General features: G+C 42.1%; 1 protein-coding gene across 1 annotated transcript; it reads left to right on the forward strand.

Moving 5' to 3' along the window:
- Positions 1-773: 773 nt before the first annotated feature.
- On the forward strand, positions 774-55,806 carry PPP1R14C (protein phosphatase 1 regulatory inhibitor subunit 14C; the record flags this gene model as incomplete). The annotated part of the gene is made up of 4 exons (XM_080614840.1): positions 774-1,052; positions 43,723-43,806; positions 45,017-45,049; positions 55,732-55,806. 4 exons carry the CDS (start codon positions 774-776, stop codon positions 55,804-55,806), a joined length of 471 nt encoding a protein of 156 aa, XP_080470966.1.
- Positions 55,807-72,089: the final 16,283 nt, after the last annotated feature.

The raw sequence follows: 72,089 nt of genomic DNA on the forward strand, positions 1-72,089 counted from the left end.
TATTTGCAGTCATAGGCATATTTTGGTGAGTGTGATGGACTGCTGGTGATTATCAGTCAGTGCATCCTGAGGAACACAAGGCTGCTAAAAACACTAGCGCTAACTGGTGCCTTTTAGAAGCACAGCCATCTCCAAATGGCTAATTGTTGCACTAACTGCTGACAGTACGAAACCCTTGCTTTCTATTTGGGTTCACCTCTCTGAAATCATTCGCCCCCCTCCTCCTAAGAGAAGAAAACGATCGCGTTCTGCTCTTTAATGCTGTAGATATACAATATTCGTAAATGCCGTGTGCATGATGAGGCAATACCTCCCTTCCTTAACGAGAAAAAACCCATCAGCCACCCAGAACGCCGGCCCTGGGGAGCTCCCGGGGACCGCCCTGCCGCGGGCACATGCCGCTCCTACAGCAGCGGAGCAGCCGCACCGGGGTGCCCAGTGGCTCCGCTGCCGGCACTGCGGCTCCCTCGGGGTACCCCACGCTCGGATCCGCTCTGCCGGTGCGGAGGGCCGTGCCGTGCTCTGTCGTGTCGAACCGAACCGACCCGACCCGAACAGAGCCGAGCCGAGCCGAGCCGTGCCGCCCCTCAGCTGTCCCCGCCCTCTGCCGGTCTGAGCCCAGCCCTCCCGGCGGCGGGGCCGGCTGCGCCGCTGTGCCATGCGAGGCTTTAAACGGCAGGTGCGGGGGAGAGAAGCAGACGCGCAACCGGCGGCTGCGGCGGCCCGGCGGTAGGGCGCCTTTCGGCTCGGCGGGAGCCGCTGCGGAGCGGAGCATGTCGGTGGCGACGGGGGGCAGCGAGGCGGCGGCAGCAGCGGGCGGCGGCGGCGGCGGGAACCGCGTTTTCTTCCAGAGCCCCCGTGGCGGCGGCGGGAGCAGCGGCTCCTCCGGTGGCTCCTCCCGGGAGGACTCGGTGTCGGCGGTGGTGCAGGTCCAGCAGCGGCGCCACCAGCAGGGGAAAGTCACGGTGAAATACGATCGGAAAGAGCTGCGGAAGCGGCTGGTGCTGGAGGAGTGGATCGTGGAGCAGCTGGGGCAGCTCTACGGCTGCGAGGTGCGGGGCAGAGATAGAGTAGCGGGTCGCTGGCGCGGCTGCTGCTGCCACAGCCCGCCCTGCCTGCTGCCGCACCCCTCGTCCCCGGCATCCTCCTGCCGTTCCGAGCCGCGCTCCGGCCGCGGGCAGGGGGAAGATGCCGCTGCCACCTCCAAATGACATTCCCGAGCCGCCGCCCCGCGCCTCCGCCGTGCCCCTCGGGCGGAACGGGGGAACGTGTCCCCTATCCGGCAGAAAGGGTGACCCCGTCCCCTCCGAGGTGAACGGGACGGGACCGCCCTTGGGGGCAGGCGACGGCTGCCACACGGAGGGTCCCGGCGGCTGCGGCAGGGCCGGGGGTGCGGGCGGTGCCGGGCTCCGGGGGCGGTGCTTGGGCGGGAGCCGCGGGCCCCGGGCAGGGCGGGCCGGGGCGCGGCGGCTCCTTCCCCGGGATGGGGGCGGTCGATCCCCGTTAGCAGCGAGCTGGCCCTGCGCCGGGCCGGAGGGGAGAGCGGGGTGAGGGGAACAAGGCGGGGGAAGGTGGAGGAGGAGGCAGCTGCGCGGCGGCGGTGGCTGCTGCGATGAATGGACACCGGCGCGGGTACGGTCACCGTTAGATCATGGTTCTGCGTTACCTCCGGCCCCAGAAGCGGGGTATGTAGTAGCCAGGAAGCTACAGTTTGAGGATCATGAGGATGAAAATGGAAAACACTGGGGGTCTGTGTGTTCAATTTGTAGGTATCAAGCCTGTTTTTCTGTCACTCTGGGAAAAAAGTGTTTCCAGTTGAACAGGAGGATTTTTCAAGTTTATTCGGAGGCACAGTAACTGTTCTATATAGAGATGACAGTGTTGTAAAGTAAAGGGAGTACCAGTACTTTGCTGAAGCTTCATTAGAAATGCAGACCTTCTAGTTTCCAGGGGATCCTACCTCGAGTATTTACAGTTATAAAGGATCAAAGCATCTAAACTGAGGTTCACAGGTAGTTTTTCCTGTCAGTAGTCTAATTTGCTTTTATTAATGACTTTTGAAGTGAGTGTGCATTTTGCAGTGAGCATCTCCGGAGCCAACATCTCACCCCGGGGTGCCCAGCTGCTCCGGAGCTGGGAAGGTGAGAGCTTGACAGTCCCGGAGGTGTGGATGTGAGGGCCTAAATAATCAGGCCTGAATATCTAACACATACGTGATACAAATGTTTAAAGAAACTTCCTTTTATCTCAAAACCAGTTTATCAGAAATTTGTCAGAGTGACTCGTGAAAAATGTGCATGTGACAAGTTAAACCTCCTTAACTATTCACATGCATCAACCAAAGGAAAGAAAGATACACATGGAGACTCTGGTTAAAAATAAGCAGTTGTTACTCTCGATCTAGGTGTGATTTCCCTCCCCAGCCTCATGATTACTTAGGCCATGTAGCCTGTAGGCTGCAAGGATTTCTCTAAGATTGGAAGTACTTGTGGCTGTTTGCATGAACTGATGGTTCTGTGTCTGCATGAGCTGACAATGTGGTTAGTTGCTGGCCTACTGGATCTATTGCCTCTCACTTGACTCCCATTGTTCAAAACCACCAGGCCTGTTTGGGGTGTGTGCTGGTTGCTCTTGGCATACAGAAGAATGTAATACATGGGACCAAACTGAGCTTCAGAGGGACTTGCTGTTCTTCATGGGATTCAAATAACTGTCTCATTGGAGGAAAAAAATCCTTTCATTTTTTGCCTTATTGTGGTTGCCACCTCCAAGTGAAATATAAGGATGCTACCCTATTAAGATGAGGACCTTATATGGCTGCATAAAAAGACAGTTTGGTTTCTGAGGTGACTTTTAGGAGGGAAATGGTTTGACACATCAGATTAAAATGTTTCTAGCTTTGAAGGTTGAGGGCAAAATGTGTAAGTCTTCATTGCTGTTATGCATGAACTCTATCCCATGTCAGCATGGATGACAGTAGTGAAAAGGTCAAGCAATTCATATGCTATCAGAATAAAGTTGAAGGTGCATGATGAGTGTAGTGATTAAAGACAATAGCAATTTAATGCAAGATGCTTTGCTTCAATCTGCTTGAATTACATTTAGGCTTACAGATGTAGCTCTTAGCCTGAAACTTAATCACCTATGCAGACAGTTAATAACCCTGTCTGAAGGCAGGTTGCGGGGGGTGGGGTGGGGTGTTGGGAATTGCTTGCTTTGACTTCCATGGGAGATTTCCCACAGCTTCTTGATATGATGCCACTTCAGTTCTGAAACAATCTGAAATCTTCCAGAATGTCAGAAATGGCCATCAAATTGCTAATTCTGGAAGAGCTAACTAGTGTTAGTGTTTCATTGCTGTTCTCATTCAGAGCTCTGTTTCTAAGGAGCAATGTGCTTCATTCCTGGGAAGAGCAGAAATAAGTAGAGGGCATTTGCACAGTGGTACATTGAAAGTCTGCAAGAAGACCTGGGTGTTTCCTTATGGGACTGCATAAAGGTATTGCTCGCTCACTGTTTTCCATTTAAACAATGTTTTCTATTAAATTATGCTAACATTCATCAGTAAGTGAGTACTTGCAGAAAGATTCCCTTTATTCACTTCTAAACATGTATTCATAGTCTGTTAAATGCTTGCAGGTTAAGTCAGCTATAAGCCTGTTTCGGCTTGATGACAAGGTTGGGAAGTAAGGTTGGTTTGTGTTTATTTTCTAGTGGATCTTGTCTTTAGCAGTACACTTTTAGTTTTAAAAATTGGACACCAAGCAGGATAACGGTGTTGGGGTGGTGGTGGGGAAGTGGTTTAGAAGGAGCTCTTTGAGATTATTTTTAATGCTAACAACAGATCTGTGCTACAAAGATCAGCATGAGAAAGGTTATTTTCACATGATGCAGACTTCAGAGATAAAAACAAGCCTGAAAGGTAAAGGGTTTCTGAGATGGAAAACTTTAGTAGAACCAGAGACACTTAAGTATAATTTGTTTGGCACCAGAACCGGTCAGGCTGATGTACTCAGGTCAAGTGCTTCAGGTGAGTGTCAGTCTGGCTCTTTACTCCTGGAGCTGCTTTATTTAAACAATAAAGTTTTATAACCTGCTTTTCTTTTTCTGGTTTCTATGAATGCTGGAACTGAAATTGTGGTCACCAATTGGTATATTGAAAATGCAGTGCCTTAATTGCAGGACTTGAACCGACTTCGGTGTTGACCTTTGCTAGGTATCTTGTTTCTAAAAAATAGTTTTTCCACAGATGCTTCGTGTTTTGGTCCAAGTCCATTATTGGTTAAGAATTGCCAAATAATGCTGCACAGAACAACTTACATCATCACTATTAATTCCCTAATGGTTTGCAACTTGTAGTTCAGCATGAAAGTGATGACAGTCTAGTTTTCCAGATGTATGATCTGTGTTGTGTGCACCTGCCAAAATTGAACAACTTTATATAGGACAAAAAAAGGCCACTGTATTTGTCCCCAGAAACCGTTCAACCTTGGAGGTGAATTACTGTGCTCAGGGGTCTTGTCTGCTTGCAATTACAGCATTTGCTATAAATGGCAGAATGCTGATGGAATGAGTGCATTGACAGCAGACAGATTTTTTGCACAGCATTAATAAACAAGGAAGAAAGATTTTTGCTTCTGCTATGGGTTTGATGATGAGTATTTTTCAACATAGAGACTTCCATGTACAAATCAAATGTACTTTTTTTTTGCACTGCAAAAGTTGAGTACAAGACTTAGCTCTAATATGAGATACTGCTGAGCTTAGTTGGGTAATCAGCTATTTTATTAGAGTGTGTCTACTCACGTGTGGAAATCTGTGCTTGGCAAAGGATGTGATGTTGGTCTGGAAGTAACAGGGCATTATGTTCAAGCTTATCTCTCTTCCATTCCAGTGCAAAATACCCTGCAATTCTGTTCAAAAGTTCAGCATACAGGAAAATACGGCTAGAAGAGCTGCCCATAAAAGCCCCTCAAGCATTTCCTTTAAGAGTAGAAAGCCATGGCAGACTGAGAGATATCTTATGTAAGATTCTCTTTTGCCTCCTGAGTGGCATGAAGGTCTGAAATGGATAAAGGATTTAATAGTGGCAGGGCCAATCTTTGGCCATTAGTTTCAAAAATCAAAAAAGGTATTGGTGGGGTATGGGAGCAATTTGACTTGATTCTGTGTGGATTGAGCTCCCGTTCCCTGGGTGCTCTGTGACTGCAGTGCTGGAGACCCCTCTCTTTGGCCGTTTTCCTGAAGCTGCTGGGATATGCTAGCACTGTCAGCTTTGTCCCTAATATAGCATCAGAGAGTCTGTTGGTCTGTATGCCCTTCAGTTTGAACTGGCTGGTGCTAGACAGGAGAAGGCAAAAGGAAGGCTCTTATCTAGGCTGGAGGAAGAAAACACTAAAGTGAAACTTCCTAGCTTTCCCCTCCTGCTGCACAAATGTTTTGGCTGCAGTGGTAAAGCTAGTGGGAAGGTGTAAAAGATGGTCTGAGAGTTGTGGGGAAGGTGAGCTGTCTGTTTTGTCAGGCTGTTTGTGAGAAGGATGGGGTTTTGCTAGAGGAGTTCTAGTCACTTAATGTGTTCAGAGCCCAGGGGTAGCTGCCTTGACTGTATTTTCAAAGTATTTTTCCAATGCTGAGTCTAGCTGCAGACTGATGTGTGTTGGTGGCCTACCAGGAGCAGTGCTGCACATGCTGAATAATGGCTGTACAGCACCTCGGTTCCTCTGTGCATTTGCATCCAAGCAGGCATGTCTTGTGACTTGGTGGACTCAGTTGCAGCTGTTTCTCTCCCTGCTGTTTGGGACTGTATTTATATGGGGCACTGACCTTCCATGCTGTATGGGCCACCTTCTGCAGCCCACCACTGCAGGGGTCAGTGGTTCTGCATGCCCCACAGAGCCTGTCTGTCTGAGGCAGTTGCCATGGTTACCAGTGATCTGGTTTGCTCTGGGTATTGGAATAAGGCTGAATAAAATGGTGCAAGGACTTCAGGGCCAGATGCTTCCTCCCCACACCCCACACATCCCGGCCTTTCCAAAACAGCCTGGTCAGCATGCCACAAAGGCTGCCATGAAGTGATGTGGACCTGATGGTATGATCAGGTACTGCTTATTCCTCAGGCGAAGGTGAGGTAATGCTTTTGAAATTCATTATTCATTTCTCAGAAAGGCCTTTGGTAAGGAGATCCACTGAGTAAAATGCTACCAAAACAAACTTTTGCTGACTGTCTGACTCTTTGAATAGACTTCCTCTAACTTGGACCAAGATCTCACAATGACAGTTGCACACGGGCTCCTTTCTAAATGGATTAAAAGTGAAAAGAGACTGAAAGGGGTCTGAGAATTACAAAGTGACACTCCTTAAAAGGATGCAAGTCAGTAGGAAATGTAATAAAGTATTTCCTTCTTCAGGAAATTGTCTGTTACATTCTAGATGCATTGGAGTAAAGTACTTGGAGGTCCATTAAATTGATTAGAAATGTATTTGGATCATTTCTTTTGGACAGCTATTACAGATGTCAGATCTCCATGCTGCACAGCATGAACTTTGGAGTGCTTGCTTGAAGGCAGGGATGCTGCTCAATGTACCCAGTTGAAGGATTGCTCCGATCAGAGACCAAAGGACATGGGCAACACTGGTGTAGCAAAGGCTTTTTATATCATGTAGCAATCACAGTAAAGCATCTGAATCCCAGAAGTAGAAAATAGGAAGCCCAAAATGGCATATAAAATGCATGCTGTTGTTTTCACAGAAGGAGTAGGTTTAGGTACCTGTGAGGATGCCAAGCACCCGATGGCGGTGAGGCCAGAGCCTTTTGTCTCTAGGGTGCTGCTTAAACTCTTATCTTAGATTCTCAAGATCCTAATCTAGTAGCAAATGTACTGCCATTCAGCTGTTTTCCTCCTTTTTAAATGCAAAATTTGCACTACATCTCAAAGGAATTAAAAAGAAATTCAGGAAGGCCAAGTGCTAGGTCCTGCACGTGGGTCAGAGCAGTCTCAAGTGAATACAGACTGGGCAGAGAAAGGCTGAAGAGCAGCCCTGAAGAGAAGGGCTTGCGGGTATTTGTTGACTAGAAGCTCAACATGAGCGTGTGCTTGCAGCCCAGAAAGCCAGCTGAATGCTGGCCGGCATCAAAAGTAGTGTGACCAGCAGGTTGAGGGACGTGATTCTCCGCCTTTACTCCGCTCTCATGGGACCCCACCTGCAGTACTGCATTCGGCTCTGGAGCCCCCAACACAAGAGGGATGTAGACCTGTTGCAGAGAGTCCAGAAGAGGCCCATAAAGATGGTCAGAGGGCTGGAGCACCTCTAGTATGAAGACAGGCTGAGAGTTGGGCTTGTTCAGCCTGGAGAAGAGAAGGCTCCAGAGAGACCTTAGAGCAGGCTTCCAGTACCTAAAGGGGGCCTACAAGAAAGCTAGAGAGGGACTTTTTACAAGGGCATGTTAGTGACAGGACAAGGGGGAATTGCTTCAAGCTGAAAAAGGGCAGATTTAGACTAGATATTAGGAAAAAATTGTTCAGTATAAGGGTTGTGAGGCACTAGAACGGGTTGTGAGGTACTGGACCAGGTTGTGGCTGCCCAATCCTTAGAAGCATTCAAGGCCAGGTTGGATGGGGCTTTGAGCTGCAAACTGGCCCTGCCTGTGGCAGGGGTTGGAGCTGGATAGTCTTTAAGACCCCTTCCAACCCAAACCATTCTGTTATTCTAAGAAAATTGTTTTTCTCTTACTTGAGCTTTGTATGGTCTGGACATAATCTCTGCACTGTTCATGCTTGGTTTTTCTGTATTAAGTAGCAGCAATATTCTTGACTGATAATTTAGAAGCTTTGCAGCATTAATCTTTATTTTCCATCAGCTATTCCGTAGCAAATCTTTTGTCCTTTCCATCTCTGTTCAAGATTCAACTGGTCCCTGCTGAAGCGGTAGGTGTGGTTGTTTTATAACAAGGCAAAGAAATAATTGATTGCTTGCATCACTGAGATTTTTATAATTGTACTTCTTATAAACAGTAGCTTCCAACCGTTGTGGCTACAAAGGCTCTTCTGCCTTTAGGCAAATTGCTTTACTTGGAGTCAGTGCTTGAATATCCAGAGTAACAAGGGAGGGGAGGGGGTGGAAGAGAGAACATGGGCACAGTGGGGAAAAACACATGGAATAAAAAATATCAATTTAAACTATGCTGCAAATCATGCAGTGACCGCACAGCTGAAGGAGGAAGAGGGGGAATTGGTCATTAGTCTACCCCTTTTTCCCCACTCAAGTTCATCACACGGACTCATCTACATTGCTTTTGTACTTGAGTCTAGCTTGGATGTGTCTGTACTTGTGGTAGAATTAAACTGCAACATGGATGATCTATCCACAGAGAGTTGGGAGCTGGTTATATTGCACTTTGTTGAAGATGCTGGGCTGATGTGCACTGTTAGTCCCTTGTCCCCTGTATTCTGACAGAGTGGGATCTCTCCCATTATCTCTGTTAGCTTTGCATTAGCTGATCTAAACTGTGCTATGGAAGCAAATGCCTGAAACAAAAATAACCCTGTTTAAATGAGGAAAATATGTATTTCATGGCACATCTGCCTGTTCTTAAAAGGCATAGGGGATGTTTATAAGTAGGTATTGTATCTAAATATGTTCTACATGAAGTAAGACTTTATTTTACAAGTAGTGTGATAGTTTAGTCTCATGACAACCTTAAACTAATTTTCTATTGATTCATGTCTTGCAAAGGGTTGCTGAACTCCTGATTGCATTCTTGTAGTTCTCCCTTTAGATTAGCTTATGTCTAGCCACTTGAAATGTACTTTACTTGGCCACAGATTCAAAAAAAAAAAAAACCCCAAACAAAACCTGGAACCATTTTGTTGAGAATATTCATGTACATGGTGTGTGTAAAGCAGTTGTCTGAGAGTATAGGAGATGCTGATGAAAAAAATAAGGTATCCCATCAACCTGATTCAGTCTGAATTACAGTCACCTTGTCTCGTCACCACAGGTGATAAAGCAGCAGCAGCAACATCAATCCATTCTTCCAGCAGCCCTGTGTCTTGCCTGCAGTATAAGAAAGCCAAGTTCTCATTTTTCCCTTCCCTACATCTAACTCCAGAAACTTCTATTTGACAGCAGAAATTGAGTAGGTTAGACATGGCCATCCATCTATGTCACCTCAGTGTTTGGCTGCCTGTCATAAAACATTGGCAATTCCTTTTGCTGTCCCCTCATGTGACACATGGAGTTACGGAAGTCAAGATTTCTAGAAGTTACTGATGTTGGAGAAGGAGGGATAAAATCTTAATTGTATGCAGTCTATGCAGCAGCAATATTACTATTTCAAAGACAGAATAAATTTAGTCTGTTAAAGATCTTTTTCTTGGAACAAGGAATTGTTTGGGCAGAGGTATGCACTGAAACAAATCAAATCTTCTTTGAAGTGATAAGTATTTAATTCTGAGGATCCTATTTGAATAGCAGAACTGTTACCTTTTTTTTTTTTCCCCCTTAGGGAGCATGATACCTATTCTAGGAACCAGTTCAGCATGGTATCTTAAACTGTTTTCCTGGAACACCCAGAGCACAGCCCCAGAAGGCATCTTGTATCTTTTCAGTATTTATCAGGAGCACAGATCGAGTGGATCTAACCTGAGAGAAAAATCATAAGATATACTATAGGTCTTTAATAATTAGAATGCTGGTAGCTTAATGCAGTGTAATACTGTTCAGCATGTGGAGCAAAGCTGGTACAAAAGATAGTATTAACTTAGTGGCCTAATGGTAAGGAGTAAGTAAGTAAATGGCTGGCTTGTGCAGTGGCATGAGTCTACTACACTGGAAGGTCACACTTCCAGTGGTGACTGAGAAGAGCTCACCGTTCTGAGTGTGCTGCCAAAAGGGGATCACACTTCTCAGTCCTGTGTGTTGGACTTCATAAATGCAAATGATGGGACAATCAATGCCTAATGAATATCCTCTTACCAGACTGTCTTAATAGGATTAATTTCCAGAATACAGATTTGGGAAGAATCTCCTAGGTCGTAGGGCCTGCTTTCTCATTTGCAGATAAGCTCTTTGCTTTTGATATAATTTTTATTTTTAATGGAGTAACTCAGTTATATGATGTTTCTTTCCACATTATTTTATAGATTTAAATATACCTTTTAAATCTTTTAGACACTAGGCTCTTTTCCACCCCCTTCATAAAATATATGAAGACATAGACAAAAGACCAGTGTTTGCTTGGGATGGACTTATCTGGATTTTCACCTTGGAATGAAGATTAAATAGGCTGTAAATGTTCTTTACTGCCTGTCGTTACTCTGGTCATCATCGGGCTCAAGTGATGACCATAGTAGAGAGGCAGAAGTATCAAGACAGCGATTCTGCTGCAGGTCACTTATTACTTGTCTTTTGAGTAGATGTCTGCAGACTCTGGGAGAAATATGCTCACTAATATTTCATGGAAGTAATTTATCAGTACTTGGAAAATATGAGGTTAGCTGCTGTTAGATGTCTGAATCTAACTTATTTTAGCACTTGAATGATAACTTCTTTGAGGTACATATATAAATTAACTCTACTGTAGTACAAATTATTTGTTCTACTTTAGGTGACTGATATATAACACTGACACATTTACTTTGAACATAAAGAATGCTTTACATTTTAAAAGATAATACATGAACCATACTGCATTTTTTGTCAGAAAGGAAATCCATATGTTCTGGAGTAAATTCTTGGGTCTTTCTGTTTTTGTTACACTGGTAGTTACGCCATTTTGGGCTTACTGTCAAAATTTGTATTCTTGTTTCAGGTGCACTGAGGTAAAACTGGTTAGTCTTATTTCTAAGAAAGTTAATGAAACTCCCTAAATTTGGATTATGGTTGAATTTCTCCTCTTAATATTGAAAACTGATTCCTCTCTGAGTGGAGAGACAAGTGTGGGGAGGAGAGCTTGTGGGAACTAGCTCACTGGCAGTCAGAAACATCTCTGCTCTTACTTCAGCTGTCATCGTAGTAATAGTTTACTAGTCTGCTTAGCTAAAGATTCAATTGACTTGCTTATAGGTATTCGGCTGCTATTTGGTTATCAAGACCAAACTCTTAGAAGATTTGTTTTAGTGTCTTGAATTTATTTTGATAACCAAAGAATGTACTTGTTCAAGGAAGCAAGATACCAATCCTGCACTTCATAATCTGGAGGCTGTCTTGTCTCGGGTTGCTTGCAACAGTCTTCCAGGGCTACTTCTGTAAAAGTAAACACTTAAACAACCTCTCCCTTTTGTTGCCTTTTTTCAGTCATTCTCTGAACAGTTTTTTCCAGGTCACTTTGTTGGGTTTTTTTTTTAAAGCTTACATGAAACTTCACCTTAAAATAGGTAGTGACTACATTTGATATTACAATTGTTAGGTCTTACTCTGAGTTAGCAGTTTGCAGTGCACTGAATGTAGCAAGTGGAAGGAGGCAGGACTGTGAACCAAAATACGTTTTTGGGAATTTGACAGAAGCAGCACTGGAGTCAAACAGGGGTCTCATACAGTCTTTAGCCCCCTTCTTCCGTGGTTTGCCGACCTTGGTGGGATAGTCACAGCAGATTATCCCACTTCGTACACCTGGAGCTGTTTGTTGAATTAAAGATCCTTCAGGCACTCTTCTATCTTTCAGAGTCCAGGGACCTGCCTGGGGAGCGAAGTGGTGTCTCTGGCCCCTGGGGAAGAGGAGTGTCTTCTATAAAGCGTGTTAGAACTCCTGCTGATGTTTCTTGACACCAGTGGAACAGAGCCAGAATGCATTGACTGCCAGTCCCTGGCTTGCCTGCTGCTCAAAATTAGTGTTTTGGGGAGGGAGAGGGCTAGCAGTCAACACTGTAACACTGTGTAGAGCACACTGCTTATGCCCACGCACCATTTGAAGAAATGAGTTACTACAAACCATGAGAAGCTTTCCAGGTCTTTTACAGACTGAGTTTCTTCAACAAGATTACTACATTGCTCTTAGATTCTGCAGGATGCAAGAGTACTCGTTTTGGTACTACTGAATAAAACATTCCCCACCACCCTCAGAAGACAGACTTCTTGTCTCCCATGTCAAATCTGACAGGACCTAATACTTCTGACTAAAGAAATATTGGCATTTGAAAACTGTCTCATATTCCAACCAATAACCCGCTAATTGGCTGGTAAGGCAAAAATGCCGTGAGAAGACCATGAGTGTATCAGATGCTTGATGTACCCATACTGTAGGACTTTTATTGCAGAAGTCAATTTACACACAGCTTCTCAGCATAGGAAAATCAATACTAGAGAGTAACTGATTATTTTTACAGGCCTGCTGAAGCTGAGAGCCATTTAGAGGCCTCACTATTGCATGTGCTCTTTCCTTGTGTTCTTTCAAGCGATCTGATAGAGTAATTAATCCTTGAAGTGCCCCAAGAGGCAAACCTACTTAATTGCGCTGCTGTTTAGCCTTAATTCCCAGAGTGCAAAGGGCCTGGTGTTGATCCTGTTTGGTCAAAATGTTTCCTTAGAGTGTGTTCCTGGAGACTTTTTTACCTCCACTATTAAAAGAAAGCAATCAATCTGTCAAATTCGACCTAGCATGGAGTGTCCTTAGTGATCGGGGTCATGATACGAGAATGTGGCACCACCATGGTGGGAGTGAAGGAGAAAACTGTTGATGAATCTCAGGGTTCTTCCGAGGTGCTAGATCGGCACTTAAGAATCTTAAGCTTGTGTTGCATAAGTTTCCATTTCCGTTTCAGAAAGGAATAATCTTTCCAGAGGCTAGAAAGTCAGTTCCAAGTGTGATACGTGCTTTCCAAGTAAAGCTGAATTGGCGTGGAAATGCAAGGATGAGATGTGGTAATCTATAACTGCAGAAAATGCCCTGTTAGTTCCTCCCATGTTGTCTGACTGTGAAGTTCAGAGCACAGTCAAACTTTGCTTCCACGTAGTGCAGCTTGCACTAGCGATGTCCTGTGACTGCTGTGTAGAAAGTCATTCCACTGATGTAATCCTCAAAGTACCTGGTGGCTTAACTTCTGTGCCTCTCAAGGATGACTATGTAACAGTGATTTAGCATACAACATGTATTTGCTAATACCAAGCTATTTCTGCTCTGTGTGAAAGTGAGTGATGACAAAAACCATGATGTGGCCTTCCTATCTGCTTTGGAGTGTTTTGTTTAACGGAAGTGACAACCAAGCATAGACTTAGCATGGCCTATTTTTATGTTAAGAATACAAGGCATTTGCCTTGGAGATAGCACTTGTTTTTTAATAAATGTCTTGCTGAGGTTGGATCCATGTTATGGGTATGGTTAGGAAGTGCTGAATGCTTCTCTCTTCCTCTGCTCAGTGTAGCTTGTGATCAATGCCTCTTCTTCACTTAGCAATTTCACACTCTAGTGATTCCTTTAGACTTTCGTAGAGATGCACAAATTAGACAACAATTCCTTAACCAGCATGTTATGGATATTTTTGGATGAGCTGAAGTTATTTTGACAGTTCAGTTATGTAAACAATAAAGTCCCAGTGTTAGTCCTAAAGAAGGCTAAATGAAGTCTAAACCGTAGTTTGACTGAACTCTGTGCTTACTAATGACCCTGCAGTTGCAGAGTGCAAGGTTCTTTCCTTTCTCTGGATAATAAGCAGAGGTGTTTATTTTTTTTTAATTAACATTATGGCTGAATGGAGTGCCTGATGTGCTGTATTATTGGTAGTTCTTTTTGTGGAAACGAGTGCTTTGATGTCCTAAAATCTTTTCATTTTAATTGTATCTTATCACCAATTGATTTTATTCTATGCTGTGATAAAGACAATAGAAAGCTGTGGCCATCGTTACAGGGGATTGACTTTTATTATCCAAGTTAATGACACCATGAGGTGTGGAGTTCTCAAAATTCAGAATCTCGTGGAATTTAGTCTTCTATTTCTTGTGGTGCTTGTTTTCCATGATCTAGTAGCAATGGCATGAATCCCAGAAAACTTGCTGCTCCACCTTGTGTCTTGCCCACACCTCCACCTGCTGGCTGCACCCCTGTTTTACTGCCCGTGGCTCTATGATAATTTACCCTGTTAAGATGCATGCCACAAGACACATCTCCTGCCTTGAGAACTGCTCTGGAATTTAAGTGCTCGAGAGGATGGAGTGGTTGGGAACTTTTGGAAACCCTTGTCCTAGTAAATGCAAAAGCTGCAGTTGTTAATAGGGCTCTGAGGAGATAAGAATTTTCGCACCTTTCCTCCGCTTACTTCTCCACTGCCAGCAAGTGGAGATCAAGTTCTGTGCTGTCCTAAACACCGTGTTTTTAACCAGTGGAGAACAAATACTCCTCCTCTCTAGAGCTTGCTTCTGTCCGTCTCTATAGTAGGCGGTAGAAGGATATCTGCTGGTTCTGAACCAATGGAAAGTGTTGGGTCATCAGGGCCAGGTGGGAAGGAGAAAATGGAAAGTGAGTGGACCTGGAGAGGCAGAAGTAAGGTAGAGATGATAGAATGCATGTAGAGAGCATATAGTATGTTGCCTGTTTGTCTCTGTTTTTCCGTGTTAACGTCTTTCATTAGCGTGTACTTTTTATCTAGGTATGTGGGTACATGTCTCCTTGCCTAAACTCTGCTGGCTTGCTTGTAGCAGCAGAAATATGAGCAGTAGAAGATGCCAATTTGATAAATGTAAGTAATTAATCAGTAGTCTGCTTTCTTCCTGTGCCCACAAGTCCCTGATCCAGCTTGTGCCTTTGTGTCCCAAATGTTTCAAAAGTTTCTAAAGAACTTGTCCAGTGTTTATCGTAACTTGTGCATTGTATCTGGGCAAGTGTCTTCAGGTGCACTTGTGTAGTTCCCATCTTGCTCAAGCCTATTGCCAGTGGATGAAATGGTCTTTATAAATGGCTTTTCCTTAGACTTTCCTGGGCTGACAGTTGCTTAGTAAGACAAATTGTTTACAGTCACAAGGAGTTTCTCATGCAACAGGAGCTTCCAGGTGCAAATGTCTGAGGTACAGGCTACGGAAAAAATGAAATAATGGACAGTTTTGAGCTGATGTTCTGCATTTTGTGCCTCTTAGAGGCATGTTATATGGCAGATTTTTAATAGGAGCAATTTTCTACTCACTGAGCCTGGTTTAACACTTAGCTAATTTTAGTGGTCCAGCGATGGTACAAATGGTGTTTGAGACTAATGTTGAAAGACCATAATTTTTTTGACCTGTTCACTCTGCTAGTAGCATTTGCTGTTATTCCAGACTACCTCTATTTTCTCATCCTTCTGACTGAAAAAGAAAGAAAATCTTCAGAAAAAGCCAAAACCTGAACTATACATGCAGTTATTTCCACAGTGCTGAACAGGGCTGTGCTTCCGAAACACTGCAGGAGACTGGCAGGCAGTGCCTTGAAAAAGCATGTTTCTTCCTTTCTCATTTTCACAGCTGCACTGTTAAGCATAAAAGCAGTGAAGGTAGAGTATGTCTGACTCTGTCCTCCCACACTGGCTTGTTTTTCGTGTTGACTGCATCCTGTATGACTGTTTCTTTTAGGGAATCCAGGTTTTGATTTTTTTTATTTCTTTTATTTTCTTTTATTTTTTCCCTTTTCAAGCAATCAGTTGTCAAATCAACACGAGTAAAGTCACATTAAAACTTAAACTTAGCCTGGGAATTTCTTGCCCCAAAAGACAAAATACACAGACAAGAAGGGATGCCATCTGTGAGCTAGCAAAGACTGGCTCACAGAGGAGCTGTGTGCAGGGCTGTTAGCTCTCAGACTGCTGCTGAAGATGAAGTATTTTCTTGCTGCAGGGTAAGGAGAAGGGAAGAGCAATAACAAGCAGAGGCTGTGTGTTATAGGAGGGAAATTAACATATGCAAAGACATGCCCATTTGGCATTACTCTGTCTTAATCTGTGAGATGCTTCAGGTAATAAAGCATGGAGTGGAAGGTGGGCAAAAAGGAATCGTGATCTCTTCTCTGCTCTTTTCTAATTTATGAACCCTCCCCTCTTAAATCTTGTAATGCTCAGTGTGGAGCAGTAGTGGTGCTGAAGCAGACTTATGATCAAAATATGGCTGCAGAGCATTGGTACTGCTGATGAGGCTGGATGGCAGCAAAGGAAGGAAAACCTGAGCATCCTTCAGAAAGGAGGAAGGTCACAGAATCATAGAATTGTTTAGGTTGAAAAGACTTTTAAGATCGAAGCCCAACTGTTAACTCGGCACTGACAAGTCCACCACTAAACTATGTCCATAAGGACCACATCTACATGTCTTATTTTAAATACCTCCAGGGAGGGATCCAGAACTGAACATGGTATTTGAGGTGAGGCCTCACCAGTGCTGAGTGCAGGAGGATGAGCACTGCCCTGGCCCTGCTGGCCACACTGTTTTTGATACAGGCCAGGATGCTCTTGGCTGCCTTGGCCACCTTGGCACAAGTTGACTCATGTGCAGCAGCTGTCGGTCAGCACCCCAGGCAGCTTTCCACCAAGCAGCTTTCCAGCCACTCTTCCCCAAGCCTGTAGCATTGCTTGGGGTTGTTGTGGCCCAAGTGCAGGACCTGGCACTGAGCCCTGTTGAACCTCATATGCCTGGCCTCAGCCATCGATTCAGCCTGTCCATATCCTTCTGTAGAGCCTTCCCGTGTTCAAGCAGGTCAACTCTCTCGCCCAACTTGGTGTCATCAGCAAACTTACTGAGGGTGCACTTGATCCTTCATCCAGACTGTTGATAAACAAGACATTAAACAGAACTGGCCCAATACTGAGCTCTGGGGAACACCACTGGTGACTGACTGTGGTCATCAGCAGCCCTGCAGCTAGCTCACCATTGCTGTGCAGGATGTATTTCTTGCTTGAGGTCAGCTGGGGATGCCTCTGCTGCTGGCTGCAAAAATAGTATTTGGAGAGAGATGTTGCTTTTCATTGTCTGTTTTATGCAGTGCCTTGCAGTGCTGTGCAGGGCTCAGGCACAATGTGCTGGTGTTGTGCCTGTATCATGTGAGTTGCCTGGGCAGGGCCTGGCAGCCAGGTTCTGTCGCATCTGAGATGCTGAGAGCAGGCCCAGGAGCACAGGGACAGCCCAGCCCTGGGAATATTCCTGGGCACTGGCCAAAGCCAGGCTGAGGTGTGGGCTCAGCTAAGCCAGAGCTGTGGCCAGGCAGGGCTGTGGGGAGCTGGAGACTGGCCCTGCTGTGGCATTGCTGGGGCAGGGGTTGGTGGCTGTGGGGGGCTTACATGGGGTCCTGGGCCAGGCCTCTCAGCCCTGGTACTCAAGTGAGTCTGACTTTGGGACTGGCTCACCTGTAAGCAAAGCTCATTTTAAGATACATTCTTCTAAAAGCCTTTAATCCTGGGTATTTCTTAAAGCTTTCAGGGGCAAATGTGGGAGTTTTTGCCTTGTGGGGAGACTTACAGGTCTGGAAAATAGACTGTAATGTAGGGGTGTGAATTATGCTAACGTGTGTGTCAGAGACTGAGGGAAGATGTGGCTGCAGACCCAGCTGTGTTGTCATAACCAAAGTGGCCACATGGACCATGATAAGGTTTGTATCACGCTGTTAACTTAGTTTTTATGTGAAGACTCATTTTTGAAGCACTTTTGTTCAGCCATGAAAACCATTTAAATGTCAACTTGACTGTCATTTCTTAATTTCCTTGTATTACAGCAGTTTGATATGCTGAAAGATTCTGCTTGCCACAGGCACTAGGTACTGAGGATGAAATAGCCGTATAAGGCAGATCAGAGAAGGGAGAGGAGGGACAGGTTAAACCCAGACCCATGAACACTCTGTGTAGGGACTGCAGTCCTGTTGGAAGCTTGGGGCTGGCTGGAAGTGTCAGAAGCAGGAAAGATGGTAAGAGCCTGAGTACTGTTTCTTATCCATTATTGCTACGGAAGTTGGCAGTTCAAACCCCTCTCCTATCACTTTGTCATGGAAGTGCAGTGTCAGATAATACACGATGAAAGGAAGTACAGGAGCTGGTGACTTTTTCTGATTGTATCTTCATAATGTTCAGAGTACTGCCTGACCTGCAAAGGCTTCTGCAAAAGTTCATGTAGCTAAGGGAAAAAATGATTAAACTCATTGGATAATAGTTTCTTTGCAGCAATGTAAGCCAGTCTAGGCTGCTGTTGTGTTAATGGTTGCCTTAAAACTATCAGCAGCCTAATGGCAGCTGTGAAAACAGAAACTTGTGCTGCTCCATCCTATTCATCTCCAAAAAAGATAAACATTTCCAATCCTAATGATCCGTTTAACTGCCATTATTAAGCACACCTCAAGAAAAGTTATATGCAATTAAAAAGAGAGAAGCCTGTTAATGTAATATTGAGGTTGTGTGATTCAAGACAGTAAAGCAACTGGAGGACAGATTTTTAACAGTGAGGTTAGTTTTAATTTGACTCTTGCATAATTTTATTCTTCCCATTTCCCGGAGAAATATTTACATTGCTTTAATTCTGAAGCACAGTCAGTCACAAGTGCTCAAAGGTTAATGAACAAAGCTTCAGAACTAAGGGCTAGCTAAGTATTTCCTCCACGTCAGAAATGGAAACAATCACTTTATGACTTCCCAAAGTCACACACATACTTTGTGGCAAGATCCTACTACAAGACTGTTGGACTCATTCATCTAGTTTAACTGCAGGATTATCTTCATTCACTATTTGTAATTCCTGTTTCCTAAGTATGGCTCTCTTCACTTGTTTCAAGAACAGACTTCCTTGTGAATTGTAAACTTCTGCAAGCCCTGGGTAGCAGTCTTCTAGTGTACGAATGAGTTTAGTGTTCAGTTGTCATGTTTCTTCTGTGTGCAAGGTAGCCTGTCATGTAAAACACGGTCCACCTGCTCTACACCTGGATAACCTGGGCTCCCAGACTGGCACTCTAAGCAGCATGCATCACTGTGTACCTAGGCACTTTGGCCCTGTATGTCCGTTGCTAGGACTGCTGGTGTCTTACTCCTGTAGTTTCTTTGCTGCAGTAAACTGAGCTGCTCTTGATTTCCAGATGAATTGTGAGGCCTTGTCTGTCCCTGGGGTATGTTTTGAGGGGGAAGGGAGGAAGATATTATGGGAAAGCATCAAATGACTAAAATTGCTTTAGGGCTGCAATCAAAGGGTGGAAGATCAAATCATCAAAAGGTGGAAGAGTACCAGCCCACAAGTAAGCAGTGGTGGGGTTTTTGCCTGTAGCTCCAAATAGACCAGGGTGGCTGGGAGTGGAGCTCTTTAGTGCATGGGGGACTACTTGTGTGGGTAGAAGCTCATTAGCAGCAATGCATGGGTAAAGGCCAAGGCTGACTTGGTACTAAACGAAGTGCTAAAAGAAGACCAGAGTACCTTCTTATGAATAATAATAAAAGAAAAGAAAAAAATCAAACAAGACAGATACCATTGCCTTGGCTGCTAGAGCAATGTGAACATGCTTTGATGTAGAACTTTGGCCCAGTGCTCAAAACAGCTCTTATCACCTGAGCTAGATTGCCAGGTTGAACATGTGTACAGCGTAAGCCACCAAGCTCTGTTTACCAAGGGATGAGTAACTTTAATTTACCCTCTTGGCTTGTTCCTCTGAAGAGTCTTTGTAGATTGGAAGCTCAACCAGCTGTTATTTCTCCTGTGGCACTATCTGAAATATTTCAGGATTTCATGTGAATGTTCCCTATTTGAGTGCATACATTATGGATTCTCTTCAATTATAAAAAATAGTTCATTTTTTTTTCTGTGTGTACTTTTTGTTTATTTGTTAAGAGCAGCAACACGTAGGGACCTAAAAGTTAAAGCTTTCCTTACTGTCTTTGTTTAAGTAGTGATCCAGAGCTACATCTGAAACCACAGCAGGAAACGAGTTCTGGTCTGTGTAGAAACTAAGTGAAATATATATCCTAATTTTTCTAATTACGTACATAATTGTTGAATTCCTTTGGATTGGAAAATGGTTTTGCAAGTTTGTGTATTTTGGTTTTGAATATATTTGTTTTACAAAGAATCTTGTGACTTGGCTTGTCTTTATTCAGTGGTAGATGCCAAAGGCATTATATGAAGGATCTCTATGAAGGATCTCCAGCACTTTAAAGCAGAATGCACTTGTACTCTTGGCACAGCTCATCTCCAGCTTACAGCTATAGGAAATGGGGATTTTAAAGGAATATTGGATATGTTAACTTTTAGTGAGTGTTAATGAATTCTGCCACTTTCTTTTAAGTCTCTATCCCACAGATCAGTTAAAAAGCTTGGGTTAGACTCTTTCTTGGTCATAAAATGCTCTCTGAATTCCTGTATTCTGCTGTGCTGAAATGACCAGGTAATGGCTGCTGTGCCTGTTTCATATTCAGTAGACTTTATCCTGTGAACTTGTTAGGAAGGTAGCACTGCTTATTATGAATGTAGGATTTACTAAGGTTCTGACTCCTGTGTTTGGCACCAAATGTGCAGAGCTGGACCCTTTATGCTTTATCTAAGCTGCTTGTCTGTGGGAGGAATATGGGTACAGTGTGCTTCACATGTATCTTCTACAAGCTGTGAAGATGGTTTTGAGGGGATTACTCAGTCTCCTCTTACAAACCATCTGGGTTTGAAAGAATTTGAGGAGGATTAAAAGTAGCTATTTGGTAGCTTTGGGCAATAATGAAGAAGTGGGATCCTTAAACAGTGTCTGGATGTAGCTACTTTAGAAACATCTCGATGTTCTTCTCTATTTTCAGAAGATTCTTCTTCTTCCCCAGTCCTTCAGGTTGTTTTTGAGCTACCAGATAGAGACCTCTTAAATGGCATCCAAGGTCCCTGTTACAGGAGGGAGTCAGACATTTCTTAAACTGTTGCTCTGACAGTGAAGTTCAGTAAAGAGGGTCATGCAGGGGCAGAAAGTGCGGTTGCTGCTGTTCCTGGTGGAATTTGTAATGTCTAATCATGTGCTCATTCTGGAGATGTTCTGAAAGTGGTGATGTGAACCTCAAACTCTGCTTTCACTGGCCATTTAAATGATTAAGAAGGCTAGCACCAAGTGAAGGCCAGAGGGAAGGAGCAGATGATACCACCTTGAGCTGACTGGTATGACTGTGTGCTAGCCAGTGCCTCTTCTGAGCTAGGCTGAGAATGCTTTGGCTTGGTTTGCTGGAGCAAAGCTTGACTTTGGAGATTGCATACGCATGCAGGCTGGCTACCCTTAGCTGGAAGAAAAGGTCAATTCAGGAGGTTGGATTCAGGCCAATTACTCCATGAGAAAGTTCTCATACTGCTCCCATAGTTTGGCATGCTCACTCTCCCTGACCAGCTCTTGGAAAAACACTAGTATTTCTTTAGCATTTGAGAGTGTCAGACTACTCATCTAAACTTTAAATTTGAAACGGGATATTCTATTATTAGCTGTAGCCTGAAGTGATTTTCAGAATCCACCTGTCACTTTGATTATACTGACTCTTTTCTTGTTTTGCTTCCTTGTCTGTTGATAAGAGAAAATAATAAATAAATGTGCATTCCATGCAGCTTGTGGCTAATGCAGTATGCTAATGTGTTTTTAGAATGCCAAAAAAAAGAGCATTTTAAAGAAACTTGGTAGCATAGGTTGGACAAAGAGCAATTGCATGCAATTGTGATGCGGCATGGGGAGTCTTCTAAAGCTCAGGCCTTTAATTTTGGGGAAGAAAGAGGTTTGGGGCTACCTGAGCACCGATTCACCACTACCAGTTTTAAAGAGGGTCCTTTTCCAGTGCAGAAACTCTTCTGAGCTGGTGCTACAAGGTACTTAAAGGCTGAGTGTTTATGGGCATAAACAATTTTTCCAAGCTCTGAACAGCTTGCTGAACCCATCCAAATACAAATCCTGAAAGCTGCTTCTCTGAACAGTACTAGGTTGGACTGCCACTAGAAAAGGGTTGGTTGTATTTCAAAGGCACTGAGTCTATTTGTTTATATTTTGAAGGTAAAATGGAAAACTAAAAGTGTTTTGCAGAAAATCTGGATGTGTCTTTCGCCATGCTAACTTGTACAACACTAGCTTGAAATTGGCCAGGGGGATAATGATGTTGTAGCATGATAGTAACTGTAGAATTTAACTGCCTATTTTCAAAAAACTTATAGAGACCCCCTGAGTATCTTCATCGAAGGAAAGGCCTTCATCTTTTATTAGATGGTAGTGAATCTACACAGGTAAGCTGTTGTAGCATCCTGTATATTCTTAGTAAGGAAAGAGCTATATCTAGGCATCTGAGAATCAAGACATGAATTACAGGAGACCTGTGTTTCCTTAGCTCTAGTGCTCTGTAACTTGTGTCATTGTTTCTGCTCTGTGTAAGAAGATACATGAGGAATCCAACCACAAATGTGGTAGGTAGCCTCTTTTGAGTGCCTTCTGTGTGGATCTCTAACAGGCAAGACATAAATCTGCTACTCACAGCAGATCATAGCACCATCTTTTTCTTTTGTCTTTTTAGTTTATGGGAGATGGTGTTTGCTTTAAAGTGGATGTTGTCCTAAAGAAAATTAATAGTTAGTAATAAGTCAGACTTTGATGTGAAACTTATTTTCAAGCTACAAGTCATCCCCTGAATCTACTTTGTTGGTGCGCTATTTCCTTAGCAAAGGATGTCACTGACACTTTGTGTGCCACTGTGTAAAATAACGAACAAAAGAACAAAGCAACCCACCTCAAAATACACCCCTAGACCACAGTGGCCCTGTATGTTATGCTGGGAGCTAGGTGAACACTTGTTCCTGTCTACAAGAAGTCTTGTGGAAGTCAACTCTTTTGAGATGTATTGGATATGGTTTGTACTGTAAGCTATTTTGATGACTGAAATCTTTTAAGGTGAAGAAACAGCAGAGATATGGAACAGGAGCAGCATGGAGCTTTGCCTCTTATCATTTTTTCCCAGGGAGGGAAAGGGAGTGCCTGACTTTGATCTTGTTCCCTTCCTTCCACCTGCTTCTGCATGCATGTTCATGCAGTTTCATGTCTGACAACTTGATTATAGTCTCTGGTGTTCCTGGAATATCTCCCATTTGAGAAAATCTGTAGGTGGAAATAGAAACAGGCCTGTGAGAATATGGAAAAGTAGAGATTGTAGGAGTTTTCCTCATGAGCATTTTTGTCCAGGCTGATCTCTTGCAAGAGGCTCAAATCTTAGACTTTGGATGTTTGTTGGTAGCCAGTTAAAAATAACTTGATTGCTTAACACAATATTATACTTTGAATTCAAAGTTCCTTTGAACTGGCTGTTCTGAGTTATAGACACACTAAAGATGTGCAGGAGTGCTTCTGGATTTATTTTGATGACATCAGTGCTGTACTGTGACTGTGAGATCAGCCTCGATGGGGCTTTTTCTCCCTAGAATGGAAGTAGGCTGCTGAAAAGATTTGGCTTATATGCAGGTGTTCTGCATGCCTTGGTCATCTGAGAAGGCGCTCCACTGAAGGACTTTATTTTGGATTCCTTGGAGTTAGTTCCTTATCTGTGGTTATGGGATAATGATGTTATGTTTCTTACACATTCTTCATTGTCACCCAGAGACTCTGGATTTGAATGTATATGCTAAGTACAGTGTGTTAGTGAGAACACTGCTGTCCTTTACATATTACCCTTTAAGTTGTAATGCTTAACTGCTTGAAGTTTTCTTTTCCTGCATTTCCAATCCTCTCTTTGATTTCAAAGGTAATGTGAGAAGAATGCAAAATACTCAGCTCTTTGACTAAGGTGTGCTAATGAGAAAAAGCTAAATTGTGCTCAGATTGTATTAATTCCTTTTCTTGGCATCTGGAAGTAGAAAATTTCTACAAAAAAAGACTATGGAGCTATATTGAGTAAATAGATTAAAACCCATCCAAGTTAAATGTTTAACTTGAAGCAGGCTAGGGTTGGGGTTTTTTGGTTTTTGGGTTTGGTATTTTTTTTTTTCCCCAGTAAATTCCATCTATTGGGTGATCAAGGTGGCTGGTTGATAGTGCCCATCTTTAGAACTTTAGATGTGTTTCATTTGGTCTGGTATAAAAAGTTTGGTCTTAAAATACAGTGTAACAGATGGAAAAATGGAATGACATTAATTGTGATTTGTATCATGTCTCTTTTGGCAGAGCAGTTTAACACAATCAGCCAGGCTTTAAGACAGTCTGTCCTTAGTCTCATGTCCTGACTCAACCTTTGCTAAGGTATACTGGCTAACTTTATCTAGATCTCAGGAAGGCATTGCCTTCAGCTCTCCTGGACTGGGATAATGCTCTATGTTGCCTTCAGGATCAAAAATAGTAGCAGTGAACTTCAGCTATAACAGGAGGGTACAGGTCTTCTGTGCAGATAAGAGATACCATTAATAAGATTCATCTGCCTTGAGACAGACAGACCTCTGTGCTATAATTGCTTGATGCTTCCTTTAGTCTCCTGTTGTTTACTGTAGATGGGTAATAGACATAGAAAATCCCAACTTGTGAGTCCTGGGCCTTGGTAAAAAAAAAAAAAAGTCACTTTTGTATCTTTACTTTAAAGTGTTGCCCAACACAAACAGTTCTGGTCAGACGAAGGTTTCATTTTGGAAGATGGCAGCTCTTGAGTTAGAAAGTTGAATTGTATGACTTTCCATACTAAGCAACTTCATGTGCATGTGATCAGCATGTTTGTTTGAGAGCAGGGAAGATGAGGAAAGGAAAACACTAACTTCCAAGTACTTCCAAGACACAAGATAGTGGAAGGAAAGTGAAACTCACAGGAATGAGTAGCTGAACTGTGAAACCAGATAAATCCTTGAATGGTTCCTCGAAGATCCTCTAGAAGCTAGAAACTAGCCAGTGTTGTCCAGGAGGAAACCCATGCTGTTACAGCCTCGCCTGATGCTTGCTCAAGGTAGCCTGGCTCCTTGCTGTAAATATATTATTAGCTATGTTCAGGAGAGTGAAATTCTGAGTCCATATTACACAAATCTTGAGATAATTTAGACAAATTTGATCCCTCTCAGCTCCTTAACTTCTCTTGTCAGCAGCTTCTGAATGATGCCAGTGAACTTATGATCAAAATAACTTTGGCTGTTGCAGGAGCTTTTGTAAGACCAAGCAACTTAAAATTAGAACCCTTCTGTGATAGGCACTTAGTTACAAACACAAATGAGAGATAGAACTGCTTGAAAAATGTGATGCTGAGGTGTCCAGTGATGGTGATTGTAATGCACCCAAGTGAGCTGGTGTGGGATCCATCCATGCTAAAGATGAGGGCCATTTTGGACCCAGAAAAGCTTCTGGGTGGCAGAAGTTTTGACTAATAGTATTTTGCTTGTGAACACAAAGGTGGCTTTCTAGGAGTTCAATAACTTGCCTTTCATGATCTTGCAGAGGCAGGAGCGTCAGCTCACTGGACGCCCTCTCAAGACTCTCTAGTAAAGCTTTGCAGCTTGTCTGCTAAGAGAGGCTTTCATTTATGGTAAATATAAATGTTAAAATGTTTTAAGAAATGAAATCATCAAAACAACTTCTAACTGCAGGATTTTTGTGATGCTATTCCATGTTTTCTGGGGCCTGGAAAACATTTTTAAGCTTGTAGCCGTCTCCTCCTGGTGTTTACAGAGAATTGGCCTCAAAACTTAAATCCTAAGCAAACTTTAGCTACTTTAGGTAGATACAGGGCTAAAGCAGAAGGCATGTCTTGTGCTTAGTCATTATAAGGTCAGGGAGCGGTACTCATAGAATCATAGAATAGTCAGGGTTGGAAAGGACCTTAAGATCATCTAGTTCCAACCCCCCTGCCATGGACAGGGACACCTCACACTAAACCATGCCACCCAAGGCTCTGTCCAACTTGGCCTTGCCAAGGATGGAGCATTCACAACTTCCCTGGGCAGCCCATTCCAGTGCCTCACCACCCTTAGAGTAAAGAACTTCTTCCTGATATCCAATCTTAACTTCCCCTGTGTTTTAACCCATTACACCTTGTCCTATCACTACAGTCCCTAATGAATAGTCCCTTCCCAGTGTTCTTATAGGCCCCCTTCAGATACTGGAAGGCTGCTATGGGGTCTCCACGCAGCCTTCTCTTCTCCAGACTGAACAGCCCCAACTTTCTCAGCCTGTCTTCATTATGGGAGGTGCTTCAGTCCCCTGATCATCCTCGTGGCCCTCCTCTGGACTTGTTCCAACAGTTCCATGTCCTTTTTATGTTGAGGACACCAGAACTGCACACAATACTCCAAGTGAGGTCTCAGGAGAGCAGAGTAGAGGGGCAGGATCACCTCCTTCGACCTGCTGGTCACACTCCTTTTGATGCAGCCCAGGATACGGTTGGCTTTCTGGGCTGCGAGCGCACACTGAAGCTGGCTCATGTTCATTTTTTCGTCGACCAACACCCCCAAGTCCTTCTCTGCAGGGCTGCTCTGAATCTCTTCTCTGCCCAACCTGTAGCTGTGCCTGGGATTGCTCCAACCCAGGTGCAGGACCTTGCACTTGGCATGGTTAAACTTCATAAGGTTGGCATCAGCCCACCTCACAAGCATGTCAAGGTCGCTCTGGATGGCATTCCTTCCCTCCAGTGTTATCAATCAAATCACACAGCTTGGTGTCATCAGCAAACTTGCTGAGGGCGCACTCAATCCCACTGTCCATGTCACTGACAAAGATGTTGAACAAGACTGGTCCCAACACTGACCCCTGAGGGACACCACTCGTTACTGGTCTCCAGCCAGACATTGAGCCATTGACCACAACTCTTTGCTTGCGGCCATCCAGCCAGTTCTTTGTCCACCGAGTGGTCCACGTATCAAATTGATGTCTCTCCAATTTAGAGACAAGGATGTTATGTGGGACAGTGTCAAAGGCTTTGCACAAGTCGAGGTAGATGACATCAACTGCTCTACCCCTGTCCATCAGTTCCGTAGCCCCATCATAGAAGGCCACCAAATTGGTCAGGCAGGATTTCCCCTTAGTGAAGCCATGCTGGCTGTCACCAAGCACCTTGTTGTTTTTCTTGTGCCTTAGCATGCCTTCCAGGAGAATCTGCTCCAAGATTTTGCCAGGCACAGAGGTGAGACTGACTGGTCTGTAATTCCCCGGGTCATCCATTTTCCCCTTCTTGAAAATGGGGGTTATATTTCCCTTCTTCCAGTCGTTGGGAACTTCACCTGACTGCCATGATTTTTCAAATATGATGGCCAGTGGCTTAGCAACTTCATTTGCCAGCTCCTTCAGGACCTGTGGATAGATTTCATCAGGTCCCATGGACTTGTGTACGTTCAGGTTCTTAAGATGGTCTTGAACCAGATCCTCTCCTACAGTGGGCCTAGGGTCTTCATTCTCACAGTCCTTGTGTCTGCCTTCCAAGACTTGGGTGGTGCGGTCAGAGCCTTTGCCAGTGAAGACCGAGGCAAAGAAGTCATTGAGAACCTCAGCCTTCTCCAAGCCCAGGGTAGCCAGTTCTCCCGATAGCTTCTGGAGGGGGCCCACATTATCCGTAGTCTGTCTTTTATTCTCAATGTACCTATTGAATCCCTTACTGTTATCTTTCACATCCCTAGCCAAGTTTAATTCTAACTGGGCCTTAGCTTTCCTAACCTGGTCCCTAGCTTCCTGGACAACATCCCTGTATTGTTCCCAGGCTGCCTGTCTAGGCATACCTGGGTTTCTTACGGCCCTGAGAGGGAAGTATTCTGGCCTTGTGATAGTCAATATGATACCCTATGTATGTGAGACTGATTCCTATTGATATAGATGCATAAGCCTCTGGGTGATCAAAGTTTGCCTTAAAATATGATAAAACTTCACTTTTACTTTGTGCTAAGCAAGCATTCCTTATTTGGTTGGGTCTGTTGAAGTTACTGATCTGTAACTAATGAAAGTTAGTTCTTAGTCTTCTGGCGTAGAGTTTTAAGCTGGTTTTATTTAGGAAAGCAGAACTTCCCATCTTAAGGTAAACTGCAACATATCTTGCTTAGGCACTATGGAAGTACCAGTCTCCTTATTTGATGCTTCATTTCAGAAGAGCTCTGTGGAGCCCCAGGGCTCCATGTATGTCATGTTTTGCTGGCCAAGTTTGCTGCAGGTGGGATTAAGGCTATCAAAACACTGCTTTGCTCTAAAACCACATGGCGTCCTTTTCCTCTGGTGAAACACAGAAGTTAAACTGTACCACCTGAAGGCCTTGAAGTGAAGACTGCTGTCATGGGAGGTGGTAGGGGAGGCAGAGGCATGTTTTTGTCAAAATGTGAATGCTTGTCTCTGGAGACACATCATAACAAGGCCCCTACATTAATGTTTCTTGCTGAGTAGGCAGAGAGGCTACTGTAGTGGGGAAGAAGTGGATTTTAGCAGAAGAAAATAAGATGTAGCTGTGCACCCTGCCAGAAACCTTCTCCTCTAACATGGCAAATCTTGTGCTTTTTGTTGAACCAGACTTCAGTTCCGCTTGGTTGTTCATTCAGAGTGTCTGTGTTTGTTGTAAGGATCAAAGAACGATCTGGAGGTAGATGCCAGGTAAAGTGTCTGAGATGGTTTCAGAGTTTAAGTGTGACAACAGCTTTTTTTATTGAAGACCATAAAGTATTTTGAAATTTGGCTTGTTAACCAATTCATCCTTTTAAGTAAGACTTATGCTCTGCTAGTTTCCCTGGGTGGAATTCAGAAACTGAGGAGTTAATCTCTGACTTCAATCCTAGCCCTCCTGACTTAAGTTCTACACTTACTACTTTTTTAAGATGCAAACCAGCTTATTTCATGAGTCAGTGGTTTCTTAGTGTAGTGCAGGTGATATTCTCACATTTTTGCCCCTTTTAATGAACTTGAACATCTTTCAGCATGGGGCCTAGCATGATCTTAAGCCTCAGGATTGGAGCCTTGGGAACGTTATTAGTATAACCTCGATTCTTTTGATGCCAGCTTTTCTAGGAGGAACTGAATGGAGGTAGCTGAGACTTAGCTTAAAATATTGGAACTAGCGGAGAGCTGTTTTCTGTCTCTTCATAATAGCTGGCCCTGACAGTTTAACAGAGCTTATTGACCATCTGCTTTGTCTAGTTTGCCACATGGCAGAGTAACAACTAAGCCAAAATACTGGCTGCACACTGTATTAATTAAACGACTTGCTTGTGAACACTATGAAGGTACGAAATTGATTGATGTTGTACATTTAACTTGAAGAGTTTTGTCCTTTCCTCTGCTGCAGTTCTTTGGCTCTGCCAAATATTGAGCTGATATCAAGCCAAAGAACATAAGAAAGGTGGTGAGAAGGAAGCTGTTCAACTGTACATTAGAGTCCCTATTTATCTCCTTGCCCTCTGTCTTCTGTTACCCATTCTCAACAGATGGGACCCAGAGTATATTAGTTTTGTCCCCCTGCTGCTACTTCTGACTGCTGCTCCCTGCCTCACAAAGCTGGCAAAAGCAACAGCTGTTTCATAATTCCTCTATTTGAAGGGAGGGAGAAACATAGCAAGGGGAGGGGCAAGAGACTAAAAGACTAGACATCTTGCTTGCAAAGGACTAGAGAGACGTTGTTCTTGTCTCTTTTTTTCAAGAACCAATTTCTCTTCTGAAAACAGCTTTCACATTCTTCAGTGTTCGTGTTCCTGGAAATACGAGGCATCCTTCTCTGAAGTGAGAGTAGAAGTGGAGAGCTTTAAGCAAATAGCATTGGTTGTGTCTGCATGTCTCTAGCTGGAGGAACCTGACTGTGGGCTGCTTCTTAGCGTGACTAATTCTGCTCAAAGGCACAGCCCCCTGGGAAAGCAGTTTTTAAATCCAGACTGTGCTGGATTCAGAGACATAGAACATGTTCTCTGAAAGGGATGTGGCAAGACTTTGGCAATATCCAACAACTGACTGCTTGATGAAGGGACATGCTGTAGGTAGCATCTCTGCAGCTAGAAGCTGAATCCTGTTGAGCTTGTTATAATGAACAGATGGCTTGTTAATACGCTCTGCTGTGCTACAGCAAGCTGTGCTTCTTCAAGGCCTTGCTACCTACACTGCTACACAGAAATCTGCGTACAGATTCTTTTTCTTCTGGTAACTTTCGGTAACAACAGGGAACTGTTCATACATATGTGTACGTAGCTGCATATTTGTGGTCTGTTAACATACTTATGAAGGGGTAGTGTATATATATGTATACGCTGTGTACATAGCATACTGTTGGATGGTGTAACATGACATAGTATTTCAACTCAGTATAACATAAATCTGAATGCAGCTACTATTTGGCTGCATTTTAAATATACCTACGCTGCTGGAAATGGTTTGCCTAGTAGGTAAATAACTTCAGGAGAAAACTAAAAGACAGCTGTACTCATTTAGGTTCTCTGAAAAGCTGTCTAGTCTGCTGCAGGCAAAGCCCGTGCTAACACCTCCTTGTTTTGGCCTCTGGAAACATTCCTCTGATTTTGTTCTGGACTTCCAGGAGTTGCAGAGGATCCCTGATTTACATCAAAGTGCTTTGGATCCCAGGTAGGCCTGGGGTATGCTGTCCTACAGAACCAGGAAACTGTTTAAGAAATGACATCTTGAGTACATGTGCAAGTTCTCTCCTTTCTGGGAAGCTTTGGTATTCCTGAAGACGGCTCCTTCTGGCATTTAAGAGATAGTTGAGAAAATTACACTTCCCTTAAAATCTCCTTCTCACTTTTTCCCCCCCCTTCTTTTTTCTCCTACCGTGTTCATTAACGTATTTAAGAATAGTCTATCACTCTTTTGTTAACTTCAAATGGTGAGGATTATAGTCCTTCTGCTTGGGCTCCAACCCAGTAATGAATGAAGGGGTAGGCTTGATACAGCTTTTAAAAAGTAGTCCTTTCCTGGAGCTGTATTTCAGTCATAAGAAACAGTTTAAGCAGCTGTTTTCTTCAGCATGTACATGGGAGTTGTGCTGCTGAGAAGGAGGGGGAAAAACTGTGTTCATCCTTTGGCAGCCTGTTGGGGTTCTTTCCCTTTAGTTCAGACCAGTTCCAATTTCTGTCTTGACTTATAATCAGAGTCACTTGCCAGTCTGTAAGTTCATATCATTCAGGGGCCCTCATCAGCCCATGCTCTGTTTGCCTGCATCATCTTTCAGCTACAGTGATTTGTGAGGCCTTGCAGCTGTTGCACGAGCATCTGGAACTTTCACGGTTGTGCTGGGAAATATTGCCCATTTGTTTATCCAAGGAGCATAAGGACACCTGAATGCTCTGGCCCCATTTTGTTTTGGGCTTGCTAACACTGTCATGATCATGTAGCCCATCACAAATTTTCATTATCCGATTTGACAAGGTCTGCCACGTGCTTTCTGCCATCAAGATACCATGTCCTGGAAGATGATGGGCTCTTTGGCATTTAAAAAGTGAAGCTGTGAGTAAATGAGATGCTTCAGGATGACTTCATTTTGTTATTTTCCTTTTTTTTTTTTTTTTTTTTTTACTTTATACCAAGCCAAAACAAGTGTTTTGTCTTATGTTCTGTTTTTCTCCTTCAGTGTGCCTCAAATAACTCTTCAGGCTGTGGTTATGGAACCACAGAGCTTTTATTCCTTAAAAAAAGAAAAATATATCCTTATCATCCATAACTCTAAATTCTTCTGGAATGCCACTGGCAAGAGAAACACATATTTTTCTTCAGCCTGTGACCATTTAAACAATGTAGACCATTAGAGGTTGCTGACAAGTGCTGACTTGCAAGTTTGTGTGTGAAAAATGGAGGAAAATATTTGGACATATTTATGACATTTGCTTAAGAAAGATAACTCTTGAAGTTGAAGCAGGAGAAGGAGAACAAATTTTAGGCTGACCACACAAAGTGAGAGTTCAGCTGAAAAAGTGCCCTGTTTAGGGATCCTGGGAGCTGAAAGTAGAGGTCCTGATACTGCAGGCTACCTCAGAAGACAGGCTGGTATCTATTCTTAAAACAGTTGTTGCAGATCATCTGCGGGCTCTGTCAAATGATACTTTCTCAGTTTGCTTTTTCAAGAAGGCGACACCATTTATAAGGTTGGCTGGCAGTTTAGACTGCAATTCTTTGGCAGTGGCCAAAGGTTTGCTTCTCAGGATAGGTAAATGGGCACAAAGGGGCACAGGGGGCTTTGTAGTGGAATGGGTGGAAGAATGAAGGAGGAGTTGGGACTCTGAAGGGTTTAATGGAAGCTTTTCTTTTAGTGGTGCTTTAGACTTTGCAGTGAACCCTTCTCTTGTATTCAGTGGTCTGGTTGAAAGGATGTGCTCTTGGAAGTACAGTGCCTTTTTACAACCTGTTTTTCAGAGACTCTCAGGCAAGAATGAATATGTATACTTGAAACTTAATTAATGGGAAGATGTTTTTGCCAGACTTCTTAGAGCTTTTAAATGGAAGTATCCTTAAATGAAGTCTAAAGCCTAAATTCCTTTCAAATGTGCTACATTTGGATATAATAAAAGGATTTTGGAAAAGAGTCGGTAAAACTGGCAAATAGATGTTAACTAAAATGGGATGAGATGACATATAGAACCTATGAGCACCTACGTCAGGTAGTTAAATGGTGCTTTTGCAAGTGAGAAGGAGGGGTGATGCTGCAGGACAGAAATCCCAGTTAACACACCTGCTGGGATGGGAAGAAAATGCTTCTATGTAAGAAAGAACTGAATGCTTCCATTGAAAATCTCCATTTTGAAAGGAATTAATATGCCCATACCAATGGCAGAGAAGATAATCTGAACTATATGTTTAGCTTTCACTTTCTATCACTCTCTCGTTTGCTCTGTCTTGCACTGATACAAACTTTTCAGATGAGACATTAAATTGTCAAGTAGTTGAGAAATGGAGCTTTCCTTGTGTATTTCTTACTGGCTTATGCTATTCTGTCTGTTGAGAAGTGTTGGGGAAAGGTGCCTTTTTCTAATTTAGCAGCTTCATCTGCATTGGCGTCATGATTACTTTTCCTTGTAGACTAGGCAAGGATTTCTCAGCCAGGAGAGGAAAGCACAAAGAGATATTCTTCCTGTTCAAGAAAAGTGGCCATGTTTCTGTTGTACTGGGCAGCTGCATCAGTGTCATAGTTAAAACCATCTGATTTTTGATTTTTTCTGAAGTTATCAAATACTCATATGGTAAAATAAGAGTAAATAACAAATTGCAACTGATGCTCAACTTGTATTTCCCAAATGAACCAAGGGAAATATTTAAATGAATGATGGGGCCACAAACCAAGCAAGGCATGCCAAACTGGTTTTTGGCCAGCGTGGTATTCCTAGAAGCTGTTCTGTTCCAAGTCAGAGCCTATTTTGGTTTCTCACTGTTGGATGTTTCATGGCAGGAGATCTGAGCAAGTGCTTCCTAAACAGCTGCTTATACAAGAACTACTGTGTATGGACAGAATGGAGTCAGCACTGCAAGTGTGTGACCTCTGACTAGTGTTTCAGTCACCCATTCAAGCAACAGATAAATACCAAACTAAAAATAGCAAGTTCAGGGCCCAGGATAAGTATTTCCAGTCACCTACATAATAAGCTCTTTTGAAAACTTGTTAAAACACAGGATACCAAGAAATTAATTTGCTAACCTTCCCCCAGCCCCAACCCCTAAATAGTGTATGCATTTTTTTTACTCTTAGAAAAGCCTATTTAGCAGCTAATTAGAGGAGAAGTTCTCCTGTTGATTCTTTGGGAATTACTTCCTTAGCTCTCAATTTATTGGCCAAGGCGCCTGCACATGCCTCCATTGCTGTTTATGGAGTTGCAGGCTGCATCCATACATAGTGAGTTACCTCCCCACTGCTGAATGGAGAATGCAGTCAGTGAAGTGTGGCAGCCAGCCCATGCTGGCTCTAAGGGTGTGTAAATAAAAAGGCATGGCTTTCTGAAATAGCACAGCCTTCCTTCCAGCCAAGAAAACTTGAAGGGTGTGTTGGTGACCAACAGTAGGCAGTGTGTCTGCTGGGCAAGCCTAGCCTCAATTGAGTTGGCAGAGTTTGAAGTGCAATAAAACTCTAGCTTAGCCCTAACCCTAACACATCGTTCTTTCAATAGCAGCTTTGTGGCCCTGCTAACAAGCAGAACAGAGGACTGTTGAAAGAGAGGATCAGGGTGGTTTCTTTTACAGAGACATTTTTAGAGTATTTAGCTGAGGTCATCATCATTACATTCTTCTATGGTCTGTATAAACATAGAGGAATCTGACAGCAGTGGTCATGTTCATGCAGAAATATACAATGAATTTTAATGGCTGGTCAGCCCTTACTGATTAGAGAGCCCCTGACCTCCATTTGAAACTCCTGTTGCCATCACTCTTGGGTGTAGGTAGGCCAGAATCTACACAGAAACAGTTAATTTGGGAAATTTTGGTGCTTTGCTTTTAACAAGCTACTAACATTATAATTTGCTAGTATCAAGTAAATATATCAATTTTTTTTCAACTACTTGCTTTTTTTGTTGTACGATTTATTTGAAGTCTCATGTTGGCATAGCTCTGTGGCACTAAGGCAATTTAGAAGTGATGTGAAGCATCGGTCTGCAGTGCAGCAGAACATAGCAGCAGGAGGCTGGTCTGGATTTTTTATTGCTCCAATTCTGTAAATGTTTAGTTGCACAGCCATTATATATGGAGTTGTTCGCTGAAACTGACCCTGCCTCCCCTTCCCTGAGTAACTTCACTTCAGCGAATGGTTTGGCAGTACTTGAACCTGTCTCGCTGTGCTTTAACTTAACCTTCCCTTTCCTGTCGTCTAGCTGACTTTTGACACAGTTGGCTGTTTTACTTTTCACCCACTCCTAAACGGGGTAAAATGCCATTACGTGCTAACCATGTTCTGGTGTAGGATCTAAGCAGCTGACTTAAGTTTAGTGTTTGGGCAGACTGTAGCTGTAAGGAGTTTGTCCAGAGGAAATCATGGTGTGTTGCTATTGTCTTTCTGCCCTCTAGCCTTCTAATTGAAGGAAAGGCAAAACTGCAGTGGCATCTGCAAAAACAGCTGCCTCTGTGTTGAGTGTCAGTGCAGGCAGGCTTGCGTTCTGGAGAAGGGTGAAGATATTTGGGGAAGCTGGGTTGGGACCCCTTCTCTGGATGTGGAGGTCCTCTCGCTATCCTCTTCCCTTTTTGCCCGTAAAGGGAGCTTTCACAGGAATTGCATTGAGGGATGATGTTCTTATTTCTGCTGGTAACCCTGATCACTCCATGCTGACAGAAGCACCCCAACTGAAGTAAGGGCACAACAGAGTTGCTTCTTTTTGCATCAGTTGTGTGGTTGCTATTTTTGTGTACTTGTGCGCTATTTTATAATGAAAATTTGTCTTGTGTCGACTGCTTTAGAGGAGCTGACTCTTCGAATGTAACTTGTAATTGGAATAGCATCTGTCCACTTCATCTGCTCTACAGTTGCATGAGAGCCAAGAGGAGAGGCTGATCTGTGGCTGTTACAGCTTGAAACAAACAGCAGTGGTCTACAGTGACTGAGGGAAGAGCAAGAGCCAGCTTGGGTAATGAGCTGAAAGAACTTGGCTTGAGTGGGTGCTCCTCCCCTGCTCATTGAAAATATCAGTTGCTGTTAATGGCTTTAATGAGGTTCATAACTAGGATTTTAAGTGTTTGTGTGTGCTGTTTAGTCATTGCCCTGTTAGTGTATTTTTCATTTCCATTTGAATTCTGAAGCTACAGCTGTACCTAACTCCTGGCACGTGCATAGACATTAAGATACCCTTATACTTAAGTGACTCCTAGTAGTTGTTTTAAATTTTTTTGAACCGTGGTTTTTTTAATACTAATTTCCAAGTAAGGAACTTTGATCTGTTCTTGGCTATTGCTAAGTAACACTAACATACAGGGTTAGTATCCCAGTTTGCCTAGGGTGATATCCTTATACAGGAATTGTCCTGCTTGGCTTCATTTTGTCCTGAATTCATTCCTCCATCCCATCATCCAAAACCAAATATTCAAGCCTGTAACCCTCACAATTTACGCTTTCCAGGTGGCTAACTTTGCCCCCTTTCATAGTCTTCAGAAAGGAATAAATGATCCTGAATATTCCAAACTCATAGAAGTCCCAGCCATTAAGGAAACATTCTCACAGGATCCCTCTCCTTTACCTGTTCTTGCGTTTTGGTCAAGGAAAGAAATAATTTGCTTCAGATGTGCTAATGTGTTTTGTTTTGTTTTTTAACTAGCAGTAACTTTAGGACATCTTACCAAGTGCATAAAAAGGAACTGTATTTTTCACATTAACATTTGTGAATGGCCTATAGGAAATGTGAGTAAAAGCCCTTCTCGCCCTTAGTCTCATTTTCCATTTGACTCCTTTACTGCTGTCTTTTGGAGAGCATACTCTGGTTTGTTCATCTAGATGAGTGTGTTAGACCAGCAGGTTACTGTCACCTTTTGACGGTTCAGTTTTGCAGCCCTACATGCTTTTTTCAGATACTTACGGTTGACAGTATTGTGTAAGCTATGTAGTTCTTCAGGAATAATGAATGAGATGTTGATCTAAAGCTAGAGAAGTTCTGTCTTCTCTTTTTTTTTCCTGTGCTCATTGGTGGTCAGAAGTGAGCTTCTTGCTTTTTGAAGCTTCAGCTCATAGGACTTATTTTTTGTGAGTCACTCGTTGATCAGGTGCTTAAAGTGATGTGTATGTACATTCCGATATATTATTGAATATATGTCTTAGGCAGTAAGTACTAGCCTGGAAAATGCAGAAGTATCTAGTTGCTGTCATATCCTTCACTCTGTTAGTGTGGTCCTTCTAGACTTTACTGACTTAATTTCAATTAAGGTTATTTCTGCAAATCAGCCTTTATATTTTGAAGTGGATGTGTTAGAAGGGTGTGTTTGCTCATGCTCGGATAAGGAGAGAAAAGAGAAGGAAGAATTCCTAACCACACTGTTTCAGTGAAGGCTGGCTAGTTGACAGGATGGGCATGTTCTTCCGATTGTTCAAGTAGCATGGTGGTATCCGTCTTATCATGTAATCCTGTGTTTGTCTCATAGCGTATCTCACGCTGGGAACAACACACACCTAATGTGTGTACTGATACGGATCTTGAGAGTGGATCTTTAGACCTGGGAGCTGAGAGTGCTCCCTGTTCTCTGGGTTCAAACATGCATCTTCAAAAGGTCTTCTCTTTGGGATTTCCCTGGAGTAAGATGTGCTCTTCATAATACAAGCTTCAGGCTGTTTGCCCACTTATCTACTAATCAACATAGGGTGAATTGTCAGATGCAGACAGGCTTTAGCTAGCTCTTTCTTCTCTGAGCCAGAAGAATATGGATAAGCTTTGGTCTGGAAATCTGATGGCTGTGTTAATAAATTGTGGCACCTGAATGTAAATGCTTTGCCAACAGGATTTATTCTCTTGGTCTGAAAGTTGCAGTAATGCAGCTGTATTTTCTGGACTAGTGTCATGGTTTAAGCCCAGCCAGTAACTCAGAACAAATATGATGTGAAGCATCACAAATATTTGTGCACACTGGCTGAGGTCCAGCTGTACTTGCCTGTGTAGACACTATCATTGTGTGTCTGTCTTTCTCATCTATCTTAATAACCTTTTCCCACAGCTTTGTCAGTTCTCTTAATTGCCAGGTACTGATGATTTCTAGGTAAGCTCCCTCTCTGCTTCACACCAAGGTTTGTATTCCTCCATGCAGAGGAGGAGAAAGCATTATTCCTAGCACTACTCTTGATTTAACAACTGGAAAATGCACTTTTAAAATGTCATATTTGTCTAAGTTGAAAAAATCTGAGCTGAGGAGATTTGCAGTAGATGCCAGTCTCAACTGGAATACCTTGGGAAGATTTTTAGGTAAGAATTCAGTTATTTCTGAGTTGAGACTAAAATCAGGAGGGGAAAAATGTTTCTCCACATTGCATGAGAACTTTTAGCAGCTTAGTTTAAACTCTAGTATGTCTAATCTTGGAAATTTAGGAGTGAGAAGACTTGCGTTGTGTTGGAGATGCCTGTTGCCAGTTGATGAATGTGTTCTCAGTTTCATCAAGGATCTCTCCTCCTCTTTCAGTTGTGGTTGTCGTGTGTTCAAACTTGTTAAATATCCGCAATAAGCTCAAAGATTCTTAGGTGAATAAGTTACCTTTATAGGGAATTAGGAGGGGCTGGACTCTTGCAATTGGACTTTTGCAGTTCATGTTGGTAGACAGCCCTGACTATACTGCTTGGGAGCTGAGAGTTGCCTCTTTCTCTGCTTGCAGTGGTCCTTCTGGCCCTTGGCTGAGGAGAAAGGGTACATAAGAAAGAGGTAGAAGCAATACCCCCAAAAGGTAGAGCAGAGGTGATAGGATTTTGCAGGAACCAAGCCATGATAATAAAAGCTGAGGACTGAATTTTTAAGAAGAGGAGCAGAGGGAAGTGAGTACTTGAGGACAAAAGTTAAACTGCCATTCTCCAGACCTGAAATTGACTAGAGAAGATTCTTCCATGCTCTACCAGCAACTTCAGAGGCCCTTACTGTGTTTGTAAAGTGTTACCTCCCTCTAGTGGTGTGTGTACAAGGTTATGGGCACAGTCACTTGCTAGCTCCAGTGATGAGGGTAGATCAGATGAAACACAGCATCCTTGACTTTTATCCATCTATTCATACCATGTTATGTAGATACAGATACACTAGGTGTTCCTGTGAGATACTCGGTACCTTGCATAAGCCATTCTGCTGACAGGTGGACACTTAGTGTCCTTCCCTTTCAGAATATTTAACCAGATACATGTGAGGTCAGTCTTGAAGACAGGCTCAGCACAGAAGATTTCTGTTAAACAGCCACAATGCTGCAGATAAATTATGATTATTCAGGAACAGTAGGATCACCAACCCAAAATGAGTCAACAAATCTGTTAACTTTGCCTTTAATATCTCTTCATATTTACTTAATGGACAAGAGTGTTGAAGAAAGGTACCTCTTTCACCAATCAGGTCATGGTGGAAGGGGCTGCTGTTCTGGTTAGAACAGCCTTGGTTCTAATACAGGCAACACAGGCTTTTCTAACTCTTAGTTGGAACCAAGACTGGATGGCATGCACTCAGGGGTGTGGGGCGTTGCACTCTGAGTTGCCTTTTGAGATTGAACATTCAACTGACTGGTTGCTAATGAGGTAAGTGTCTGATGTGGGAGAAAATAGTATGTAACTGCATAGTAAGGATTGTATTGTAGCGGGAGCAGCATCCTAAACGTGTTAACTAATTATCAACTGTGCAAACTGTTGCATGTGTTGCTTGAATCACTTCACCTGGACCAGCAGAAATGAGAGAATTATTTTTTCATGTTTAACATTGAATCATCATGGCTGCTACAGCATTACTGCTGTTAGTAGTTGAGAATTGGAGAAAACATTGTCATTTAGTAATTGGGTTGTACCACTAAGGATTCTTATTCCTACTGTAAATGTCCCCAAACCTGGCACTTCTGAGTTTCTTCTTGCTCTCTTCAACATATTTCCAAATCTGTTGCTTCTCATACCAATCAGTAGACTCTAGCAGCCTTTTTGTGCTGCCAGCAGCTTCATTTTAGCTTTTGTATTTTGACTCTCCACTTAAGTAGGATTAGCTTTACATCAGAAAGAGCTTTTTTTTTTATTATGGATTCATAAATTTTTGACCACTTAAACAGTTCTTTTTATTCTCATTTTTTGTCTACTTTTGCCCTGACTCATAAGTCAATGGAATGGAATACTTTGAAATGAGGAATGCACAGGGTTTTCCTTTGTGTTCCATACAAATGACTACTTGATAGTATTCTTTTACCTGTACTAAGTGCAATCCATTTATAATCCCACCAGGTCACATATGCAACCAAACATCTTCTAGTACTGGTAATTTATGGCACTTTAGTATATCATCTTGAGACTTAGCACTGCCCCAATGCAAGGTAACTCTGTCTATATCTGCAGATTAACTCATTTAAGGCTATCTGTATTAGATGTCCAGCAGGTGTTTCTTATTTTTAAATTAAATCTTTTTATATAGTGATACTTCTAGAAGAACTGGTACTACTTTCTAGTTTGCTTTGGCCATCTTTTAGGACTTTGAGAGAAATCCCCAATTCATGCAGTCTTAAACTTTCTTACCTCTGAAATGTATGGTCCTTTCCTTCCTTCTTCTTCATCTTCCTCTTTCTGTCCTTTCAGATTGTTTCTAAACTGACTACATAAATGATGGCTTTAGCTTCTCTTTTCTCTCCCAAACTTAAAATTTAAAGTAAAACTCAACCAAACCTATTTCATTATTTCTCAGCACGGTAAAATGATGCACAGTGAATGGGCAGTAAGGATGAGGGGTAGCAGGCTAATTTGAAAGTTGGATTTATAGTGGCAATTTATCCATAGGGCAGCTATCACCCTTTAAATTTTAAAGCCTTAGATAAATGCTTAATTGGTAAATACTTGTAACAATGTCAGACCTGTTCTTGCTATGCTGGAGGTGCTGTCCTCAATAGTCAATAGACTAGGGTGTGCAAGAGGTCTTCAGGTGCCCCTACAAAATCCATCCTTTTGGCTTACTCTGCTGTGGAAAGTGATTTCAGAGGCCTTTCTCTTGTTTCACTAAGGGATGTTCACCTGTTACTGTTCCGTTCACTGCTGGTGCTGTGATCACCTCTGCCAAAGGCTAAGTAGAAAACAGCTGGAGAGGTTGTAATTTCTTAAACTGCTACAGCTATTTATTACTTAATGCATGTCTGTGCCCCAAGGCATTTTGCCAGTAGCCTGCACAGGGCTGTCTTCCAATGCAAGGTTGAGTTTAAATTGCATTAAATAGCATGGAAGCTAACGCTGGTGATATTCTTGGACTTCTGAATACTCAAGCGTAAAACAGCTCGTGTCTTGCCCATGTTGTTAATGCAAAGTGGAAGGAGGGTGCTTAGAAAGAATGTGTCTATCCTCCCTTCCCCTGTTTCAATTGATGGGTGCTTGCACTCACAACCCCCAGACCTCTTCTATTTTAGCTTATCTGGGGACTGCTCCCTGTCAGCATGCTTTCCCCCTTCTTCCCCTCCCATTGTCTGCTATTTGCAGCACCTTGTCTTCCTCTCACTGGATCAGAACATGGCAGTGCTTTGGTTTCCCTGCACAGCCTAATGGCATGAACAAGACTCTTAAAATATGACCTTTCTGCTATGCACAACCTCTTTCAGGCTTGCTCCAGCCTACTCGGGATCTAACTGCTCAATTGTAGTAGGATCAACCACACTTATCTTGCCAATAAAATGAGGCAAACAGAAGACATGAGAGAGGGAAGGAAGAAAGAGTCATTACAGGTGTTGTGGATTGGTCAGGCTCCTGACCTAAGCACATGTTTTTCATACGTAACATAAAACTCTTGAGATCATTCAGGCATGGGGAAAAAATGCTTTATGTTCTTTCATTCAGCCAAAAATAAGAGCAACTGTTACCTTTTTGGGCTTCCACCCATCCATTTGTGTTGTCTGTCAGAGTTCAAATTTGCTGTGAAGTGGTGCAAATACACATGATCTTTTGCAGAAAATGTAACTTAATTAAAGGCCAGTGTGTCAGACACAGCAGGCTCCCTTGTTTCTGAAGTATCCCTGACTTATCTTTTGTTATGGCTTTCCTTGAAGTAGAGGTAATGTGTTACCTCTTATACTAAGGCTTAAGTGAATTACTGGCATAGTTGCCCTCTGGACTAATGGCAGTGTGAACCTTGAAGATGTAAGAGAAGGTTGATATGAAGGAGGTAAGAATGAGGAGGGATAGAAGCAAGAATTTCTCCCACATGACTCGTACCAATCAGGATAAAGCTAACCTTTCAGGACTGCTCAGCTTCAGCAAAGTGTGGTCACAAAAAAAGCATTGTATACTTTCTAGGGAATTCCCCCCACTGTTGTCTTTCAACATCATTTCAGTTTGCCAGAATGCCATTCTGACAGGCAAGAATTCAGAACGTGTGTCTTGACAAAATATGTGATGTACAGACAACACTTCTGAGCACACAGATGCAGGTCCGCGGATGTGTATTTTAATATATTTCAAGTATTAATGGTGGTAACTCCAGGCACCCTATCTCGACAGTATTTTTAATGAGCTGCTTAGATAAAATGTCTTATTTGGGGAATTTCTGGTTCTTAGTGTGATATGCTAATTAGTAGCATTGGAATAGTAAGCTAAGGGTACCACTGCTAGGGATTAGTATTTATCCTTTCTAATCTGGTGGCTTTTGCTGAATATCTCTGTAGTCTGTGGAAGACTTCTCTACTCTTCCCCTCATGTTTAATTGCTAATGAGCCTATAGTGTTAGGTTAGGAGCTCCCTTATTGCCAGACTGTGTTACAGTAAGTAGTATTTTTATGATTCATCTCAGCAAATGCCCAGACTTCCTTTCTGACTAAAATGCACGCTGACAAAGAGTGAACCTGCTAATTGGGCAAAGGATGTGCTTTGTGTACTTTTATTCATTGGCCTGCATGGCTGCGTTATCACATTTCTGTATGCTTTCCTTCAGAGGTGGGAAATAGGGAACTTAATCATCCTACTTTTCTCCTTCCTCCTCATATCCAAATAAATGTTGAACAGGTGGAATTTTAGCTGGAGCTGCTGATACAAGTATTTGGCACTTTGGTACTTAACTTTTGTTAGATTAACTTGGGCTAATTTGTTACCTTCCTTACTAATGTTTGAACTCTTATCCAGTAGAAAAGTGATTTTGGTGGCAGTTGCTGTTAGGAGACGTTAAATGATTTCACAATTGTTAAAATTTTGCAGATTGCTGGGCCCATCACGTTTTTGTCAAAATGCTTCTTTAAAGGATCTTGAAAAATGTTGTTGGGGTACAATGAGATAGCTGCCGCTGGGGATACTGGTCTTGTTGCTTCATCCTGACTCTCAAATCCAGCCTCCCCTTTGGAGGCTTTTTCTCAGGTCCCTGTTTTCATTCAGGAAGTGCTAAGGTGATGCAGTGCTGGTGAGCTGATCGATGACAGTGTACTTGTGAGAGGGCAGACTCACAGTGCCCATGCATTGGCTTGGATGGAGCAGAGGAAGCAGCGGAGCTATGTGGCTGCGGCACTGAGGCCACCGTGAGGATGGGACTTTGTGTGGGGAGGGGAAAGGCTGAGACCAGTGTTTTGTATGCATGATGAGGTGCTGCTTTTACCATCTTGAAGTGCATTTTATGTTGTGAAAATGCAAATAATGGCCAGCAGACTGTGAACGCAATGAACGGTGTTATCTGTGGATGAATTCTTTTTGGGATGCCAGAGCTCAGGAATCCTTCAAAATACGTGGACTGCTGCTCTAACTCGGGGAACAACGTGTCTGATGTGGTGGTGATGCAGAGGCAGAAATGTATGGGTAGTGGAGATTAAAAAATTATCTGAAATACTCTGTGCTTTAGATTTTGCACTTCACTGGAAATCTGAGCTCTTCTAGTGGATGTATGTGGCTTACAAGGATGTGTGTCATCTTTGTAAGCCAACTTTAAGCAAGGGAGATCTTCCATAGTGTAACAAAATAAACAGTCCAATCAAGAATGATTTCAAAGCAAGTTTGTGGATTGTTGCAGTTTTTATCTCCTTTTTCCCGTAGCTCTTCTTCATCCTCTTGCCCAGTGCTATGAGAATAGCATGACTTGTGCTGCTGGGCATGGGTTAGTAACACAACCCCTGGCTGTGATGAAAGGGTTGCTTAAGAGCTGTCACCTCCTGTGTGGTCAGGGCTTGGTCTTCTGATGGCCCTGGAACAAAGAATCAAGCCACCGTCCCTTACTGATTTCCTTCTTGCCTGGCTGCAGGCAGATGGGGTTATGTGTGCTATCACTAGGCTGCTTTTGAAGTTAATTAAAGGATATATATCTCCATTGACTATGTGGGAATTTTTGCTTTTCAGGAAGAAGAGATGCCAGATGTAGAAATTGACATTGATGACCTTCTTGATGCAGCCAATGAAGAGGAGAGGGCTCTCAAATTACAGGTAATATTATTTCCTAATTTCAAATCAGAATCTTGCTGAATTAATGCATCTGGGTCCATATCTTGTGTTTGATTAGAACTGAGAAGTTCCTAGGTCTGAGTTTAGCATAATCTACTGGACTGTAAAAAGGTAATCAAAATCTTTTGGGCTAAAAATGTTCTGGAAGGTAGGTGATAACAGGAGTAAATAAGAGTTCAAAGAATCCAGTGATATAGGGAGATATGCTGAGACAGATTAGATTCATTCAACTTTTTACAAGTATGTGAAATGAAAAACTGGAAATTGTTTCTCTGTCTATACCAGCTAGGATTTGAAGCCCATTGAGTTATCTTGGGGTAACTTGTCTAAAAGCTTGAGGAAAGGATAAGGTGGTCACATGCAGGAATTAGTAGAGAAATTAAGAAGCTGTCTGCTGAAATTAAACCCTTCAAACCAACTCTCTCTGAATTCTGCTTGAGATTAAAGTTTATGAATGGAAGAATGAGGGAGGAAACATCATTGTCTTAATAGAGATACATATATGTAATTCAAGATAGAAAATGAATATGAGGGTCTCTGTTTATAATCTTTTCAGATGCATTGAAGGAAGGAAACCTGTGAGTGGTTTGCCCTCAGCTCACTTCTGGGAGGTGATTAATGTGATGCTTAAATGCACCACATCTGATTTGCAGTGCCTGTTGGCACCCTTTTCTCAGTGCTCAGTGCCCAGCCACAGAGACATGGGACATGGCTCTACTCTATCTACTCAGCATTCATAAATAACTTTGCTGCTTCTGCCTAAACTAGCTGCTGCAGCTGGGCTGCTAGGAACGCCTGACCTAGCTAACAAACTAGAAAAGGTCTATAGGTCTGTATTTCTGCATCACAAAGACTGTGGTGCCCTCACAGAAAGCTGCCTTTCACATGTGTATGTTCCTGGGAGAAATGTTCTTGGATTCTCGATTGTTTTTCTTCAAGAGGGGGATTTTATAACTTCCAACCTGGAGAAAGAAGCCATCATTTCTCTCATGTTGCAAATTATTCTGATCCATCTAGGTAGGGAATGAAGGTGACTTGCTATAATGCTAAGTTTTCAGTATTTTCATAATCCAGTGATTCCTGGTTCCTTCTCCTCTTCTTTCCCCATTCCCTTGCAGTTTTTATACTTTAGAGTTGTTTGTGTTCACTGTTATTCTGTATTGGAACTGACACTTTCATGTTTTGCTTCTAGGAAACTCTTGTAGATTGCTACAAACCAACAGAGGTAAAAAGACTTTTCTTAAATACTACTTATGTTTGGAAAGCGTAGCGATGTTCAAGCTAAAGTAACTTTTTTTTCTTATACTGATGATAAAGTAAATACAAGAATATTAACAGAGAACTGATGGGCTTGGGGTTTTATATCCTGGGAATGTTTATTCTTGTCACTTGACTACAGTAGGAACAGGATTGGGCCCTGAGGAGAAGCTCCTGATCATTCCAGCTGAAGTATCTATTGTATTCTGTAATGTTCTTGCTTTTACTTTACCCATGCTGAAATTCGTCATGTTACAAGAATACTAAACACAATTCTCATCACATGGTTAAAACACTACTATATTTGCATGAAACATCAACTTGAGAGATGGACTGTGTGCTCTTCAATGTGAAGCCATTAAATTTTATCTCTGAAGGTAAAATTGTTTATTCTGGGAACTGTTACATAGGTATGCAGCTCAGCTAATTGTTTTTGTGAATAGACTTGAGTACAGTTGTGGGATAACATGAACTAGCAGGATTTGAGCACCCTGGTTTCAACTTGAATATTCAGTAATGTGTCCAGTGCCAGTATAGCTTACTTCTCATACAGTAATGTGTGCTTATGTCGTGGTTTAAGCCCAGGCCGTAAATTAGAACCACGCAGTCTACTTCCCCCCCCACCCCCCCCAGAGGGATGGGGAGGAGAATTGAAAGAATGTAACTCCCACGGGTTGAGATAAAAACAGTCCAGTAACTCAGGTATAACACAAATCACTACTGCTGCCACCAATAATAATAATGATAAGAGAAATAACAAGGGAAGAGAATACGATACCGCCCGCCGGAAAAGAGCCCGACAAAAAAGAGGACGTGCCCTTCCGGGTAGCTCCCAGTTACATCCCTGGGCATGACGTGCTGTGGTATGGAATACCTCTTTGGCTAGTTTGGGTCAGGTGTCCTGTCTCTGCTTCCTCCCGGGTTCTCCTCCCCCTTGCGGAGCATGAGGCTCACAAAGTCCTTGGTCAGGGTAAACATTCTGACCAGTAACTGAAAACATCGGCTTTATCAGTATTATTCCCAGGCTGAAAGTCAAAACCACAGCACTGCACCAGCTACTAAGAAGGAGAAAAGCTGACTGCTGCTGCTGAACCCAGGACAGCTTACTAGGAGAAGTAAATCATAGACTTATAGAATGGTTTGGGTTGGAAATACTGTAAGAAAAACTTTGAATCATTGTAAAAACCAACCAGCCAAAAACCCCACCAAAATCAACCGCTAGGTTGTATGACATTTTCTTGGTTCAATTTATAGAGTCAGTGCTTTTCCAATTGTGGCTTTTGTGTAGTTATTTAGCATGGTTGGCTTACAGGATTTTTCTAGTCAGGAACCTTTCAGCTCTGCATGACTTAGAAGCTAGGCATTTGTTTTTTGAAACAAGGCTGCACGTAGCTTGCTTCCTTTGTAACATCTACAGCTGTAGCTACTAAAACTATTGGGGCTTAGGGCAGTCACGGTGTTAGGAAGAACCACTGACACAGTTAAATAGACACTTCTCTGTTTATCAGAGACTTTCTTCAGGGCTTTTCCATTTTTTTTTTTTTTTTTTTTTTTGTGGTAGACTGTGGAAATTCTCCAGAATTGCTATTACAATTGTTGCTACTAACTTTTTGACAGTGCAGGGAATTGACCCAGAAAGACTAGCATGGTAATGCTTCTATACCTTGGTCTGTGTTGTACCTTGGTTTCTTCACAGCAGGTAACACACGTCTCCCATTATGGAGATGACAGACCAAAACATCAAGTCTTCAGATGTCTCACTGTAGTAATGCTGCACTACAGATGACCGCTTTCAGCCTTTGACCATGTAATATGAATTATTTTTCTTAGTTCTGAAGCTGGACACTTAATGCCAGGATAAATTTTGACCTGTGACACGGGTGCATGATAGATGTCAGTGAGTGTTCCACTGGAAACCTTGGTCATAGGACTGCAGGAAATGCTGTGCTGGTAATTAAGTTGGCATGGCTGTTCACAGGAAACAACATCCTGGACACGTGTACTTTACTGCCCTCAAGGCAATTGGATCAAAGTGACATTTTAATACGTAACTAGTGACTTGTCTTTTCAGTCCTCTGCTGATGGAATGGAGGCAGCTCCTTTACCTGGGAACATATCCATCTTCCTTCTTTTTGAGATAGCCAGGTTGAGTAGATTATTTAGTCCACTCTTCTGTGAGGATAGTTGCCAAAAGGGGAGTAATTGCCCAGGATTATTTTCACAACAGCAGCTTTTCTTCTTCATCTGTACTATGATAAGCCCAGTAATACTGCATGACTACTAATTTAGGCCACTTCAAAATAGTGATTTTTTTATTTGCCATGTGTGGACTAAGAAAGGCCTAAAGTTAGCTTAAGCTTGCTATATGAGGATCTGCGTTTTGTCTGGAAAATCTGAAATCCTTTCATATTTTCAGGCCATTCAAAACTATTGAGGTAATTGGTTTGTGAAGGGCTTTCTGGAAGATTTGTGGTGGATGAATGTGAGCTGGTGGAATTTCTTCTGACCAATCAAATACAATCAACCAAGTGCATTAGGGATTTTAGCATTGAGAGTTACACGGTTTGCAAAAGGCAGTAATCCCTAACTGGGGAAAAATGTAATATGTCATGTCTACTCTTCGAAACATAGGGAAAAAGAGTACAGCAGGTAGAAAGCTTAATAACTTGAAGCTCTGACCTCATCTGTTTAAAAGCAAGCAAACAAAGACACAAAACAAAGCAAACCAAAACCAAACTGAAAAACCAACAAAAACCAAAGCAAACCCCAAACAACCCCCTACAAATCCTAACGTGTATTGTAAATAAGTTTTGCTTACTGCCTTCCACTTAGACTAATGGTTAAGGAAAGACAGGGATTTTTGCATGTATTCTGGATTGATTTTTCATCAGAAGAAACAGAGTTATTCAGGTCACTTGAAAGGTGGGAGGAATTCTTGTTCTCTAATAAACTGGCCAAAGATGATAGCTGACAGTAATGTATAAGGAGCTGCTATGAAGTCTTTCTTCTAAGGGAAGATAAATAGGCTGTTAAATGTGCTCTAAAATGTTAAAAGCATTTTTTTTTTTTTTTAAGGTAGCAGTTATGGCTGTTTCAATATGTATGGAAATATGCTTAATGTGGGAATCTTATTGTAAAGAGTCATGTAGTTTGCTCAAATAAGGCAACTAAAGGTTATTCAGGAAAGCACATACAGTCAGTATGTTTTTTTGGGTGCTGTTTAAGTTTACATGAATGATTCTTTAATTAAAATGTTGATTTGCTAATCAACATTTATATGCAGTGCAACTGATGCATCATTCAGTCATTAAAAATTAGTTTTGTAAAATGTGCCAGAAACTAGAAATAATTTCTAGGCACAGTTGCCAACTTGGCTGTTTCTACAAACATAGTAATTAAAAAAACCCTCCAACACCCCAAAACTGACCACCCCAAAAAGAACCCCAAACCCCAAACAAAAACCACACAAACCCAGTGTGTTTATTGGTGTTAATTACTGTAATATGTGACTTGTATTTATATTTGACATCATTTTACTTCAGCCACAACCTCCTTGTTTTGTGTGGTTAAGTTGTACATATTGAAGAGAAGTTGAGTAGCTGCCTGACTTGAGGCATAGGCTTTGGGATCTCAAATGTGGACAATGATTTGACATGTGATGGTCGTCTTCTTACCATGCAAAATCAAACATTGCTAGGAGTATTCTTCAGACAGTTTACACTTACTGTGCTTCCCCTTTTCTCTTCTGTAACTACATACCTACTTCAAAAGTAGTACATGTCATGTGGTCTTGACATAAGGTAACGCTTGATGTGAGAGAAGTTTATTTTAGGGAGTGCACAACTCAAAGGGTATTCTGTCTGCAGAATTAGTGCCATAACAAAATTCTGGATCTGAACTTTTGTGGTCAAAAAGGAGCAGGGAGCAGCAGCATCCTTCTGCATCACACATATGCCAGAGGTGCCACTGCTTCACCCAGTGCCATGCTTTGCCTGTGGAAAATCCCACTCAGACCTTTGTCAAGTTTCTGCCTTGGTTCTAAGTGATGAAGAATCTTAATGTAGGTTACAGGGAATTTTAAGTCTTTTTAAGGGAATTTTAAGTTAGCAGTGAATGTAACAAAGAAATTTAAATATAATCTGTAATTTTGATGATAGGGTATTGATACTTAACAATAGACCCTTTATTTAATAGGAAGGCTGCTGTGGCCATGAAATTAATGAGGTTTTGTCAAGATGCATACTTTGAAGAAAGCTAAATTTATGTTATTGTATCTCTGCTATTGGTAGCAGCAAGACCACCCATATGGCCTGGGCTTTGGAGAAAATCTGAAATATTAGTGTCTGATGTGAATTAAAACTTCCGCTAGTGGGACTGCCAAAGTTCCCACAGGAGAAATGAATAATAGCCTGTTAAACTACTATGGGAGAGAAATCCAATGAATGGGCAAATTTTATGTTTACTGACTCTAAAAGATGCAGCTGAGCTACACAATGTCTGCACATAACTAATAGTTGATGAGAATGAGAAATTAGATTTGGAGTTCCTTTGTTTCTGTCTTTCCTCATGGAAATATGCAAAGCTTCAGGCAAATAGGCTGGAGATCTCTCCCACTCAGGCAGGATTAAATCTATCTAAACCATCTTGTTAGTATAATTTTTTATTTAGTCCACATGGGAGAAAAAGTAGATGAAATTGCATCCTTGAAGAAAGTTGTTTTGCTGGTAACTTGTAATTAATAACAATTTCCCATATGATTTCCAAACAAACAATGTTAAATTGTTGTGCATATTCTCTGGAGAATTTGGGCAGAGATTTATGTCATTGACAGTTACTTCAGTGGCCAAACTATTTCAGCAGCTTTTAACACTTAATTTTGAGAAAGGTAGAGAGCATTTAACTATATGCTTTCATAAGTTTAATTCTTAGTTGGAACAAGTAACTGGCTTGTGACTATTTTGGTTATGCCTTCAGATAATGTGTATTTAATATATAGACATGAATAAAAAGCTCAACCCTGCTGAAAGAGAACCTCTAAACTTTTGATGGATCATATATTTTTTTTTTTTTTTTGGCCCTACTATGTTACAAATTATTTCAAGTTAATATTACTATTTGGTTTTGGTCTTTTTTTGTTGTTGTGTTGTGGTTTTTTTAATATAAATATAAGGCAGCAATACACTGCCTTATGATTAGATTAAAACGTACGTATTTGAAGCAGTAGTAACTAAAGACATGTCCAAAAGCCTCAGTACAGTGTACTGCCTTAGATCTGGGTGAGCCTAAGAGCTCATAGATATTTATTGCAGCTTAGCTGATGAGTGGTAAGTTATTAAGCCACTGTAACTGTATTAAGTGTCCATATTACTTGAAATCAAATAGGACAATTTGTAGAGAAAAAGTTAAGAAACAAGCATATTGAAAAGTAGTGCAGACAGAGGCATTTCTAGAAACACATGATTTCTTGATCATCCATTTAACCGCTCTGAATTCACTGAACTGAAACTGTTTATGTGCCTGCTGAGATCTGCCCTACATTGTACTACAGTGTTGGAGGCAATTAAGCTTGCATGTTTTCATTTCTGCAAGTGCTCATGAATATAACTTAAAATACCTATAGCAATATTATAGCAAAAAATACCTGAAAGAGGATAGATTTAGGTTAGATATTAGGAAAAAATTCTTCACTGTGAGGGTGGTGAGACTCTGGAGCAGGTTGCCAAGAGAAGCTGTGGCTGCTCCATCCCTGGCCGTGTCCCAAGACCTGGCTGGACAGGGCTTTGAGCAATCTGGTCTAGTGGAAGATGGCCCTGCCCATGGTAGGGGGTTGGAACTGGATGAGCTTTAAGATCCCTTCCAGCACAAATCTTTCTACAACTCTATGACTATTATAAGTATGGTGATTTGACAAGAATAAGGTGGGCTTGTTTACATGCTGCCAAATTGGAGAATAGCTGGACTGCAGCCTTGACCATAGCTAAGCTTTGTGGTATGTAATCACTGTCTTTTACTGTTTGAGCTCACCAAGAAGCTTAATTGATGCATATTGTCCTTCTCTGGGCACCGATGGTGCTGAGGCCTCACTTGGAGAGGCTGTGCTGATGGGATTTGTTCAGTGAGGCTACAGAGATGCTGCTGCACCAGTTCTTGCTAATACAAGGCAGCTTCTAGCCTCATTCTCTCAAATATATGCCTTGTTAGTTCCCTTATTCGTATTTGATCAGCTTCAGGTTTGTGCCTGTGTGGAGGTGAAGGTGTTTGGCAATAGGGTTCCCTTTTTCCTTTTTTCTTTTTAATTCCCATTCAGATGGCATTTTTGAGCTATTGTTTAGTTTGTTGCCCAAGTAGCTATGGAGATTGCTCTTCTGGCTGACTTTACTTTTTACATCCAACTAATCAGGCTCTCTCCAGGAAATAGCCTTGGGCAAGCAGTCAAAGTTATCTTCGGGTTTTTTTACTTTGCTGCAGGGAAATAAAGCTGTGGAGTAAAGCTGGTTTAGGATTCACTTTGTGCTCTAGTGAAGCAGGAGGACTAGAAACCCTAAATTTTGGTTTAAGAACTAGTCCTAGAACATGTGTACTGTTTGTGGAAGAGAAATCTGGAGAGACAAAGTCTAATTATTCTCCAGAATTAATTGGAAGACTTTGAATAGGAAGCCTGGAATTCATTGTCTATCAAATGACCTCATTAAAACAATGAATCACACCTCCAAAGCAGGGAGGTGGTGTGATTTCCTCCCCTTTCCTGAATTATCATTTCACCTTCCTTTGTTGTCTTTATTTTTTTTTTCAATTCTGCATTAGATTAATGCTCTGCTGAAGCAAATGTCTTTAATTCAAGGGAAAGCTTTGCAGAAGACAAGTGCCTACGGCAAATTATAGATGAGTTCAAATGGACTATGGATTTAGTCTCTGTCTCATTTAAATTTGCTTTTACAATTGGAAAGATGTCTTCTAGAAACAATGATTTTGTATTATAAATTAATAGGATTCTCAGTACTTTCAACAAAACCGTATGTAAAGGTGGTCTCACAGAAAATCTGTAAAGAGAATTTAAACTGAGTTTGTGGATATTTTTGCGGTTATCTTTTTTGGTGGTGTGATTTTTGTTGTTTGAGAGGTTTTTTTTCTTTTTTTTTTTCCTTTTTTTTTTTTTCCTCCTCCCCCTTTACCAAGCCCCAAAGTGCTGGTAGAAGATTTTTGTTCTATTAAAAGTAGATATGGCCTGTGTATTTCTGGCTGTAGCCCTCCAGGGAATAATTCATAAATTCTTGAGTCTTAAACTGAATTACTGGTAAGGCTTTCCAACTCTATGAATAATGTAGTATTATATAAGTATATATAAGTAGATAATCCAACCTGTGTTACAGAACTATTTTAAACGTAGATTGGTACATGATCAGCATTCAAATGCATGATGCTAAGCTTCAGCATATCTCCTAGAGGGGGATTTCAATAAAACACTCTGTGTAAAATGATTTTTGTGTATGAGGTTGAGATAGATGTGGATATTAGGCCTTCTATTATGCCTTGACTTGAATGTCCACAAGGAATAAAACCTCAGTTTTTGAGTGATGTTTAAAGAAAATGAATGTGTATTACTGTCATAAAGATGAGTTGGTTAATTATAAAGGGAAGGCTTATTGAAATGAAAGTCTCCTTTCCTGCCTCTAAGAAGGAAATTGTGCATCTCTTCTAGAATGCTGCCTTTTCTTGATGGGGAGCTGCCAGACAAGAAAGGCACAAGCACTGGAGCACAACTGTGTTGGTGACAGCCAGCTCCATACAAGTGTCAGATGCAAAATGATACCTAAACCAGAAATGTACTGAACGAATGCTGTGGTTTGCACGCCCATGGGATGTGCACAACAGCCCTACTGGGTTATGCAGAATGTCTGCCACATAAAAAATGCTCTTGTTGGGTTTTATTGCAAACCCGTATTTCAAGAAACATAATTCCTGAGGGGTAAAGCATTTTCAATTATTGTATGTACTACTTCAAATGAATATAGCTCCCTTCCTCTTCATTACAAATAGCCTTAATTGCCTCAGACCTGCTTAGGGGGTTACCCTACAGTTTGGTTTATTTTGGCAGCACTAAGAAGTTTCTAGGTAGTGTGAAACTTGCTTGAAAAGTTCAATCAAATATCTTCTTTTGCAAAAGAAAGTGCTTGTGTACCACTTCAGAGTATCAGGGGAACTCCTCTCCCTTTTTGTGATGTCATATTGAAAACAACTGAACCTGGCTGTGTTTCATATCCAAGGGAAACTTGCTCCAAATTCTTCTGAGTTGTTGGGGGGAAATGGGCAGAGAGATGGCAGAGGTGCCTCTCGAGCAGGGATATCCCAAATGGATACAGTCAGAGTACAATGGATTTACCTGTCCGCTCTGCACGTGTCCCTTCCTGTAATGCTCTTACTTTCAACTTCTATGAAGCAGTTGGGTAGTTCCCAGTTGTAGTGTCTTGTTGCTGCCTTGATTGTAAATGAAAGTGGTAGAGATTATTTATGGCTTTAACAGATGACTAATAAAGTCTTCCAAAGGGGAAAACTGAACTTCAGCTCACTCCTTCCCAAAGGTGTCTCTTAATCTGATGTTTCACAAGGGGAAAATAGCTTTTTAAGGAAAGAGCTGTTGAAGGCAATACTAATTGCATTAATCTGAAGTAAAAATCTTTTAAGGTAACTTTAGAGAGTTTATTTCTATAAGGATTTTACTGCGGGGCTTCATTTAATTTTGGTAGTAAAAAAACTTAAAGTGTGTTTGTACGTTTCAAACAACACCATGCCACATTAGTTTTGCATTATGTAGCAGGTCTTTACAGTGATGAAAGGATAACACAGAACCAATGCATAATGCATTGAAAGCTATGAAGTTTTAAAGTAAACCTGTCTCCTTCCTTTTTCTGACCTCTGAGTAGAAGAGTACTGTACTCTGAAAAGTTCAGAGTGGGCATTGTTGCAGTGGCTTGTGGCTATATGGAAAAAGACAGATTTTAGTAGATGGAGGGAAAGGATTTGAGGTCTTAACAAATCTAATCTGATCATCTCTTTAGGCTGTCTGTTCAGGGGGTAAATGCAGTATTGGTAAGCACTAGATGTATTGTGTACTGGCCTTGATGTAGTTAGTTCAGGAGTGGAGGCCAGAATATGAAAGGTTCTCAATGAGCGTTTGTAGTTCACACTGATGTGCATGCTGCTCTGCTTTTGCTGCTATTAGTTGAAGCCACAGCTAGTGTTGGTGCAACAATAACCATGATGCAACAGTACATGCAGTACAGTATAGATGCGCATAAACTGTCAGAAAATGAAATTGCTCTGCTGAAGTGATACCTGCCAGGATTGTGGTGCCACCACAAAAACCTGACCTCTTTCTCAAATTAAAAAACACATTTACAGAGGATTTTCTTATGCACGGTGTAGCACTTGGATAATATATGATTCAATGTGACTTTTCTGAAAGGTACTATGTTGCCATTTAGGTGGTGACCTTGTTCGCTGGAATTTTTAGCCTCAAGCATTCAGCTAGGGAGTCACGCTTTTTGTCATTTCATAGAATCATAGAATGGTTTAAGCTTGAAGGGACTTTAAAGATCATCTAGCTCCAACCCTGCTTCCATGGGTAGGGACACCTTCCACTAGATCAGGTTGCTCCCAAGTCCCGTCCAGCATGGCCTTTCACATCAACCTGACTGACTAAATCCATAATTACTTTCCATGTTTATAGTGAAATGATTTCATGATCAAAACCTTTTTGTAGGTGTATACGTAGTACTGTAAGATAAACCTTATTCTCCCAATGTGACAGTAAGGGGGTGATTTAGCTTTTAGTACATCTGCAGTTGTTATGAGTAATTATATACCAAAAAGATTTCAGATAATGGTGCAATTGTAAGCTTCTGTTCTCCCACAATTTAAAAAGAGGAAATCTCCTGAAACTGGGGAAAATACCACTGTGGATAAAGATCTGGCCCATTAATACTTTTTTTCTCAATAGCATCATTCACTGAACTCCACAACCAGTTTCACTCAGCATAACCCAGTGGTGCTGCCTCTGGCTCCTTGTTCCTGCCTTGCCTCAGACTGGCACAAGTGTTATTGTGGGGCTGTGTGGTGAGCCTTGCTGGAGAGCTGAACCAGCCTTGAAAGTAACAGGGCAGGAGGAAAAACAGTTGAGATTTTAGCCAGATCAGCTTTCTGTTCCAGCCGAGTATGCAGCCAACCAAAAGGCTAGTGCCAGCATGGAGAGAAACACCTCTTTTGGCAGGAGTGTGGATTTCTGTGCAGGCTTGAACTGTGAAAGTCATCTTTGATTATTTGCATTGTATCCAGCCATAGATTTTGCTTGATTCAGCAGTTGGTAGAAGGGCCTGTGTAGTAAAAGCCTGAAAGATGGCTAGTAACTGAGCCTGAACACTCACTCATGGAGAGGAAAAGCTAGTTGTTCGCACCTCCACTGTGTGATGACAGTATGCATATAAGATTCTCGGAGATCAGGCCAGAGAAATTCCAGCTTAGCAGTAAAAGCTTAAATAAAAATGCATCACTTCTTTTGATGGTGGTTGGTTTTTTTTTTTTCCTTTTAAACGCAAAATCATGGCATTATGGGATCATAAAAGTTACTTATGTTTTCTAATCTTTTTTTCCTAGGAATTTATCAAAGAGCTGCTAACTCGGATAAGAGGAATGAGGAAACTCAGTCCCCCTCAAAAGAAGAGTATATAAATAACTCGAAGTAGTAGCACTCTGTAAAAGACATGGCAAGGGAAATGGGACTTTGAATACAAGACCTCTATTAAAATAATTGTCTTTCTTCACAACTTTTTGATTTCATTCAGTTTTGACTCAAGGAATTTCTTTTGTGTGTTTTAAAGGTTCTTTTTTAAGTGTCAATTTTTTTTTAATCAAGAACATCAACAATTTGGATGCTGCTCAACTTTCACTTGAGGATTACTGAAGCAAGTGAAGAATCCAAGAGTTAGTGATGAGGGGCAGCAAGCCTGCTTGGTGAACCAGAAGATCTTTATAAATTTACAGAGCTAGGAGACTTCTCCTTGCAACAAGTTGGATAACATTTAAGTTGGTTGTACATTTAACTCATGGATGTCAAGTTTCTTGTGCTTGTCTGTACATAAATTATAAAGTGGGTTGTGAATACTGTTTCACATGGATGGAAGGAAGTTTGTTATAGCAAATTATTTAAGTGGTGGTTATTGCAAATTTGCTACCAGAGGGTACCAATTAAGATTACTAAAATGAGTGCTGCCATTTTTCTAAATACCCTTAATGTGGGTAGCCAGGCAACACCTTAAAGCAGCCCAGTAAAGAATTTCATCATATCTTCTTATTTAGACTGCAGCATATGAGAATTGGGAAATTTAAGGGCTTAATTTGTAGACTTAAGAATTATTTGATTGATGCTTTGCCAGATCATTTCTTCTCCACCTCATGGTGTACTGGAACTGTGCTAACCTATACTGAATAAGGGCCTGCAGTGATATCTAGAGAAATGTCTATCACCATTTAAAAGCTGCTTCACATTGGAGGAAAGGCAGTGCTACCGAAATTTATTACAATCACTGTTTGTATTTAGTGATGTGGTCTTAATTAAATGCAGATTCCTTTCCTGTTAAAGTGGGCAAAGAATATTACAGTCTTTGTTTATGGCTTTGCCCTGAGAAGTGGAGAGACTTCTTAACTTGGGCTCTGTTACTTGTAAAAGCAGAACAGAAAAGAGATCCCTGCTCCCTCCTGGAAAATGCCCATGAAAATGTTCAATAAGCTACCATATACTGGTAGGTGACACTAGTCAGGCATTTTATATCAAGGGTGCTCTGAACATATTTTATTTTTCAAAAGAAGTACATGTTTGTGAATTTTATGTATACTGGCAAGCTTTTTTAATGTATTTAATTTTGTAATGTTTACTGATGATTTTATTTACCAGATATTTACTCAAATAAATGGAACAACTTGTGACTTGTTACATGTACACTTCACAAGACTACTGTTGCTGAGTAGATTGATAAATGGATTTGCTCTTCAAAAAAAGAAGCCTGTGAGGTGGTAAGTACATGGGAATCCAGCTATGTGGACCTTAATTGGCTTCTGATATGCCCAGTATCACTCAGTCAAACTCCTGTAATCTGGTGCACATCTTCACTTTTTAGAGCCTTCTGCAGATGAGGCCTTCCTTCCCTGTGCCCTGGGGGGTTAAAAAAGAAAAAAAAAAAAAAGAGAAAAGAAAAGAAAAAGAAGGCTTGGAAATTATTTCAGATAAATGCTGCTGCTTCCTTTTTTTCCTTCCACAAGAGGTGAGTGTAAGGGAGGGCTTACACTGGGTGACTCAGTTCTGTACTGAAGGTATGGCAGAAGGGGGGGTCTTTCAGGCACTCTACCCTTCTCCCCTCCTGATTCTCAAAACATTCCAGCAGCCCTGAGAAAAGGGTTGGTCAGTTTGCCGCAGCTTCTCAAATTTAAAGCTCGTACCTTGCTGAAGTTGTAATTCAGCTCTCGTTTCCTCAGGGGTCTTCCAGCAAACTGTTTTAAAATTGTGAAGTAAAATCTGTGCTCCAGGGAGATTGAGGGGAGCTTGTGATTTCATCTATATTTGTTGGGATTGCCTGCTGTTGTTGTCAGCATCATCAGAGGGATGTCTTTGGTTCTGAAAGGTCTGTGTGAATAACCTGTCTTGCCACAAAGAGATTGTTGCTCCCTGGTCTGTGCTTCTTGCAGAGGATCTGAAGTAGCTAGATAGAAAAGACCAAGTTTGTATCAATATCACCTCTTGAAGGAGAGAGAGTTACAGGAAAAGCTTTCTTAATTTGTGAGGTAAGGAGCCTTTTGTTAGATTTTTCACTTAACTCTGGAGGCAGAAATAAATGGTGTTAGAAAACAAGTCTTAGTTACTAGCAAAATTCTGGTGTTTGGGCAGGTATTTTCATAGGCCTTTTTCCAGAAAGCTTGTTGGTTTGTAAGCTACTGGCAGCCTTTTATGAACACCAAGTTTATGATGTCTAAAATGGTATAAAACACAAACTAACCTTTTGATTTGAGACTTGTTAGCCATGTTTAGTTTTGAGTTAGTGTCTGAGCATGGTTACTGTTCCCTGACTCGAATTTATTTAGCACATGGGCTGAAACAACTGAGAGCAATACTCTGAGGTGATACTTAGAAACACTGAAACATTAAAGGTTCTAATAATTTCCACATCTACAGATGCATTTTGTGACTTCACTTATGATGTAAAAAATTTTTTTTCGTCCTTTATAATTATAGTTACATGTCCTATTTGTCTGGCACTGAAGTAGTTGCAGAAAGTAGCACTCTACCCCTTCTATAACCAGATGGGACTGTCCTTACTATTTTCTTGTCTTGTGTGCATGGGACAGTCACTTCCATGAAGGGTTTCGTGTCTTCCAGCTCTATGTGTTTTGCTGTCTTACCAGTGTCAGTGAGCAAAACCAAACTTTAAATAGCTTTTGTCTGCAGCTGGCCTGATTTTACTAGAGACTTACAGGGTCTTATTCTTGCTACTTTTTATTTAATGGAGATACTCTTGGCGTTGGTGTACGTGAGGGGAGAATCAACCCATTCACTTGAGATTTCATTGTGCTTTATGCTGTGTGGGTGTTCTTGGCTCTGGCAGGTATTCAAGAGGCATGTCAATAGCACAGTGTTACTGAAACAACTTGAAATTAAATCTTACATCCCAGGCTCTTCATTGCCTTGGCTGGACAGCTTTCTTGAGAAGGGCCAAGTCTGGCTGCAATGAGAGCATCCTCTGAGCTTTTTAAGCGGCTAGTGAAAAGAACTGAATTTCCTTCTTATAAATATGTAGTGAAGCTGAGGTTTTTGTTTTGGTATTGAGACGCCTCTTCAGTGTACAAAGATTGCTTGCAAGAGTGTGTGTTTCTGGGATCTGCTTCATGGCATGATTAGCCTTTGCATGTTTTACAGCAGGAGCTAACAGTGTAATGTCTCCCATGGTTTCTCTTCTGGTTGGCTTAGAAAGAAGAGGGAGGTGCTTGTAATCGTGTTTAGTGAGCCTTGTGAGGCAGCAGTAGACAGAATAGATTATTCCTCTGGCACAGGGGAAAGGTGAGCCACTCTTCTGCCAGCCTGGTTTTAGCCCCTTCCCCCCATTATTCCCAACAGTGGATTTTACTCCTAAAGTTGCTATTCATGCAGGAAACATCTGGAGAAAATGTGGGAGGAAAACATTCCCTATTCTAAGAGAACATGACCAAAAAAAGCAGGAGAGCAAAATATCTGCTCCTTTGGTGCACTTCAAATTTGTTTGACAATGAGTCATTATGGTAAGAGTCATTAGCACTTTACCCTGGTTGGTGTACTAGTGTATATTAAATTGGAATTACTCAGCAATCTATTTCTATGATGGTTTTGATGGTTTAAGACAGCCTTAATGTAAACATGCACCTCCAGGGTAAAAAAAATCATGTGGACCACATCAACAGAGAACCTCTTGCTTGGAAACTAGAAGATACAGGTCTCATTCTAAACAAACAGTTGAACTTAAACCTCTTGGTGAAGTGCTGTAACAAAAGGATTAATTGCTTCTTGGCTGCGTACTGTTTGTCATTGCCAGCATCATGCACGTATGTTAAGCAAGGACTGAATAACTGCGTGCAATGTTTTTTAAAGGATGTTGAGAGAGTCAGAAGTACTGAGAATTGTAGGGGGAAAAAAACCACAAAGAAAATTACCTGTTTTGTGTTGGCCATTAAAAAAACTGAGAAGAGTTTTGCTCTGCAGCATGTATTTCTGTATGGAATGAAAAGGAGAGATCATAGAATGGTTTGGTTTGGAAAGGACCTTAAAGATGTAAGTTTTTTTGTGTATTGGAGAAAAGCACAGGAAGAAGGAATGCCTGGATGATAAAGGAAGAAAACCTGAAACATGGAAGAAGGTAGAGCACCTCAGTGCTTAGGCAAGGAGCCCTTTGAGCTTGCTAGAGGGAATAGGTGAGAACTATTAGTATCCCCAAATTGAAATGGCATGCTTTCTTCTAGATAAGTTCCCATTAGATTAGTTGGTTTAGTCAAGATAACAAAAGGCCTTAAAAATCTAGATATCTGCTTCAATTTTTATAAATAAATAAATAAATATTTATATATAGACTGATTTGTATATTTATGTATTGCAGCCATGTCAGTACATACTTATGTAGTGGTCAAATCAGATTACCAATACCAGCTACACGTATACAACTGTACTACTATTTACTTCCATGTTACCACTATTTTTTTCTGGCATTAAGCAAATAGTAAGTGTGAATGTAATTAAAATTGTTATTAAAAGCTAGAGAGAGATTGGAGAAATTGGAGAAATTTTATCTAGTGCTAATGGGATTTTATTTGCCCTTTTTTTTTTTTTTTTTTTTTTTGGGTAGAACTAATGACCAAATTCTCTGAGCTATTAGCTTGCACTATTTATAGACTTCTCTGGTTTCCAACAAAAATCGGCATAAGTTGTTTAAAATTAAAGAAACTGAGCAATTTGAGAACTTCTAAAAATGTATCTAAGCCTGAAACTTCTGGAGGTGCAGTTAACAGGTTTGTTAAGTAATAAACTCAGATGTCTTAAGTTCCAAATAAAAAGCATCCTGGGCTAGCCCTTAGCAGAGGTTTTGGTCTCACTGTATAATACTGGGTTGGACTTTGATAACTAATTATTAAAAATGAAGTAGGAGCTGATCCACTTCGAGGACAGAGACTTGACTCCGTCCACCCCTTCTAGAGAGCGGAGTGGGACAAGAGCGTAAGAAGCTTTCCTGCCTCCTAAAGGAGGATCCTACATCAGTGTCAGGAAGGCCTTAACTCTTGCTTTGGCTTTGTGGGTGGGTCTCTGTCCCCTTATGTAGCCCATAGTTATACTGGAGCTTGTGGTAATTGGAGCAGTGAGTACTGTCAGATACATGAAGAACTGGAGCATGCAGGTCTAGGACAGGATTGTGCTTATTCAAGGTTGGTGTTTCCCTTTGTATTGCTTGTCCTGAGGCAAAATCGGAAATAGCCTTTATTTAATATACTGATCTACAGCACAGAGGGAATCCCAGTAGTGATAATACATTGAAAAATCCCTGTCACCTAGCAAAAGAAGCCAATTTGTGACAGTGGTGGCTGTGCAGACCCTATGCAGGAATGTAAAGGCTCGTGTGTCTTGTTTGACTACTGTACCATACTTGATCTCAACCTGTGCCTGGGGCCACAGGCAGTTTTGCACCTAGTTCTTGCAACTAATAATCCTCAGTGAACTGCATGTTTTCTGTTGTGTGTCTCCAGTCTTAATTTCAAGCCTACCAAAGCAGTAGTTACTAAATCGTTTTTAGCGTCTGCTGCCTCCAGTACTGTCATGGTGCATTTGTTCACAGTCTGCATTAATTTTCCCCTCTCCTTCAAGTTTAACAGCTTGATTATTTCTCTTAAGGACTTTACTACTCAGTGGAAATGTGAACGTGTCATCTGGTGCTATTTCTGCCACAGAGGCTCTCCTGCCAAGAACAAATCAATCCAAAGACTAGAAAGGATGCTGTAATTTTTAGTGTCTTCTGAATTCTGGCCTCATACGGCTGAAGCTTACTCATTTTTTGTCTGATTTCTTACTTTCCCAAGTCTTCATCAGTGTGTGAATGCAACTCAACCACATAATATACGGAGAGAACAAAGCTCTAGACCTAACCCAGCAATTTCTCTTAAATTTGGGGGGGTTGGGAGAAATGTGGCCTTTAGGTTTTTCCCCACGTATCTGGAGGACACTCCAGCAGCATTTGCAGGGCTGCAGAAATGTTCTTGCTGAGAAACTTGAGGGTTTACCACAAGTAGCAAAACAAGGTGGCAGACATGCAAACTTGCCAAATGGAGCCCTTCTTTGTGTCCTTTTGAAAAAAAACCCATCCATGTCTCCTGAGCTCAGTGCTTGTCAGAGATTAACTCCACTGGTCTTTGTGCTGGGTCCAGGCAAGTGGCCCTGCAAAGAGGTGAGTACTGGTTCTTCAGGAGTAATGCAGATACAAGATTGTTTGTGTAATCACATACCAGCTAACTTGCTCAGCCCTGAATTCAGTATTTGGGCTGCTGATAAGCCAGTGTGTCAAGCACTGGTAGAGCTTTGGTAGGATGCGTCATCACCCTTTTCCATTTTGCAGTGGTTGTGATGTGCATAGTCTCTGCTGCTACTGCCAGTAAGGAATACTGCAGATTTTCAGCTTTGAAACAGCATGGAGTTATTTTGTTTGGGAGGGACAGGAGCATGTTGCCAACTCAAACAAAAATAACTCTGCTATATGTACCCAAAAAGCCAGTCTTTCAAATCAGTATAGGTGTATATATGCTACTACCAACTGACAGTGTCTGGTTTTGAGAGCAAATTAAACTGTTTAATGTTCTTTATCTCGACCCATGCCACCTAAACTCCAGCTGTCCTTTTATTAATAGATCTTTCACAGTCGTCAGGAATGCTTTAATGTATTTCTTTGGAGAATATTTCTGGTGCCAGTTTAGACTTAAAACAAGAATAAAATGATCCCATATTGGAAAAGGCTATGTAAACTATAACTTGTTTGCAAGATTCCCCTCTTTATACTTATTTCAAAGGTATTTCTGTTTCCATATCAACAATGCACCACAGTAGTGCATATTTTATAAAGGTAAATCCTTGGAATTTCAATAGTCTACCTCAAGTACCTGCTCTTTCTTTTGTCCTCTGATGTGCCTTGGTCAAGAGCTGCCACTTAACATACTGTATTGATTATTTCTTCATCTATGAAGCTGTGCATTCAGCTCAGCACTTTATCACTCTGAGGCTGGATTTTCTGTCCTTGGCGCAAGGACAATGTGTTTAAAAAATATGTCAACTCTTCAAAAAAATTAGAAGTTTGATACCAGGTTGAGTGATGTGATAATTGTTTAACTTGTCACCTTCTGGTTACCTTTCAAATCTGAAAATCTGAGCACTTCCTAAAATCAGTATGACTTTTTCAGTTGTGGTCTCATTAGCTGCTTCTAATTCATTTGGTACTTGTATTTCTTACAGTGTTTATTTATGGCTGTAGTTGGTATCTGCTCTAACAACTGTTTCCTCTCCCTCAGAATTCCTCTCTAGTGCTCTCATCTGTTTTGCAACAGAAATTCAAGTATGTCAAAATTATGCCACCTCTGCACCACCAGCAAAGATAACCATTCAAGAGGCAGCAAATAAATTGGATTAACACACGTATATGTTTTCTTTGCTGAAAAAAGTTAGGCTACCATGCCTCTTGTCTTTTCATAAAAGCAGATTCTTCTCTAGAAGGGTGGGTTTATTTTTCTAGGTGGGTTTTATTTTTCTATTTATCTTTCACCTGAAAGAAAGTGCTTAAAACTCTGGGAGTTTGTTCAAATATTTCAGATCAGGCTCATGTGCGAGGTTAGCTTTTTTAAGAAATAACATTAGGACTGTTCAGAGCCTTTGTATTCAACCACTGACTCTTGTTAACTAGAAATTGAGGAGCAGCTGTCAAATATGTGTCAGATCAAACAGCAGGTATGGTACAGGTGTATGCTGACCTTCCACTTTCAAAGTTTCCTCCCTGTGTGAACTTTGCTGGTCTCAAATGCTCAAAAATCATAAGAAATGTAGGCACGGCAAGGCTATGGAGTCCTGAATCTTTTGTAGTGTGTATTAGATTGTTTGATGGTTTCTTTGGATGCTTTCTCGAGGGTCACTTATAAGTTGTTCACTCTGTCAATGAAGGACTGAAACTTCCTTTCCTGCCTCCAGCAATTTCAGGAACAGAAAGCCTAGGAAGCATGCTGGGCTTGTGATAAAAAGTGTAAAGGTCAGGGACAATCAGGAGAACATTTGTAGATGCTGGAGCTGACCATGCTCCTGTTCTGCTACACTGACCTTCTTGGTGCATCCTTTGTAGCATGTGGAGCTCCTCCGGTGCTTGTAGCACCCGAAGTCTGCTCGTGCACAGAAACCCATGAGGTAGACAAGCTAGATAAAATATGCTGACTCTTGCTGGGTTTAGACCTCATGTCATTTACCTTCTATCCTTTAAATATAGGCTACTCGTTTCCTTAACTGGAAAGAAACCTTCCTTTAAATTGGTTTAGTTGATGGGGCTTTCATGTGTAGCTTCTGTGCTTTGCTATAGTACAGAGGGAGCCTGCTGGAAAAAACAGTTCTTGGTGGGTGCTAGAAACAAATTTTGAATGAATAGTTGAGGACAGAGAGAAGCAAGCTGGCTTTCGAAATGCATTTGGATTGAAAGTGTGTTGCAGTGGAGCCTAGCTAACACTCCAAGTAATTATACTTTCAGATTTTGCCCTTTGGGGACAGGAAAAGGCCGTCAAATGCTGGCTGTCTTCAAATCATGGAAGTCTTTGAGTTCTTCCCATTGTTAAAAGGGTCACTTACTGAGAGCAAACAACTCTAATAAATGAATGGTTGTTGATGCTCAAGATTTGGCAGAAGATTTTGGAGCTGTGCAATGGCATTTGGGGGATGAATCCACAGTTTTCTATGCCACGTGTTGGTAGGTTAGGGGGAGCAAACCAAAATGACAACATTTTCATGATATCCTTTTTCTGTAAATGACAGATTAGGTGTGTGGCTCAGCTACCCACACATCTTTCCCACACAATCTGGGACTGTTATACTGCTGCTGGGAAAGAGATAACGGTTGCTTTCTCTGCAGAGCTTTGGACAGGCCTTATTTCATAAAAGAAGTGTGTGAGTGCTGCTGGGAGTTATTCAAAGTAAACAGTATCTTATTCTCCAGTTCATGGGACCACCCTCCTCGCCCAGCACAGGGTATCAGGAGGGTTCCCAGAGAAGGAATGGGGCTGTGTTGGGAGGGCAGGCGATCCCATCCTGTTTGTCATGTGTCAGGCAACTGGAAGCTGAGCAGAGGTAAGTGCTTGAAACTAATTTCCGTGACAGTACAGAGAAGACTTGAAGTTATTTTCTGAAGTATATCAAATCAGTGAACCTTTATATTAAAAGTAAATACCACAAAATATTTTCCCCCTATTTGTTGGCATTAACTAAACAGAATTGAGTTCTCTACTTCATCTGTTGTTCTGGCACCCACTCAGCTTGTTGCAGCCTGATATTTCTGTCCCATCCATCCTGTTCTGACCTAAATATCTCCTGTTGTCTGTGGTTTTGTTGCCTGACTGTCTTCTGATTTGCAGATCTTGGAGGAATGCTTTCCACAAGAAGGTCAGCACTTTGCATTAACCCACTGCCATGATGGAAATTTGCTGTTGATTCCTACTTCTTGCGCTATCCCTACTTGGATCATGGCAGTGGGCTATCCATCCCTGCTTAGGGAAAGAGAAGGGCTTCAGTGAGTGCAGCCTGTCTACTTGTTCCTACTGGGACTCATGTAAAACATCCTCATGCTCTCACACAGCAGCTGCCTGAAGTGGTGTCAGTAAGTCCCATAGCTGAAAGCTCAGACATTGGTTGTGCTCCCTCCTTGTACACATCTCAGGTGGGCATATCACCAGTCAACAGCAGTGTCAAAAAGTAAGGAACAGCACCTCTTCACAGGGCTCTTAATAGTCAATGTACCCAAAACTTTGTCTACTAGACAGTTAGTTGCCTGTAGAAAAACAAACATGCGAACTCTGCTGCATCTAATATTAGGTCACATTGTCAAAACAGGTTGTCAAAACTATTGTGGTGATGACAGCAAAAGTCTTCATCTCAAGTCCCGGTACCCCTCATAGCTTGGACAGCAGAGCTTCTCAGGACAGCAGTTTCCTTATTCCCTGATTCCTAGTTTCTTAAAGAAGCGGAGTCGGTCCTTTTAGCAGCTGACATGTTAAAAACATCCAGGAGGAGACTACAGGAAGCTGGCAGTGACTTGGAAAAATGAAGCAAATCTGCAGGGAGTCTCTTGGCTGATTCAGTGGCTTTCTAACATTTTTCCCTTCCAGCTGGACCTGCTACTAGGCAGCAAATGCCCTGTCTAGGCTGAACACATCAGAGGCAGAAGCAGCACACTGACCTCTTTAATTTCTGAGGATTAATGCGTTTCACTGTGTAAGGCAAACACCTAGATGAATGCTGAGGAGCCTTGCTCATGTTTCTCTATCTCTTTCTCTCCTCCATCACCTCTCAGTTGCTCACTAGCTGAAGTAATAAATAATGCAGTGTTTTTAAAATAGCTTTGAAAAAATTAGAATAGCTGATGTGAACTGTGTAGTAGAAGATCACTTGTGAGGGCAAGCTATGGCAGATGTAACAAGTAGGAATCCTATGGAGGGACTGTTTTTTTTTGGGTGTAGTTCAAATAGGAATAAGGTGTTTATTATTATTAATGGGAAAATAACCTTTATCTCTCCAGAACATTAGATAAACACTTTTTCTTATGCTACAGTATTCTATTGGCAAATACAAAGTTCTGGTAGTCTGAATAGTCTAGCTTGAAGCTTGCCCAGCCTAACTAAGGGTTTTTTCTTACCAGCAACACATGCTACTTATTCTGCTGCAAGTTTGTTGAGGTCAGTAGCTGAGATATTCATAGTTAACTGCTGATTTGAAGGGTGTTGATTTATTGGTGTTCCAGCATGAGACACTTTGAAAAGACCTTTATTTAAAAAAGAATTACTCTTTTCACGATATTTTTCACCCGAAGCACTATGAATTTGAGGCTCCCAACTCACTGGCCATTCTTGCAAATCTTCTGGATATAGACAGGATGAACGGTGTGCACCTATTTAGGCCGTGCTTGAGACTGCTTGATGCTATAGCAGTAAATAAAAAAAATAACAAAAATCCAGGCCTTATGGTAACGTAAACTGCCTTTTTCTCCCAGGATGATGTTAACATCTGATTTGTATAGTAGGTAGTAGGGGTTTTTTGTCCTTTAAAAATAATGGGCTAAATTAAAACCAATGAAACAAAAAACCAAAACGAACCTTCCAAACCACCTTCTGTTACTCCAGCAACTCTTTTTAAGATGCATCAGATAACATTATATAAAATGTGTGTTTAACACTGACCACTGCTTCTTCCTTTGTCCATAATGTGCATGCAGCCCTTTCTGCTGTTTAAAGTGGGGAGAGGCATTTTGGTGTATTTGTGTACCTCAGTTCAGGGCGTATGTGATTCTTTGCTGCAGAGCATGCCCTTCCTGGTGTGTGGAGCAGAGCAAGGTCATCCACAGCATGCTAAGGGAGGGAATAAATCAATGAACCAAGCAAAGGCAGTCACCGGTAACTAGCTAAGAGTAAAGAATGAAGGGCTCAGGTATGCAATATTCACTGTCAGCAAACAGAGCTTGAAATCCTTTAGACAAATGGTGCATTTCTGAGCTTGGGGTGAGGCTTGGAGGAAGCCTGAGTTGTTATCAGATCTCAGGATGCTATGGCCTTAGTGAAGGTCAGCTTCAACCAGTGTTTGCTGACAAGTGCAATAGCGGAGCTGCTGTGTGAGCTGGCTTTAATGGACTTAAATGAAACAAGAAACAATGATCCTGAGTGTTGTTAAAGGGCTTCATGTATGAAGCCATTAACTCTTGGTTTTGCCTGGCTGGGAGATGGCAGAAAGCCTTGGGGGGGGGCTCTTTCTGACCCAGCTGGTAGGGAAGAAGAAACCCAAGTGCCTGACTGCAAGGTTTCCAGCCCAGTGGGCAGCCTGAAAAGAGCTGGATGTTTCAAATGCACTATTAAAACACTACAGCTGCTCTGGGAAGGAAGTAACACATAGGGGGTTTCTTGTGTGCTTAATCCATTTTTAGTTTCATGTACCTTTTTAAACTGGCTGCTCTGGCCACATAATGCAGCCTTGACATGCCTGCTTACAGATGTTGCCAGCCTATGATGGACCAGAGCTTGATCCAGCTCAGTAGAAAGGCCAAATAAAATATTCCTAGCCTTTATAGAGCAAGCCTCACACTGTTTTTCCCGTGCTTGCTTCCTGGGAGTGCTCTACTGTGCCTGACCCCATTGGCCCCAGGCTCTGGTCAGTCTGTCCTTTCACTCCCTTGCCAACACATCAACCCTTCCTGCTTTGGTAGCCCTTTGCCCTGCAGGGGAGGGCAGCTTGAACTGCCTCCAAACCTCCTCCTTCCCTGCCCCAGGGCTCCATTCAGCTGCAGCATCTCAGTGCTGTTCAACAGTGCGAGGAAGATGTGCAGGTTTCCGGTGGAGCTTGAGGGCTGGTGCTCACAGCCAAGAAGCTGCACAGCATCACTCTGTGAGAAATTACCGGGGTTTCCCAGGCTATTACTTCTGTGAAGTACCAGGGTGATGTGTGGATTTCACCTGTTTGGGAGGCAGTTGCAATACAAATGAGCTTGGCTGCAATGAAGGAAAGGAAGCAGTCAATAAGGGATTTTCTCAGCTCTGCAAACTAAGATTTAGGCTTGCTGTATTGCCAGCAGCCTCCTGTGTGGCCTTAAGAAAGTCACTTCTGTGCCTCAGCTCCCCTTGCAGTAATGGTCCAGGGCTGGTTTTGTCATGAGTGTATTGCCAGGACAAATGAAGATGAGGCAGGAAGACATCGTGGTGACACGAGCCACTGTCTTGGGTTGAATGCAGTAAACAGGGTGTATAACACCTACATAGTTTCATCGTGGTGAAGCAGATTTTCTTAGCTTGCCATGAAACTGTATTGATATTTTAAAGAGAAAACCAAAACCAACTGCAAAGCCCAGTGTATAGAGACAAGAAGGGTTATTTTTAACAGTGGGGGAAGTGCTGCACTCACAAGGCTAATGCTACGCACAGTATGCGCCTTGCGTTTTGCTTAACAGAAGCAGAGCCCTCTTGAGTTACAGAGCTGAAGGGAATGGCAAGCAGGTGTGCTAATAATTCCCATGTTACTATTTTTAAAGTTCAGCCTGTGTTTGTAGTGGTGTTACCCAGCAGTGCCTCCCGATGCCAGGTTACTTGAGGTGAAGTTGGTGCTTCCATTTAAGCCTGGGTTAATTTTCTGCTTTCTCTCCCCTCCCCCCTCCCTCCATTATAGTCTTATGCTTTCATACATTAAAAAAAAAAAAAACTCTTGTAGTCAGAAACTTGAATTTGGCAGAGCTTTTGTTGTCTGGTTCAAATATTCAGAGTTGTATTTGTTGAGTCCAGCACCTTCCTCCTGCCTTTGTGACCTTAGTTGAGGGTGCACAGTGACTCCTTATTTGCCTGGTGGCTCAGTGCTTTTCTGGTCAGTTTGTATGTGCAGATACCACTCAACTTGTACAGGCAAGCTGACAGGTGAAATAGTTACAGGCACAAAGCTCCTTTTTGCATGCCTGTCTGGGAAACCTGGCTCCCTTGGAAGGGCTCCGGCAATCCGTACTGATAACTGTGAGGGTGCTTGTGTAAGGAGAGCTGCAGAATGAGCAAACAAGGCAGTTGTTAGCAATAGCATGCGTTCATGAAAATTCCCCTGAAAGGAAGGGAATTTTCTACAGGAATGTTGAAGGTCAGTGTACAGCTTGTCCTCTGCAGTGACTCTGTCCTTTACCCCTTCGATGTGCAATGTCCACACATCCATGCCTGTCAGCCTGTGACACCATGATAAAGCATCACTTACCCGGCAGTGGCACAACTGCCTGACTGCTGCTGTGTTCCTGGAGTGACAAGCAGCCTTCCCAGGTGCATGGAGCAAATTGGGAAGTGGGAGAGCTGGAAGAAGAAAAGGGAGCAGCTGCTATTCAGAGTCACTGGGACAGAAGGTGTGAGAGGGAGAGGAAGGAGGTGTGAACGGGGAGGTCCTTATGCGTTGAGCCATCTTGCTGCAGTCTCAGAGGTCCCTTGCTGTAGCCTCCTGTGTGCCTGCACTCAGGGGTGTAATATAAAGGTTATACCAATATGCTATTCCAGGCTTCATTTTTATTCCAGGGTGTGTGTGTTAAATTATTAATGTGCAGCACAGCAACTACTGAGTATATTGTTAGACAGTGCCTCACAAGACCTTTTGAAATATTCATTACTTACTAACAGAATGAAGCAAACAAACGAGTAGCTAAAGGGTGAGGGTGCACTTAGTTTTTAAACAGTTAAAAACAAATTAGGCGATACTTCAGAAGACAGACGCACAAAGGCCATTTGCTTCGTATTGAGCAGCCTGCGTGGCAATAGGACACCATCTGGCTGATCTAGATGTCTGTGTGGGGCTCACGGTGGATGGTGCTGTTAGGACAGTGATCCTGTAGCCTCAGCTGCCTGGCAGCTCCTGGATATATCATTTTATGTCAGCCACCATGGGAACCGTGCACCTCTCCTCTTAAGATACATGTGCTGTGGGCAAATCTCGCTGCGGTATGTCCTTGTAGACTTGTGCTGGAGCTCTCGCTCTGCCAGTTGCCCTCTATTTTCCCTTCTGTGTGGGTGCATGATGCCAAAGTGAATGGATAGCGATCATGCTTCCCCCAGGCAAAGAAAATAGAAAACATTCCCCAGCAGCTTTCTTGGTTCCTCATTCCTAAGTCCTCTTTGTCTTATCAATATTCATGGTGCTCTACATATTTTCAGGGTATCTCATGGGCCAGTGGGAGGCTAAGTAGGTTCTGCAAAGAGCTGTTTTTCCTAGGTCTTGCGAAGCAACTTGCCCAAGATCATGCAAAAATATGGGGTGTAGAGGCTTTTTCTCTGAGTTTGCTGGATTTATTGTTCCTCCTGGTTGCTGCTGCAGGAGCTCAGCATGGTGTCCCTCCCATTATTGCTGTTGGCATCCAGAAACAGCAAGGGGCAGATGTCTGCACTGCTTTAAAGCAGCTGGGTGGGAGGAGTGGGTATGATAAACAGACCTCAGTCCTACAGGAAAGGCTGATGATTTCTGTAACAGGTAGAACAAAAATCTTGGGTCCTGAAGAAGAAAACAAACCTAATAGCAACCCAACACCCAGCTCAGACCATGACCAGATCTGCTTAGAGCATCTCCCATCTGTCTCTCAAAGCCAAGGGAAAGCAATAGCTCTCACAGAGCCTTGAAAGGCTGGTGGCTCTGGGGGTGGACTGAGGACATGTCTGCATGTGGGGCTGGGCTGTCAAATTTGTGTTGGTAAGGGCAGCTACTGGCCATGGGGATGGGAGGTGAGGTTAGTGCAGAGGGCAAGGGGTGAATGTCCCTGGGGGAAATGCCTGGTCTCTCCTTGCAGCAGGAGGGAAGATGATGTGTGACACTGGATTGTGGTGGAGTAGCATGGTTATGGATAAGAGCTTGTGTCAAGCCAGAAGAGCTGTATCTGAGAAGGAAGATGAAGATAGGAACTGACTGTGTGTGAGAGAGATGTAGGGGAGCAGCATGTGTGTGAGGTAGAGGAGGGGAAGTAAAGGGAGAACGAGCTTGAGAGGCAGAGAACAGCTTGAGGTCAAATAAGAAGTGGAGCAGGGTACTAGCAAGTGATATTCGATATAATAAAAATCCAAATGGAAAACTCAGTAAGGGTTAGGGAGCATAAAATGAAGTGTGGCTGGGAGAAAAGAATATTAAAATAATGGAAATAAAGTAAAAATGACTAGGGCTGCAGAAATAGTGGAAGATAATACAATAACATTAAACAGAGTAAGCACTAGCACTCATTTACTAAGATATATCAATGCTATATTTATTTGGGTGACACAAATACACTTCAGGGTTGCATAAACGGATTATATGGCTCTGGCCAGAACTGACTGTAGTAGGTGACAGTAAATAATTATTGGTGGGAAAGCTAGAGTTACTCATTATTAAGATTTCCTGACCCTGCTCATTATAAGATCCTTGTTTCAGCTAGTTGAACTCTAAGAAGCTATGACTGGGCTGTAATTTTCCATTTTCCATACCAGCTGTCTGCCTCAGGCTGAATGTCTTTGAAAAACAGCATTTCAAGACAACTGGGACAGACTGGGAGCATGCAGGAAGTGGAATTGGGGACAGATAATAGAAGAAAAAAGAATATAGAAGAATAAAGAAGTATAAAAGCATCATTCGTGTGCCTGAGGACAAAATCAAGTAGACAAAAGCCCAGCTGGCGCAAAGACTTGAGACCGACTTTAAGGGTAAC

This window comes from Psittacula echo (genome assembly GCF_963264785.1).
Source record: "Psittacula echo genome assembly, chromosome: 4".
Taxonomy (NCBI): domain Eukaryota; kingdom Metazoa; phylum Chordata; class Aves; order Psittaciformes; family Psittacidae; genus Psittacula; species Psittacula echo.